We start from the raw sequence: 72,089 nt of genomic DNA on the forward strand, positions 1-72,089 counted from the left end.
AGAGGACTTTTATTCTGACAAATAAAAATAAATTTCCACCATAAATGAATGCAGAGAAGGTAAACACTGGTGCACGAAAATCCACCAAAACACAGGAAATTAAGTCTTTGATGCTCCAAATTTCCAAAACAAAACCTATGTCCTTGGTTTGAAACAAATATCTTAACTCAGGGTCAGCTCACTATCTAATTTTCTTGTTCTTATATGAACTATGGTGATTTATAATGAATACTAAGTAGTTTAACCCTTTGAAACCTGAAGTGATATCACTGCCCTTGTGCTGCTTTAAGAAGTTATGTTACAGAATTATTTTCATCTTTTAAGCACTGTATCCAAGTCTTGTTCACCTTGTTTTATATATATACATTTTTTAAACTTATTTCAGGCAATTTTCTTGTACGTTTTCTAATTTTGCAATTTTTTTGGTAAGAAATCAAGGCAATTTGCTCAGGTTTTAAAGGGTTAATTGTGAAAAGTGCAATCTCTGGCGTCACTCTAACTAGAATTATTGTTAACCCTAAATTTCACACCTGACTGACTTATGTTGTGCCACTGAAAAAAATGACACTGCTGCTGCATGCAGATCTTAATTAAATTATTTACAAAATTACAATCTGCAGTTTGTCACACTGATGTTAAACATTCACGCTATTAATTAAATATATTAGAAAACCGCTTTATTTTTGCCACATTCAAGACTCCAGGTCATTGTGACTGGATCATCTCTGCTCTGGTTCATAGCTCTTTGCTTTGTACCATTGATCGTGTTCCCAAACACTTATTGATTGACAGCAGTTATTACAAACTGTTATCATTATTATTATTAAACTGAGTGGTAATCTTCCCTCCTATTTCTTCATGAATTACACAAAGAGAAAAACAAAACGCCTCATGACTGTAATTACAGCAACATTAGAGCCACACACATCCAGACACATGTCATAAGAAACTCCATCTTAAGAACCAGTGTCAGTCCACTATTGATTGTAAAGAAAATTGGGGAAACTGGTGAATGCACACATACAGTATAAACCTGATTTGGCTGAGAAAACATTTGTCAAACACTAAAATCTGTGTTTATGTGATTCAAACAGCAGTGGTTTTCCTAATGTTCACCAGGGCTCCTTCAAAGTGCTAAAAACACACTGTGGTTAATAACCTCTAGACTGTGACATCTACTCTGATACAGAGTTATTCAAACTTCTTCAGGTGGTTGTAAAGCGACTGGACATATGTAAACACACACATGGGGTCTGGCTTGTCCCCCATCTCCAACATGTCCTCCACCTCGATCAGACGGAGGCAGTCAGCCTGCTCCCTGAAACGTAGAGGTAAAGTTACGGAAATAAAGATGAATGAAGTAGCGCAAACTGATTAACCATGAAGTTAGAAACAATCAAAGCACATCCAAACACACGCGCTCCACACAAGAGAGGTCTACTAAAGGAAGTCCCGAATCACTGGAGCTAAGAATGAAGCACTTTTCATGTCCACTTTTTCCCAACATGGCTACTGCTGTGTTCATTTGTACTCGGACCTCAGGAAAAAACGACCTGCGACTTGGAAAAGTGCAGTCGAGCGGCCATCAGAGTCTGGATTCCAAATCAGAAATTCGATTAAGCTCCATGTAGACCGAGTCGGTCGAACTGACGTCACATTCATCATCATGTTTGTCAGCTTTTATTTTTATGTCGTGTCTGTGTTGTGAAACGTGCTATTAAAATCTGTAGTAGCATTTACATTCAGGTGATTTGTGTCTGATAGGAGTCTTTACGAGTATGTAAAGGTCTACTAGCCTACTCCTCCGTCTCTGTTTGCTACCTACATCAACGAATCCGCATGTAGACAAATCGAAAGTTCGGAAATTACTGACTTCTGACTTGTAATGTAACGCAGCGTACACTCCCTCTTTGCACAGACTTGTCTTTCGCAATACCGCACCTGACTGGGAGAGGAGCGATGCACAACTGCATCCTAATGATGATCGGTTGTCTGGTTTTCGATGTGGAAACCGGATCAAAATCTTACTGGTTTGTAAAGCTGGGGGAGGTCAGAAGAAGGGCAGTAGTAAGTGATGTAACATTTTCACAGCTTTCATGTCACACACTCTGAGTTTATAACAAACACAAAACACAATCTAAAGTTGGGATCTGTGTCAACAAAATTAGGGAATATATGCAGGTTTGTTAATGCTGGAAAACCTGGAAAAAAAAGGCAATACGCTCCTTTTTCATTGCAAGTGGACAAGCACGCCTTTCTTTATATTTTCTGCTGTGTCGTGTACAACGTCATGAAGGTACCTGAAAACAGGTTAGTAAACTGCTGAAGGCCGCAGAAAATGTCACATTGTGTCTTTCTTTATTGTCTGTAACGTATTCAGTCTCTCTTTCACACTTGGTGCAGACTAATTTGGCACGATGTTTGTGCACTGCTTGGACTGAGACAGATTGAATTTATGGCTGTGATGACAGTGAGTCACAGAATTTACAGATGGACGCGCCAGAGAGGGGGCAAAAAATAGCAGGTCCACTGGAGCTGATAAATACCCGTGATTACAGCAGTCGTTTGTCCTGGGAATAAATGCCGGTTGTAACCTCTCCCACTAAAGCCAGATGTTAGTGGGTGTTAGTGGGTTTTTCGTCCTGTGGGGAAGGGGCTTAAGCAAACTTTTGATATTGCGGGGTCAGTTGGCTGACTTTAATAACTTCCCCTCTCTCTCTTTTCTCATTTGCTATAATTTCTGTCTTGGAATGAAGGAAAGACGGCCAAAAAATACTCCCATTCACCAGAAATTACATACTATAGGCTTGCTTTAATGTAAATTTTGTCTGTGTTGTATTGTCCTAAAGATAAAGTGTGATTCAATAGTGAATGTCAAAGTATTTGCTGAGACGATCACTCAGCTAAACTGTGATACCTTTAAAAAAAAGAGCTTAGAAAACCGCTAATTTTAGAAGAAATGTAGTTTGGTGTAATTCAAGTGCGCTCACTCACTCACAGCCTTCCTCTCAGTCATTCAGCTTACTCTGCGGTGGTGAAGGCCAGCTGCAGGTTGTGTTTGCGATTTGCAGGGTTCAGCGTGTTGTAATCGAAGTCCAGAGGGAAGAAAGAGTGGACCAGAGCACAGAAAGCCATCCCGTCGCTCCAGCTGGACGAGAAGTTCTGGATATCTATATTCTGAGAGACACACGATAATAACATCACATTAAATCTACACACATTTTATTTTCATTTATATCTTTAAAAAAAAGTAGCAGTCCTAAGTGAGATAATAGGAAAGCATCTTCAAGCTCATTCGTCATTGTTTTGTGCTTTCGGTCCTTATCTCTTATTTTGACATGTCTGCTTTAGCTATTGTCTCGTGGAACTGAAGACATTAAAAAAATCCAGTTTCTTCTTATTTTGACTGTCAGCTGATGAGGATCATGTGATATGATCAAAAGCTCCAGAACACCTAAAGCTGGTGTTTTTAAAGTCAAGAGTGAACTTTGAACCTCATCTTGTGAGTATACATAGGCAAGAAGGATATAAAGTGCTCAATTTTATGTTTTTATTTGAACATTTAGTGAAATCCGTGACAACTGGTTAACTCCATCTTCTAACAGAGACCATGTGAGGTGATCAAAAGCCATAAAACAGCCACTAAATGGACCTCAACTTTTTACAATTGGAAACAATTTTTTTGCCAATTAGGTTTGCACATATATGGTATTTGTCTTGGTGTTTTAGTGCAAAAATCAAGAGTCTAATTTAAAATAGAAAAAATGAAAAAAACATAAGAAATACATTACAAATATAGGTTTTTAAAGTGGATGAGCTGCACATTGTTGATGACTCCAGCTGCAGTTGGGGATGAAGGGAGTGATTCAGACAGCATATAAACACTGATTAAAGAGCCTTTTAAATAAAGAAAAGAAAAATAAATCCCACTGTCATACCTGATAGCCAATGGTCTTTGAGCGGCACCACTCCAGCAGAATCTGTTTGATACCGCTGGCACTGGACACTCCGAAACTCTGAGAGCGCTTCAGTTTCGGTTTGGGATCCTTGGGTCTATTCAATAGAAATACAAATATATGTATGACAACATAAAAATACTAATACCTCTATATATACTATACTAATACCTAACAATAACAGTAATAATAACTTTATTTATATAGCATCTATAAAAACAGAGTTTTTGACAAGCTAAGCAAAAGCAGTAAAGAGAGGCAATACAACAGAAAACCAAACAGTCTCACATAACACAAGTGAGACGAGTGAGCAAATATTGCAAAATGCATGTATTAAAAAGGATACAATTATACAAATAAAAATACCCAAAACAACAAAAGCAATAAAAGCAATGAAACCATAAATATAAGGAGTAAAATAAATAAATAAAATCTAAAAACACAAAATCATATTAAAGCAAGTCTATAAAGAGGTGATTTAAACAAAGTTTATTTGTTTAAAAGGATCCCCATTAGAGTGCTACCAGGGCAGGGGTAACACATTACCCAAATCCCATGATCCACCCAGTACCCTATATCACCCCACCCCTAAAAATAAACTTACTTTGTAGGCTCTGAGTTCATCCTCTCAAAGAGGGCCCGCTTGGCCTGAGCGCCGTTGGAGCGCGGAAGCGTTTGTGATTTCATCAGATCCTGCTTAAACTCAACTCCACCTGCCTTGTTCGCTTTCCTTAGGTGAAGCAGTGGACAGACACAAATACATTTAGACTGAAGATAAGTCGTCAATCCAAACGGGTATCTTTCATTTCAATATTAGGGGGGGACACGTGTGTAGCAGAGGGTTTGGGAGTCCCTTAAGTTACTGCATTCTGGTAAACTTGCATTCACAACTTATGTTTTTGGCAGGAAGGACAGATTTCTTAATATTTAGGAGGGCATGTCCCCTGTGTCCCCCTTAAAATCTAGGAAATCAACACCCAGGCATCAGTGTAACATTGGTCAACAGTAAGTTCACTTCACATTACAAAACAGGATTCATGGTCATGACTTACTTGTCCAAATTAGGCGAGAAACCTGATTTTATGATGGATTTGGAGGGAAGTAATTTCTCTGCAGAAACAGAAGGTCAGAGTGAACAAGAGAAATGACATTAGATTGATTAAAACAAATGCACATACTTAATCATACTACTATAAACAGGTCTTATGTGGCAAAGCAAGGCAGCTTTATTTGTATAACACATTTTGTACAACAGGGCAATAAAAAGTGCTTTACAGAGCAATAAAAAATAATAAAGGATAAAGACTTACAATAAAAGGTAAAATAATTACTAAATGATTTTTTAAAACATTAAAATAAAAATCAACATTAAAATTAAAACAGTGCAGACAAAGCAGAAGCTGCTTTACTATATTTTACCTGCAGGCTGAGGAAAGCTCACACTTCTCTTCAGACTGGGACTGGGCGTCTTGAGAACTGGCACTGAATTCATGAGATGAGATCAAAACAAAACAAGAGTAAAAGATGAGAATACTGGAAAACAGAACATTAAAAATAAATAAAATATAAAGATTTTTTTTTTAAATGTGTAAAATGAAAGCACAGAGAGAGACGGATCCTTGTATCCCCGGCTGGACTCACCCCTCTTAAAGGGATATTCCCCAGGTTTTACTGTAGGGTCCTGTGATGCTGAAATACTTGAAGTCTGAGCTGTTACAGCAGAGGATGAAGACTCTGTGCTGGGTTTGCTCATGGCAGACAGAGGCAAGTACGGCTTGGGTTCAGAAACATCTAAAGAAAGAAGCACATGAAGATAAGGCTCGCAGAATCAGTGACTTCTTTTAAATCACTTTTTAGAACCAGTTTTTATAGACTTGCTTTTATGGAATTATTTATTTATTTTAACCCATTTTATATATGTTTTGTTTACTTATTTTATACTTTTATTCATGGTTTTATTGCTTTTGTTGTTTCTGGACTTTTTATTTGTATTTTATATCTACATTTTGCATCCTGCATCGGCATTATTTGTCCTCTTGCTTTGATTTTATCCTAACTCGACTCTAGTTTTGTCTCACTTGTGTGCAGACTGTTTGGCTTTCTGTTGTTGTATTGCCTTTGATGGTCAAAGCTCTGTTTTAAAATATGATATATAAATAAAGTTATTATTATTATTATACTTTTTTTTTTGAAACTCAATTTCCCCAAAATGTCACTGCACATTAACCATTGACATTTGCTTTGATATTTTGAAATATTCAAGCAGAAAAACAAAAATAAGAACTGTATCATTGCACCCACCACGTCTAAATGGATATTCGCCTCGCTTCATCGTCGGGGATTCGGTGACTGAAGAATTTGGTGCAGTAGCAGGACTCTGATCAGATTTGGACGCAGCAGAAGTCTCAGAGCTGCTTTTAGTCACAGCTGTGAGAGGATGATGGACCAAACCCTGAGATGCAGAGCCCGACTGCTCCTGGGACACTTGGGACGCCTTGGACGCCTGGGACGCCTGGGACACCTGGGACACCTGGGACACCTGGGACGCCTGGGACCTCAGCTCCTTTGTTCCAGTCGTACCTGCACAAGTGAAGATGGAAAAATAAAATCAGGAATAAATGAATTAAAAATAGACAGCAAATAGACAAATAGAGTTCCCATCAATGTCGATCAGAGCCGGAGGCAATAAATACTTGTGACTTCTGCAGAGTCATTTGACTCGGGTGTGAATGCCGATTGTACACTTTCCCAATGCATTAAATGTTTTTTGTGTGGTGGAAATGAGGCATTATAAAGAATATTTCCCTGCTTCACCTGCTGGAGCTTCTGCGTTGGACTGGACAGCTGATTTAGGCACCGATGCTGGAGACTGGGCGACCAGACCCTCTGGGAGTTTGGTTGTCATGGCAGTGACGGGAAGATGGGGCTGGGGTTCATCAGCGTCTGAAAAAGAGAGAATCTGAATAGTTGAGATTTTAAGTAGTGAGTTTGGTTATACTGAAAAATGTAATTAAATTCAAATGACTTTATTTGTCCCTAAGGGCCAATTAAAAGGCATAAATGATATCACACATCAATTAATACACAGGACAACTAAAATATAGCAATAAATAGAAAAAAATGACCAAGACTCAAAGACGATAAAGTGCATTGCTGTTGGCAAAAATTAATTTTGAGCTCTAAAGTTTAGATTTTTTTTTTTTAAGTTCAGTTGTGAAATACGCAGATTCAGACAAAGCCAGAAGCATATTTTCCTCTCACCACACTGAGCAGGAGCCTCTGCTGGTTTTACTGGAGGTTCTTTTGCAGTTTTGGGCGCTGAGGCGGGAGACTGAGGGACAGCTGAAGCTTCAGAGCTGGCTTTCATCACTGCAGTGAGGGGCTGATGGGGTTTGGTCAGATGATCTGATTCTCCCTGGTCTAGAAGAAAAGAAGATTGATTTAACCTTTTGAAACCTGGAGGGACATCTTGTTTTTTTTCTTTGCTGCTTGATACCTTTCACAAGTATTTAAACCTTAGACCCCCAAACAAATTGGTGTGATTTTTTTTAAAAACATGGGGAAAAAGGTAATGAGCAACTTGACAAGAAATGTTCCAAAAATTGCAAGAAATTAGTAGAGTTAGAAATGAATTTTTAAAAAGTTAGGGGGAAGAGAAAGAAAGATAAACTTTATTTATAGCTAATTATCAAAAGTATATATTTAAAATTATGTTACATAATTATTATAATTTTATAAGATTTTTTTGGTGGTTATTTCCTTTTTGTTATTTATTTATTACAAATTTTCAGACAATTTTATTTTACTTTTTAATAATATCTTACTGGGTCTTTTTTTTTTTCGTTGCTCATTGCTTTCCTCCCATGTTTTTGAAAGAAATGAAGCCAATTTGCTCAGGTATCAAAGGGTTAATTAATCACAACATTAAAGCGACAGTTGGCAGCGATGACGGTGCAGATTTCGATGCATCTCTGCCACTGGTGGAAGACGTAATCAGATCTTTCACTCACATAAAAGTAGCAATAACCACAGCGGAGAAACACTCTGTTTCAGGTGAAAGTCCTTCGCTCAAAATATTTCTCAGCAGGTTTTTCTAATAAAGCCAACAAACAAAAACATATTCTGTGATATGAATGGGAATGAACTGACCAGGCACGGCGGGGGCTTCCACCGCCGACTGAAGAGAGTTAGTTACTCCAGAAGACTCTGTGCTTTGTTTGGTGATGGCGGTGAGAGGCCGGTGGGACTGGGGAGCGGCTTGAGCAGTTTCAGAGGCCATTGATGAGCTCTCTGAGGAGACATTACCAAAAACAACCAAAACTGAGGTCAGCTTGTCAGGTCTACCTGAGTGGATGCTCAGATTATCTGCCTACCTTGGTTCCCGTTCTCTTGTGCAGTTGTGGCAACATTTTTCTCTCCTCTTGCATCAGTGCCCTGTTCAGTAAAGAAAAGATGTCAAAAACGGTTGCTCTTTTTGATAATATGCTAAAGGAGTTCAAAGTGCAGCTCTAGATCTTTATTGATTGGCGTGCTTTTACAAAAATAAGTTATTAATCCTCTCTGGTTTATTAACCACATAAACCCTTTGAAATCTGAAGTAACATCACTTTTCACATGCTGCTTTCAGTTGCCTTTTACAAGTATTGAAACAGTTGAACCTTGAGCATAATGGTTTGATTTCTTTCAGAAACAAGTGAACAAAGGCAATGAGCAACTTGGTAATAAATTGCAAGAGATACATAGAGTTAGAAAATTATTTTTTAAAAAACCCAGAGAAAAATTTCTGGGGCAAAGAAAAGAAAAAAACAAGGGGAAAAACTATTTAGAATTCTCATAAATAACATTTTAATTTTTAATCACTACTTCAAAGGTAATGAAACTTTCTTTCTTTTTAAAAATAATTTAAATGTAATTATCTTGTACTTTTTTTTTTTTTTTTTTACAAATTTCTTAACACATTTTTGGGTCATTTCTTCTTCCATGGCTCCTTAGTAGTGACTGGCAAGTTGGACTCAAGCAGATCATTGTACGGTAACAGAGATGTTAACAACTGAATCAGAAGACTTTTGAACACGTACTTATCATCATGCACAGCCACTGTCTCTATGTAAGTGTACATAAGTGCCCAGTCCATGTATATCCATTCAGTATTTGTTTGTGTATAAACATATTTTTCACATGCTTTTGTACATAATGTCCTGTCTATTCTTGGTGCAGCTTTTTGTTGTTGTTCTTAGCAGCCTATTTCTGTGTCAGTACACTGAGACCAATGAAAAAAAAAAAAACAACGTAATGAAATTCCTTCTATGTGAGGACACATACTTGGCCATTACCTTTGAAACCTGGATCAATATCAGTTTGCTTGTACTGTGTTCAGATACCTTTCACAAGCTATTTGACCCTTTGAAACCTGAGCAAATTGGTTTGCTTTCTTTTTTTATAACATGGGGGAAAAAAGCCACAATCAACTTTGCAAGAAATTTCATGTAAAGTACAATAAATTAGAAAAATATGATAAGAAAATGACCTATAAATTATTATTTGAAAATTATCCAAAAACTGGGGAAAATTACCCCAAATTAAATGTTTATATTTAAAAGCATATTATAGAAATATATATAATAAAAAATATAATAATATATACATATACACATATAATATTTATTTTCAGTACTTCATTTTCATCATTTTCTTGTTTGTTTTCATTTTTTCACTTTCTTCGTGTGTGTGCCTATTTTCTTGTAACTTTTTTTTAGTAATTCTTTGCTAATTTTTGGGCCATGTCATGCTGAGTTGCTCCTTGCCTTCTCATTCAATTTTTTAAAAAAAGAAATCTGACCAATTTGCTGAGGTTTCAAGGGGTCAAAGCTTATTCTGATGGAGGCCAATAATCTACTCCAACCTGGTGTGTTAGTGTTAAAAAATATTCCAAAACACAAGTATACTCAAAAAAGATATTATGCATGGGATCAAGTTTCCTTTGGGTGCCATTACCTCAGAAAGGCAAACGCGTTATGTAAGACATGCAGCTAAGTGTATCTGCGTCTATTTATACATTTGTCTTAGCAACATCACTCATTGATTTGCTCCCAACAAACAAAGGTGGTTCTTTTGTCTGTCAGACTGCTGTGGAGCTAAAATTAATGTTCGGCCTTTATCCTGTAAATCTGTGTGTGTATGTGTGTGTGTGTGCTTTCTAAATGTGTGATCTTCAGCTGTTAACAGCTGAAAGCTTCTCCTTTTAATGACAGCTGTGGCCAACAAACCCATGTTCCCACTGAGAGGCTATTTTAGATTTTGCAATCGGTCTCTTTGCGAGAGTTTCCGCTCCACTCCTCTTACATCCCAATATAGCCCCAAATGGATGCTTTGGAAATCGGGGAGTTAGCCTGAGCAGTTCAAACAGCCCTAAGTATATCAGTGTGAGGCTTGGCCTGTATTTGCCCCCTTCTCCCACCCCAGCCGGCTTTTGCTTTCCAGAGAGCTGCAGCGGTCTGGCAGCCGCGCAATAAAGCCATTTCAGCCAGCACGTCAACTGGTCATCAGGAGGGAGATTAGCACCATGGTGATCTGCGGGCTCCACAACAGCTCCTGTAGGATATCACAGTCTGACTCTGTCTGACCCTGTTAATCCTTTCAACCCCTGGTTGGGTTTTCCACCATACCACTTTTGTTCCTTCTAGAAACAAACTGACAAACACACAAACTTTTTTTTTTTCTAGCCACCATTGATGAATGTTTCTCACTGTTAAAGCCACAATGAAATAAAACTTGAACTGTTTTTTTTTTTTTTAAACTTTCTACCTGCAAATTTGCAACATTTTATCCGTTTTTATATTTTTCAAATCTGAAATTCCCTTTAAATTAATTTCCTTTCCTACAACTGTATGTTCACACCGCAATCACATAACTGAATGATCCAACTTTGAGACATCTAAAACATCTGTCACTCAAACAAACAACTTTTGGTATGTGTAAATGCGTATCAATGTGAGACACAGAGAGAATGCAACGTTCCCATTTTCTGTTGTAAGAGGTCCAAAAACCACCATCATGTCACCACCAGTGTCTGCCATGTTTGTTTACGCTGAAGTCACATCTGACTGCATGAGATTTCGAGTTTTGAGACTCTGGTTGTTGGTGGACAGAATATTTTAGTGTGTGGTGTGCTGTGTTGGTCATAAATTATGATTTTAAATATCTTTTAGTCTGTGTCAGGCTTAAACGCACAGACTGACACAGTTCGCGACTAACAAGTAAACATAGTGGTCATGAGTGGTACTGCAGTGCATCTAAGACATTTATGCTTTCATACTTGCCTGCTTTTGTATTTACTGCATGAAGTGGAAGTGCTGGTCAGATTGATAGGGAGACATTGTCAAACTTGAAAATGATGGAGCAGAGTTGATAAATCGGAGGGCTATCTTGGTACTGTGGGGTTGAACGGTGGTACGTCAGCGTGGGGGGCTGACAGGTTGGAGGAGACCTAGTGATCTCAGCAGGGGGGAATGTTGGCAGCGTGTGCATTTCGACAGGACAGCTGGTTGTCCCTCTCAGGGTGTGGGGCTGGGGGTATTATTGACAGGGACGTAGACGCAATTCAACTTTCCATCAGGAGATTTGAGACTCGGTTTGGCTGGGACGGAGGATTCCTGAGTGATTAGGGGACGGAAATTTATTTATATATATAAATATATATATGTGTATATATATATCTGCCTTCAGAGTGTGCATTATGTCATAAAAATACACAATATACTGCAGGCATTGTTGGTGTTGAACCCTATTCTTGTTTGTGAGGTACTCCAACATCCCAGACGTGGATCTGAGTTCACTTCCACAGCTTTAAGGACGTCATTAACCAAGCAGATATCAGCTTTAAAGAGCTGCAGCTCTGTGCAAAATCACAGACCCCAAAATACATGTGCCCTTTGGAAGACCTGCTGTCATAAAAGCCCGTCAACAGTTGGTGGGAGGGAATGGCGTAAGTGTGTAATATGTGTGTGGTTGCTACATTTATTTGGGCTAATGTAAAGACATAAACCCTGTAATGGCAATAATTAGTATGTTCAAGGTTAATGATGTTAGACATTATTATTATTATTAGTGATCCACAATTGAAAATAATTATTTGAGAAGATCTAATAATAATAATAAGTGATGCTAAACCTATACAGCACTTAATCTTTCCAGATTAAATGTGTGAAGCTGGTGTTGGAGGTTAAATATATATTGGTCTCACATGGAGACCAGAAAAGCTCAGTGTATAAACTGCTCTGAAGTACTGGAAGTAAAGAAGTCTCTATTACTGCAGTGGTGTCTCCCTACATTACACACATTTGAATGCAAACTGAGTGTACAATTCTTTACTTTTACCTTTACTTTCTATGCAACGTTACTTTTGACAACTTCAGAAAGAGCCTGTGGAGTTTTCAGCTGTTCCAGCAATAGTGAAAAACTACAACTTTGAAAAAAAGATGATTGTAAAACAAGTAACGTCATCAGTCAGTTAACAGTGTTTAGATAACGTAGCAAATGTTAGTGCGTCAGTACTGTGTAGAGCAGTGGTTCCCAACTGCTGGGTCACGGTCCATCCACGGTCCATCGCACGTCCATTTTGAATGTGAACATGTCAAATTTGTTAAAAAAAAAAAAGCTCTTTAAAATAAAGTTAAATAGTTTTCTTGCGATATTTTAAATAGCTGGAAATAGCTAAATTTGATAACCTTTGCTGCTGTTAGCAGACACTGCGACTTGCCCCCACAGTAACAGTGGCACCACAGGATGGCAGAAGACAAAGAAGTTACCGAATTCGTGCATATGGTAAAGCTCCCAGGTTCGAAAACTGTACAGTGATTTATATTATAATATATCTATTGTAACATTTCGAAGGATAACAGTAATGTTCTGTCTGAATACCTTACATAGACAACAACTTTGTGAAGTGAAAGTTTGTGATGCTAAATTACCCTGAGAAAGGAGGTCGGACACAGTCAAGTAAAAGAGCTGCTAACATTCCTCGGCAGTGTAGGGTGTTGTGGTATGGTAACATGAGGTTGCTTTCAGTAAGATGTTAGCACAGCTTGAAAAACACAACTGCATCTTCCACGAGACCACCGCAATGCAAGAGTGGAAAGACAGAAGGTTGACCTGCAGGGTGATTGAAATTTTGCCACAATGCAATGTTGTCATGTCATCTGGCAACTCAGTACACTAATCAAATACTGTACATGGAAGTGCACTCCCATCTGCAGAAGTGAACCACTACTGTTCATCTCACAATCATTGCAACAAAAAATAAGATGATTGTCAGCGTCAACTTTCTCATAGTTTTATAAACCTCTGTAAAGTGTTTTGGCATCTGAGAAACCTTCAAACTCCAAAGTCACAGCTGAGACCAGGTGCATCATTTTTTGATGACCACACCCATTTACAGTACCCGACACCTCGTGTCCAACCATCCATGCATGAATTTTACCTCTATTAATAAAGACAAACATATCTAATGAGCTGTAGAAAGCAGAATGAATACTCACATTTACTTCGGCATGTCTCTTTGCTCTCCATGGAGGAGGGACCGGGGTGTTGCTGGGAGCAGCAGCAGGAAGGCTTGGTCCTCCACTGGACCCTGATGGTTCAGAGTGTGCGGACGAGGACTGACTTGACTGACAGTTCTCTGATTTTCCAGAGTAAACCAGACCTTTCTGGTCTTCTGCTTGTCCGTTTGCTACACTACTGTCTCCGCTCTTCCCCTTCACTTCAGCAGGACTCCTCTCGATCGTGACCCCGGCCAGACTCTCCACCATGCGGCTCACGGCTTCCAGCTTTGACCGGAGCTGCAGGTTCTCCTCCTGCAGCTTGGTCACCGCCTCGGCCAAGGGTCCATTGGAAATGCACACTTCCTCAATCCTCTGCTCTATGCGTTGTTTGAAAGCACTCACATCCACATGCACCTCCCTTACCGCAGCTTGTAAGGTGGCTCTGAACTGAACCAGAGCCTCACTCTCCATCGCCCCCTGAACACCTTCTGTAGCTTCACTCATGGCTTCTTTAGTGACCCTCACCACCCCTGGGATTCACGTTAAAGGAGTAATGGGGTGGTTGGTACCAAAGCTTCAATATCTTGTCTTTCTTCAGTTCGTTCTCTGATTCTTGTCCGTAAAAGAAATTGAAGAGATCTATAGTTCTTGACCAAATATTTTTGTATTTTCTGCTAATTCCTTCCTTCAATGATATCGATGGTGTTCCATGCCAACTTTTCAGCAAAGTTGAAGATGCAAAAAGCTTTTAAAGGATGACTTGTCTCAGGAAGATCTCTTGGTGGCCACTCATCACAGTCCCATCAAGCTCCATGGAGGACTTCTCTCAATGTGCGTATTCTCTTACACTCTCCTCTCATCTGGTCAAAGCAAGAGCAGTTGTTATTTATAAGTCATGGAAAACTCATGCACAATGTCATCTTGGGAAAAGAGATTACTTACTGCACTGACAGATCATGTTCTCAGTGCATGCAGGAGCTGAGGAATGATCAAACTAACCTTTCGGAGGGATCCGGTTGAAGTCGCAGATGACTGGTTTTGCATCGACTATGTGTTTCCTGGATGCTTACCCCTGCTGCCCCGGCCCAGGGAGTCGTCGACGCTATCTGTGCCTCCTGAGCTTGGGAGCAACAGGTTCGCCCCTGTATTTTTGGGACAGATAGGGGGCGGGAAAATATCTAACGGGGAGGAGGGGCCAGGATTATTTAAATACTTTTGTCTCTCTGTGCTGCTGATAAAACTGCGGTACTAGGAAGCGTGACTCAAGCTTTTCTGGGGGTCAATTTCAAAACATTCTATGGGCACTTTATTCTGAAAGGGACTTAAAGAAGAGGAAGACCAGATCAGTAACAAGTTAGAAAAAAAATTTCAATTACTCTGACAATTTACTATAGTTTTGAGATCAAGACACATAAAGTGTGTGTTTGTTGTTGTTTGTGTGTGTGTTTAGTGACATAATTAGGATTACACCATTTAAAAATCTACAGATCCTTAGATCTTGGATGTTTTTTTGCCAATACTTAAAACCTCAAATTAAGCAAAAATAATAAAAGATCATCACTACTTTGACATCATGTTACACTGCATTTAAACGCCACAAAAAGCAGTTGTTACTTTACTGAGCCATCGTCAGATCTTTTCATAACCATAAACAAGTGGTTTTTATGCCTACACTTATCCACGCGGTAACCACAGTGTTGTTGAAACATAATAAAATGACATCTACACAAATCCACTACACAAATGCATATAAATGTAACATATTTGTGGTTTGCAGAAATGTGCAATGCCAACATACCTTCAAATAATGAAACTATAGGGTACTAATATCTTGGCTGCAATTTAAATGTTACATTTAAATAAACATGGTGGTCTGAAAGTGACTTAAAACAACTGTAACAACAATAACCATGGTCAGGTGTATTCCATGTACAGATTTAAGCATTATTTATCATTTTAAACTTTCAAGGAGAGTATCAGATAAATAAATCACAGAAGCATCACTCCAGCAGCTCAGCCTCAGCTTGAGCCAGCAGCGCCTCTCAGTGGCCATGACCTCACATCACAGCTGAACGAATGGCTCCTTAACACAGAATAGACACTGTAAACACTGAATTAAAAAGAGAAAATGCAAAGCATGGGAGAATAAGATGAAAATATTCTTTATTTAAATCACAGAGATGATGGCAATAGCTTCTTTATTTTTACTGCTGCAATCGTTTTCTTAAATTCCCTCATGGCAGCTATCTGGATTTGAAAATATCATAGGTTTTTACATTTTGCAAAACCACAGACATCAGTGGTGTCCAACTGGTGGGTCACAGTCCAAAAGTGGGTTGCTGGTCCATTCTGAATGGACAGTGAGTGACTTGCAAATGTGTTTAACTTATGGAAAAGCACACTTTATTTTGAAAAATATTGAATTTCCTGCACCGAGCTTTTATTTCAAATAGCAGTTTCTGTTTATTCTTGGGATATGTTTTATTTCTTTTTGATCTAAGCCAACATGTTGTTTACATTTTGTGAAATAAAACTGAAAATAGTGTAATTTATTATGTGTAGACATTGAACTAATGACTAAGGAGAAATCTGGACCCCATGACTGGACCAGTTGGAAACCACTGACATACATTGTAAACTGAAATCTGCTGTAGAGCTCTGCGGGAAGCTGCAGATTCAGCTGATAATTGTTCACCACCACAGAGCGACGGCCCTTTTTGCATTCTCATTTTATATGTTAATAACTATTGATTATAGCTTTTTAAGTTTCTTGTTCCTTGAAATGTTTACTGCAACTAATGTTTCCAGTAAAAAGGATAAGTGACTTACCACTGATTGGAGCAAACAAAACAAATTAACTCCCACTCTAACAAGAAAATGGGCTAACTTGAACACAATGTCAGGCTAAATGACTGTGACACACGAATATTTAATGTGATAAAGGACACGGTGTCAGATTCGAAGCAAAGTTTTCAGGGCTTTAAACTAAAAAAAAGGAGTAAAAATAAGTGTCTTTTGATGGATCCTAATGGTGTGCAGAGACACAGAAAACAACACAAGGAAAACAAAACAGAGACTTGTTCAAAACAGTCTATCAAATCAAATTTATTGAATTTTAAAGGGGTGCTCTGAATTCACAAGTTGCAGCTACAGTACATAACTCCTCTCATGTCAATAGTTTTAAGCTATTTCGTAAAACAGTCCAGTCTCTTTTCAAATTTCAGAAATTTCCTCAAAAAAAGGTCACGCTACTAAAAAAAAAAGAGACGGATGCATCAAATCTGATATATATATATATGTATGAAAAATTAGAATGCTATCAAAAATAATGTGGGGCAGGAAGTGTTAAAGGTTGTGAAGGTGCTGCATTTAAATCAGTTAAACGCCAAATGGCAGAACAGTGAGTGATATGGACAGCAGGTCAAGATTCAAATCTCCAAAATGTACAAATCCACCAAAACCGACAGATGAAAAAGTCTAAAACAACAGAGACACAGCAAACAAATTCACAAAATATCTATACTTTAAAGAGCTTCAACCTCAAATAATGAAGGTCCATTTAGAAAAAAACATTATGGGATTTGATTGATAATTTTAAAACATAAATTAAATGCTACAAAATATGAAATGCTAAAAAATATTAGTATAAAGGCCTTAATTTCAACAGAATCAAAGGACAAACATTCTCATTCTAGTAATTTTAAATAGTTTCAACCAGTTCAAATATTTTAAAACAATGAGACGTTCTTGATGATTGTAGTGAACACCGAATTCTCCTAAAGGATATGGTAATAATCATGATAAATACAGCCACAACCTGTAAACACCACCTGCCATCTTAGCTCTTTTACACTTACTTTTGTGGGTTATCACAAATAGATTTTTCACAAGGCACTGGAGACTAAATTTGGTTCGCTGTCCACAGATCAAAATCAGTCCCAGCACCACAGTTATTTTTGCAGTGCTTAAAATCCAAGCTCATCCAAAATCTGTACGATAAAAGGTCTCAAAGTCGATTTTTGTGCAGGTCATCAGCCTAATGCTGCATTCACATCATATCAGAAGAAACCAAACGACTAAAAGCTGTAGTAAGACCCAAATGAAAAAAAGCTGATTTGCTTGAACTACCGATCTATGCATTTTCTGCTGTTTCAAACATTTCCAACTGAAACAATTAAGGTAACGAAAAACCTTGCAAACAATTATTTATCCTGCTTGGAATAACTACTAATGCCAGGATCAGACTACACAATATTTATGCATTTTGAGATGGTCACTGTATTAAGATTAAACAGTCAAAGGTTAATGAATGATAATGAACCAAGAACCCGAGGCCAATAGCTTGCCATTCATATGTATGTGATGGAAAAAGAGGTCTTTCCTGTTCTGTCTGAGAGCACCAAAACAAAATATTTCATAACAAATGAGTTCACTTCTTTGTCTTGTGCATGGAGGAGTGATCTGTGCTTCTATGGGTCACCATCATTGTTGTAAATGTTGACAAACTAGGTCAGAAATGGTAAAAAATAAATAAATCTTTCCATCAGTGCATTGTTCTGCTTTCCAGATTCTACGACAAACTACACGGGGCAAAAAGAGCAATTGACTCATTAATGTTCCCAAGTACATTATTGTGTAGTCTGATCCCTGCACAACGATGTTAAAGTTACTCTCCATCCATCAGCTCTTATTTACATCCAACGTGACATGAACTTGGCAATGGCCCACATTTTTTTAAACCCATTCTAGCTTTAAAACCTTTATTAAGCTTTGACCACTATCTAGTGGGAATCTAACACACCAACCATCAACCCACCCAAACCCGGCACTGCCCAGGAAAAAGAGACCAGCCCAGAATTGATGTGTGAATACAAAGCAGCAAACTTATACAAAAAAGTGTAGTGATGCACGATGTTGGCTTTCTTGCCGATATCCAACATACTGACGGCTCATTTGGCCTATAACCAATATTGATATCAATATATCCACTTTTTTTTCCCATCACTGTTAAATCTGACAAGTTGATTTACTTAAGAAATTCTCAGAAAACAAACTTCCTTGAAAAATGTAAGCAAATATAACAATTGATCTTTATTTATGTTCACTTTACATCTAATTGTCAAGTTTACTTAAAATGTAGTTATATTCACTCAATTTTGTGAATTTGTTGCAACTTACAAATGACAAGTTCAATCAAATCAATCTTTCTTAGTTTTAGCAACTTCAGTAAACCAAGTTCACAGTACTATTTATCTGCATTCTGATTTCAAACTAGTAAATAGTATTTGTATTTTCTTAAACATGTTAAGAAAACAAACCATGCAGATCTAACTTGATCATTGGCAAAATCCTTTGTCATTAAGTTAAGTCAGACCAACTTGCTTTACTGAAGTTGCTAATACTTAAAAAGAACAAGTTAATTTTACTTGTCATTTTTAAGTTGCAACGACTTAAATAAATACAGCTCAAGTAAACTTGCACATAAAGTAAACACAAATTAAGAATTTTAGGTGTATTTACTTACATTTTTCAAGGAAATCGGTTTCCAAGATTATTTTGAGTAAGATCAATTGTCAGATTTTTCACTAGACCTAGTTTTAGTGATCATCAAGTCTGTACTGTAGTGGGATGAGCATCATATTATGCATACTTTCATCATAACGGCCCACCAGCAGATGGAGACATAACACAACCAATATGCCAAAGTTGCGTTTTAAAATGTCACTGCCCCATGCAGTAGAATTACATGTACTGTGTGAGTAGTGTGCAAGTTAGTGGAGAATCAACTAAAACAGCTCGTAAATCCTCAGGAATCATCCATCAAAAACTGAACAAGTTGGTCACTCTCTGGGCCCCAAAGAATGACGGGAAACTGGAGGGTAGGTGTGTTTTTAAGTGAGAAGTGGGTCACTTAGCTATTAAGACATATCATCTACAGCATTTCTAAATACTGAGAAGCAAATAGATCTATCTTCATATTACTACAGTAACTGTAACTGAAGTGCCTGACAGTCTTTGGTTTACCAACCCTAAAAAAGTTGACGTATCACAAGCCATGTCAGAAAGCATAAATACAAGAAAAATCTATGCGAAAAAAAAAGTCTTTAAAAATATAATATAGAAAAGAAACAGCATACCATTCTAGATGTGATCATCTTCAGAATCAGTCTCACGGTTTCACCATCTTACAATAAACCTCTAAACACACACACAACTGTTAACAACTTCATCAAGCTTCATCAAACCCTGAGCGACGAGGATGAACTTAAGACTTCCGATAATAAGCATCTATCATGTGATAAAAGATAACAGATATGTGTACTCTGCATGCCTTGAACCTTTCTTAATTCTGACTGAGGGATTCACAGATTTAGGATCAGATGCTGTTTGTGTGGCAGTGACCGAGATCCCTAGCGATGAAAATAATGTGGCTTGTCTTCCCTTGGCTATGAAAGTTATAAGAACTGTGAAGTCAAGTCAATGTGGCAAGCTTTGGGCTCATTTCAGATCAGACCGGTAATGGAAACCGTTCTGCAAGTATAGAAATTACATTTGAATTTTGGACACAGTCACATACAAATATATAATTTTGCTTTCTTACCAGAGGGACACCATGTAAAGAACATCTGCTAAAATAAAGAGCAAAAAAAGGGAACTTTTGATGATCAAATCTATGATAATGTCAATGAAAGATAGTGGAATGTCATATTTTCTATATTTATTAAATTATTTCAAAAGTTAAGACTGCTGTTAAAATCTTAATGAAGCTCAAATTTGATCTCCTTCATTTGTCAATCTCACAGTCTCCAAAACTCTGTTAAATTTTACAAACATTAACATGACTGCCTGTCAAATTTGTCAGTTTCAATAACTGTCAAATGGACCTGTCAAAATCAGAGCCCAGGGAAAATGGGAGTTTAAAGTGACGTTCTGAAAATGCAAAAAATGATTCTTGCAAAAGTCAAGGGGGGGCATTTTCTCCAAACTGTCACAACAGACTCGACTTTAGGGTGTTAAGGAGCTGCTATTACACCTCAAATAGTTTTGTGTCTTGATGGTATGAATGCTGTTTAAATTACTTTTTAACCCAAGATAAAGCAAGAATAAAACTCTGGCAAAAAAATGAAAAAAAAATACGTCAAAATGTTGTGATTTAAATAATGCTGAACACCAACTATTTTCTAATCAGTGTCACTCTTGTAAAACGTAATTAAAACAATGCCACATGTCGTTTTTTAAGCATATTTAGTGGTGAGGTCATGGTGGCATGACAACAGAGATGTATCTGAGGGCGGCAGACTACATAAGAGACATGCACAGCTCTAACAGGAAATGCCTGCACAGGCCTACTAATCCCAACTGGTCCTGCCTGTAAACTGCTGAGTGGACAAGCAGATAATCCTGACGACAGATGGCGGCAGAGAGGAGGGAGGAGGGCTCGCTCCGCTCTGCTAAAGCTCTCTGCAACTTTCTATCACTGCAGAGCACATCAGCCAATAGACTGGGATGAGTTAAAGGGAAAGACGGAGCGGAGCATGATGGGAGGATGGAGGAGGGGAGGGAGGAAACATTGGTGATAAGAAGTAGGTGACACACGATTTAAAAAAGGGATAACCTGCAGCTTTTAATCTTAGATACAAAAATAAAAATTGGTTGACTGAAGTGAAAACCATTGGTTTTGACTGCAGTGAAAGTGAGATTAATAATTTAAGTGTAAAAATAACGTAGATGAACATTTTATGAAGGTAAATTAAATGTCTTACAAGTTGGCAAGAGGTCAGAGAGACAACTTTAATTTTATTAACACCACTACAAATCTGGAGACAAGTGGGCGTAGGAAGCTGAGGGTGAGCAGGACGGTAAAAGGGAGAGTCCGGCTGAAAACAGCACAAAGAACCTGGGATGGTTCCAGTAAGAGTGGCCTGGTCAGCAGCAGACAAAAGAGGCCTGCACTCTGCTGGAGTCCAGCCAAACTGAGACAAACAAGCCCATCATTCAGCAGCTCGGCTCTCCTTACTCCCTCATCCTCATGCTGCTCGTCAGCAAACAGGCTGTCAGTCTATCAGCAGGAGGACTCATCACCTTCTCCCCCCACACTGCTGTTCCCACCAGACGTGGAAACCAATGTGTCTGCCATAGTGCAGTGCGGGGCAAAGCAAGACTGCAGAACCCATAATGCAACAGCCCGAACCAGAACTGGAAGAGCCCTCAAGTCACAAGGCTGTCACCTTTTATTCAAAATTTAAGCAATCACCACACGCAACTTCAGCAGACCACAGACTGTATGGGCTGTGGCTGCTGATGCTGTAGCAGCGTAGGGGACAGTTGCAACAGTCCACCTGGCTACATTCATACACTGACAGGGCTACCTGTAAGCATCACATGGCTAATGTTATCTCAACATTATCAACAGGTTGAATGACAACGTTGAGTCATGTTTGTGTTGGTGCAAGTTTGTTGAGGCAATTTAACATATGGCAGCAACAGAAAGTTTGCTGATCGAGCAGGAAGTCGGGACAGTTTAGGATAAGACCGCCAGTGCAAAAAGGATAGAAAGCAGGTATCGTTTGACTCAAAACATTCAGATTCTTATTAGTCTGGGTTACTTCAAACCCTCTGAACCCTCTGCACTACCATGCCTTGTACATCAAGAGGGGGTCTTTTTAAAATGAACTAAACCTTTGTAAACTTTTTGGTCTTTGTTAAAGCAAGACTATGTGACTTGTGAAAGCAGATAATAAAAGAAAAGTTGACTTCAAAAGCAATAAAACGTCACCCTCACACAGTTCAACACGCTCAGGGGAATTGCTTCTACAGCCTTAGTTGGTCTGACATGACCAGTAGCTTAGCGTGGCTGCTGTAAGCTTAAAGTTTAGGTATTGTTGTGTAACTGATATTACTGAGTCCGTTCTGTGACTTTTCTCGACTTGTTTTTCTTTCACATTACGTTTGAGCATTCACAGCAATAGTTACATGGGCTCGCTTTAAGGCAAAGTGACAGAAACTAGCCATCATGACACAAAACCATCTGAGAGAGTTAAGAGTGTAAACATTTTGGATTGGAAACCAAAGATACAAAATTTAGATAAAGGTAAAGCTGTTTGCTGCCTTTAAAAAAATCAGTCGCCTGCCTTACAGTCATGTTATCGACAAAACTTGTGAAGCTTGTTAGCCATGTCAATTCTAATGTAAACTATTTTCGTAAAAGTTGCGTTAAACTTGATTTTTTTGAAAAAGTGACAGCCCTTTAAAGTCACTATCCCAACAGGTAAACTTGGTGCAGTTTGTCAACTGAGCTGCAGTTGTAAACTTCTTGGTGTATACTACAAAAACTGTTACTAATGATATATTTTTTCAGCATTACATGAATGCAAATGAACCAAAAGACTGCTGAGGTAAATTTAAAAGACAAAGAGTTTTTAACTTTTACATGAAATCTAACATCAGACCTTAAGCTGTAGTGTGGGGTCCCAGTAGAAATGTACGGTAGAAATAAAATGTGTGGTCCCAAAAAAATGACATACTAAGCTGTGGATCAACCTGATATGACTTGACATTAGTGTTGTATACATGCACCACAGTCTCTTTTTTGCATAGATTGAATTTGCAGAACATACAAAAAGGCCATAAATGCACACTTAAATCAGTTAGTTCACTATAAAGCTTGAATGCCCAAAGATATTAAGAGTTAAATTAACCTCAGGGACTAGACTGTGTGTGAAACTAACCCTGCTGCATTCTTATGAAAATAATATCTTCTATTTATTCTTTGATGTGAAGAAATAATATTCTTAATAAGATCAAAAGTGAAGTATTCTTTCTCTCTCATAAAAGCCTTTAAGATAAATGTCTTTATGCAACTGTGAATCCAACAAGAACAAAAAAAAAGGTTTTGCACGATAAACAAAAAAATGGTCCTTTCAGGTCTAATTATGTTGATATAGGTTTAAAACTATTTTTGCGATGAAACTAAAACAGGATCTCTAAAAACATTGACTATATACAGCCCTGTGTGAAGTGCTCTATGCAACAGCGAGTACACAAGTGCATATAAATCTGTGGAGCCTCAGGGAAACTTACTGGATGTTATTGATCCATTTCAGGAATAATCATTTCTAATATCTCTCATTTTTTTGTAGCTAAATTGCTCAGAAATTTCAATCCTCTGTGTAAGTTTGCCCTGGTGAGCCAACGCTCACCTTATTGCTCTGACCTTGGCCCTGAGTTCGTCCCACATTAGGCATGTCCCCATCAATCCCCTTCTCTGTGGTCGAAGAGCAGATCTGAGTGACTTAACAGGAGAAAACAAACAACTGCCTCAATAATTAACCATTAGTGACCATCAAAGACTGAGTCATCCCAAGCTGTCCTACATCAGCATCGCAGCGTTTCTATGGCGGCTATAAATGCTCCAGTGTCACCTAAACAGAGTGTGGATTCAAAAGCCGAATCTCTCAGTAGCAAGAAACCTAACTAACCCTGTGAAAGCACGTATGCAAATGATACTGACCTAACAGATATGATAATCCTTGCACTTGGGTGTAAATTAGCCCAAAGAAATGATATTATGTAACATAGGGTCATATTTTATCCCAGCATGGCTTTACATTACTATTCAGTCATTGAGAGCAGCCCTGTTTTCAAGGCGATTCATAGGCGGTCTTGCCTAAATTTTGTAGAATCAACCTTCAATTTAAAAAGCATATTATGGAAAAAATGAAGAATGCTTTCCACAACTTGTTGGTGCCACCATTCTCCAACTTTGACATTGGCGGATATTGCCAAACTGATTTCCTGAAAGCTTTCTTTAAAAAGTATTCCCTAGAAGACCAGTGCAGCATTAAATCCTTGGGGGGTGCACCATGCATACAGAGCTAGCACCCGGTCGAAGGGGATGGCTTCTGGGAGACAAATGGGCCTGAGCCGTAAAAGTGTTCTGGATGTTACAGTGAGGAGAATGGTATTGTTGCAAACTGACGCCATGGTAACATGCTGCATGGGAAGCTACAAACAAAATGAACAGAGGTGAAAAGTCACATTGATGGGGTTTTAACAAATGTAGCTGTTTTTAGCTCTCAAAAGTGAATGAGGTGACGTGTATTCCTGCTAATACTGCCTGAATTTGCATCCCACCCACCATTATTCCTAATCCTTCTCGTCGGTGTGATTAGTGAATGGATGGGATAGGAAACACAACTATTACAATAAAATCATTAAAATAAATACAACCTGTCGTAACAGCCGCTCACACAAACACTGTAACAGACCTTCCAAATCAGCAGAGGCTGTAAACACAATAGGAGTAAGAGATAAGATCAAGTCTTTCCATGGAAGCTCTTCTTCAGTTTCTGGTGCTTTTGCTCCACGTTTCACTCTCTGTGAAGCAAACGTGACCTTTTCATCAGTGCTGTAAATGTTGACAGACGCAGTGTAGCACTTCAACAAGATCCAGGCAAGAGCCAAAATCCCCCAAAAAAAGAGAAATCCCAAATCATTAAACTTCAGTAGTAGAGCTGGGTCGGTGGAGAGGTCCACTTATGCAGCAGATTTTGTAACAGAGGGTTTAAAGTGTGCGGAAAATGCCCAGGAGTTGTGGGACAAGAGCAGGCAGTCCTGGTGTACTACAGTACAATGGTGGGGTTTGAAATGTGTTAAGTCAAACTAGTGCCTTTGCAGAAGTAGTTGCGTTAGTAGCTGAGTGTGCGGCTTGAGCGAGCAATCGTGAACTGGATATCAATCCTCCTTAGAATTGTCAGTGACTGTGGCCGTAGGAGACAAGTCTGGCATGCGGCTACGCCGGTAAAGACGGTAGCCCTTTCGGCAAAGAAGGACAAACCAGTAGACCTGCGGTGCCAGGATGCACGAGTTGCCCAGGTTGGCAGACAGCGGCAGGTGGAAGGGCACGCTGTAAAGCGGGATGCCGTAGTGGCGGCCGTACACCCAGTACATGTAGGGGAAGAGGGCGATGCGGCACATAAAGAAGGTGAGCAGCACCATACCGCCATTGACCTTGTGCAGCCAGCAGTCCTGGAGGCTGAGCTGGTGGAGGAGACATAAGCAAAGAGGGAGGGATAGAAAGGATGTGGACGATGAGAACATTTCAAAATAACACCTAAAGACGCAGTGGAATCAAAAATATGTCATGTTTCCTTGCATTCATTGCTCAGTTATCTCTTGTAAAATGTTCAAATATTTTGATGACTAATGTATTTTTTGTAATTTGGGGCAACAAGCTAACCCGTCTAATCATATATAACCATCTGGCTGTTGCTTGTGGCCCATAGCAGCAAACAGAACTCTTAATTTATCCATTCTCCCATCCTCCTCCTCCCGATCTACAACAAGAGCGCAAAGGTGCAGGTGGAGGCCAAAAGTGTACAGCTCTGCATGGCTTTGCATTTGCTAAGCTAAACCCGTTTTTGAGTGACCCAGTCAAATATAGTGGATGTGATCAAAACCCCCTGTATGTTCTTTTTTACTTAGAAATGCATGACATCATAGATGACCACTGTGACTTTAAGTTGTGAAGGTAGTTTTTTTTAAGCCAAAGTCCACATCAATGGTTTCCAAAGTAGAGTCCAGAAACTGGGTACAGGCATTCATGGTCCCCCGAGGATAAATAATAGTGACTTTGGAGGTTATCTGACACGCCATCTTCCTCCTCCAACACTCATGACTAGACTGCACTTTAGGATTCAAGGTAACACAACATGCAAACATCTTATATTGCCTGGTAACAGCAGCAGTTATCTTCTCTTCAAAGAGAAGCAAAGAGGTGCTGATTCATTTCACTGTGACTCATCATTAAGATTAGCATGCTTACTTTAGACATGCAAGTAACTTTTACCGTGCTAGTACAGTAACGTCTGCATGCTGAACATTAAATGCATGGTCATTAGCTAAAGCTGACAGAAAGAAAAGCCAGATAATATAATAAAAACCTGGCTGATTATACTTTTTAACTGTTGTGTATATAAACAACGGATCTGTTTTGTAACACTGTGAGCCTTGTGTGCTGAAAAAAATAACAAAATATGTGTGCTAAATTCTTCTTGTTTGTTTTTCCTTTGTTTTTATTTTTGTTTTTATATCCTATTGTTGTTTTTTGTTTTATTTTATTAGATTCAATTTGGCATTTTTTTATCATCTTTTTTGCAATATTTTAGATAAAGAATATAGAAAAAAACACTTAGTTTTCTCAGTTTAATGATTTATTTACTAATTACATTTTTAATTACTTGGCTTGAACTGTTACTACTACCTCTTCAGTAGTTTCCAAATTCATGCTAAACACCAAAAAAATCATATGTGACTCTCTGATCTTCTTATCATCTCTGATGTGAAAGACTGTTGTGACCTAAGGTCTACACTCAGAGATCAATGGGAATCAACGCTGCTGTTGAGAGCAGTAAAACTGTCTGTTAGTGCTGATCGAGTCCAAAGGAGGGCAGCAGTTTTTTTTTAAAGACAAAGACGAGCTGATGAGCTTTGCTTTGCTCTTTTTCTCTGCTGACACCAGATGTCAGCAAAGACCTGAAAGCCCACGGTCCACTGATTTCACAGTGAAGCTCTTCTATTCTTAGATTACAGCTTTACTAAAACACGCAGCCTCGGACTGCACAGCTCGAGTGCAGTCGCCAAAGTGCGGGATATTATGCCCGCTGTATGGGTGCGACTAATGAGGGCATTAACTGCTGGTAATGGGTTAAGAGGCAGGGAGAGTAAAGAGTGCCATGGCCTCTTAGCTCTGAATGCTACTGACTGATGTTTTTTTTGTTGTTTTTTGGTGAGCCATGCATTTTAATTATTGATAGCACAGTGACAAGCTACATCCAAAATGAAACAGAGATACTCAGGTTTTTAGATGATGCAAGGCACCACACATCACCCGAGCAGGAAAAATAATTGTATAATGGCTTTAACTAAACCAAGGGTGACAGACAACAGCATCTGTCAGCTGTTTGTATTTCAAAAAATATCCTTGCATTTTTTTTTATACCATGGAAGCAGCATTTCAATCCCTAATGGACCTTTTCAGATAAGGTTTACATATATGGCTTAACTCATTCAAGCAAGAAATTTGCAGTAGAAGTATAGAAAGGTGAATAAATTAAAGGCAGCACTTATAGAACTGGTACTCATGTAATCATGGAAGAACTGCATATATCCCCTAGTTGAATTTTTTTTATACATCAAGGTTTATTTAGCGCAGGTTGCTCATCATGATGCATTATTAGTATTTGGTTTTCCAGTGCAAGTTTCCATTTCCACTGCAACAACATATACACACTGGGCCCAGTGTGGCACACATCTTTTCTGCATGCATGGAAAGCAAGCTGGTATCACACACCTGTCAAGCTTTCCATTCTAGCACAAAAACATCTGCAGTCTACCGTAATAACCGGCGGCAGTTTTAACATCTAAGTCTTACCACAGGGTTTCCACATATTTTCATTGACAACATTTCAAAACTCTACATGATTTTGATGGCCACTTGACCTCTGATTACTCACTTTATTCAGGAGATCTGCTTGTTTATTTTTAAGTCATTTAATGTCAAGTGTTTTATTGCTGTTTAAATGTAATCTGTTGTATGTAAACACTATTATATGGCTATTTAAAACATATGTCTGGTAGCTATTCTATATGGCCTAAATAATAATAATAATGATAATAATAATAACAATAACAATAATAATAATACACCAGACTTATATACTGATTTTCAGAGTCCTTAAACATGTTGTACAAAGGACATCTAAATATATAAGACAATAAAAATAAAAACATCAAAAAAAGAGCAGCCGATTCTTTAATGTAGTCAAAAATAAATAAAATAAAGTGAAGAATAAAACTGAATAGACTCTGCTTGTGAATAAAAACATGGGCTGTCAAAAAACAGTCTAGCGTAGTAAGATAGCTAGACAGGCATGAGAATGTTTGTTAATTACTCACAAAGCAGAAAACACACCATTAAATCAATTTCTCATGTTTTTGGGAGGGCTATTTTCAGATATTATTCTTATTAAAAGCTTATGCATACCATTTTTGAAAGTGCATGTGTTGTGCCTGGTTACATTTTCCACGCTACGATTGTGTAAGTGCTGCTTGTTTACAAATGATTACCCAGCTTAACTATATGGTGGTTGACCTGTGACAAAATAACAGTGGCCGATGTTATAATCATGTTTACTCTGCACACTGAGTTTACATAAAAGCGACAGCATGCGATACATGACAGGTGTATGACTTGTCTGTTTGCGTCTGGTGAGTGCACATGTGTACGCTCTGTCTCACCTGAATAAGTATCTTCCCCAGGGAGACGAAGGGTGTGCTGAGCTCTGTTAGAAACAAGCAGCCAATGAAGAAATCCCCCTGGTCCCTTCTGAAGAACTGTGGAACAGACAAACAGAGCGCACACGCACAGAGTGAGCAAACAAACATAAGCACGGAAAAAAAACACAGCTGACATTCAAGGACAATTTCTGGAACAGTCTCAGTGGAAAAATGCTCAGAGAGGCTTCAAAAGACAGATCAGTTTTTGGACACGCATGTTTCTCAAGGCTGATTCTGACAGACTTGGACTGAAAGTGCCGATGGCCTTTCGTGAATAGTCTTATTTAATACTCTATATATTTTTTGTGTAACTGTTCTGTTAAGAAATGATGTCAGTGTGGATCTGTTATAAGAAGTAGGCCTGGAAAGGATTGGACAGTTTCTCTTTAGTTATCAGTCGACAGCAGCACTTCAGAGACTTGGTGCACCTGAGACATGTCATTGAAACAAAGCTCAGGCCTAAATGGCCAGCTCACCTCACCTGCTGTTGCAAGCTTCTATTCGTATCTTTAATAAATCTGTTGGTACAAAAGCAGGTAATAGTCTTACTATCTTTTTTTCTTTTTTAAGATTTCATTCATTCTTAAAGCATAGGAAAAAATACGAGTTGTGTAAACCATAAGACTGTAAAAAATTTTTGTCTTCATGCCTAACCATCATAGTCTGGTGCATACAAAACACAGGGAATAAGACAAGGATGGTGCATTGGGGGTTGCTTCAGTGTTGTAGGGGCAAAGTACAACCTCAGTCCCCAGCAGGAGCATTTTGTTTGCCTTTAGTACTTGCACTACTGACTGTTCAAAATAAAGGACAAATAACACATCCTTATGCCTTTTTTCCGCTCTACCAAACCATGACTCCTAAACGGATATTGTTCAATACTGACATAAGGATCACATATCACAATTATTTATTAAAGTATTTGTATCAAATCTGGATAAACAGAGCATTGCTTTCACTTCCATGCTGTGCTACATTCTTGCTAATGTAAAAGTCTTTGAATCATAGTAAGACTGCTCCTTATTCACAGTGCATCTCCTAGAAGCAAAACATAAATACATTTGTACAAAAACTCAATTTAACGCCTGGTTACTTGTATGTAAACACGCCCTGTACTCTACTCCACATACGCAATTGCACTGTGCGTGCTTAAATCCTAAATTAGATTTAGGTTTATTAAATTTTAGACCAACACTCTGAGTAAAACCCATTAGTGGATACTAGTATGACAATCTCTGCGTTTTTTGTGCAACTACAAGTACAAAGGCAGATGTCTTACACTGTTGTCTCTGTCTCCACCATTCTTCACTTACAATTTCCACATCAGATTATATATATATATATACATATATATATATGTATGTATGTATTTTTTCTTTAATTATCTATTTTTCCATTCTTATTGTCCATTATTTCTGTTATTTTACACATTTATACGGTGTAATATGCCATTCAGTTACCTATTGTGTAATATTCTTCCACTTACTGTGCAAAAAATATTTATAGGCCATATTTCTATACTTTTGAAATAGATATACTATACACCATTTGTGTATTTCGGTTATTATGTGCAATTATCAAACATGTACATATAATAGTTGTATAAATGAAAGGTTTATATAGTGTATATAGATTTTATATCTATGATTATTTAATTTTCTTTTTATCTCATTTGTATTTTGTAATATCCTATCATTTTTTTTTGCATTCAAACACTTTTTGCATTTTGATTCTGACTCTTGAACTTGCTGTAAAACGTGAATTTCCAAAATGTGGGATTAATGGTCTTATCTTTTTCTGCCACAACTTCAACATGGCAAAAAAACAGGCAGCGTGATTCGAGCCAGGGCTGATGTCCTGTACATAAGTAATGAATGAAGCTTTCAAATATTGACCAGCGGCACAGTGCTGTGTAGTTAGAGAGGCCATCCTAGAATAGGTGAGTCAGTCTAGATGGATAAAGAGACTCCAGACAAAAGACGAGCACTGTCTGGTAGCCTAGCTTGCTGTGTGCTGATGATGAATAAAGCATGAGTGGCTTCAGACGTGGCCCTGCCATCTGCCCATGAAAGAATGAACTGAGACCACATCGGGGAACTTTACACTACACCTAACCGACTACCTGGCTACCTCATCCCATCCCCACCTGTCATGGGTGTGCTCTACTGTTGTCTATGTTTGAGATGCTGTATGAGGCAGAAATTAAAGTTTGCCATGCACATATTTTACCTGTCAAGCACATATTGAACAGTGTATCTCATGGATGCCACTTAGAGAACAGTCAGAGGCCACATAAGGCTTCTTAAAGGGTTGGGTTGTTTTTGGTTTTAATCCTATATTTGTAATTCGAGATGTGGTACAGCTGATCTGAGCTGTAAGCCACAATACACTATTCTAATGCACCACTCCCCTCAACTAGTTTGCCTGCAGCCACTGAAAACAATAGGTGTATTTGTGGTTGCGAGTGTGTAATGCTTACCATCTGTTCAAGTATCTCTTTGAATGTTTTTCTACATGCATTCGCCTGTGTGCAAACTAAGGAAGCATTTACAACATGAGAATCACAGTCGGCCACTAGGTGAAAGCTTGACATGGAGATAAAGTCAGTCTCATGTACAACTGGAGGTGCGGAGTTGGTGGCTTTGGTGGGGTTAACGTCTCAGGTGCTGCATAAAAAGTATCATCATATACAGTATACCTCAGTGAAATGTCAGGAAGGTATGAAGGAATGGGAAAATAGATACCGCCCAAGCCTAGTGAGGGTATCAGTGAATACAGAGTACTAATCTGATACTGGTATTCTCCTTTTCCCAAGTCCAAAATGAAAAATTGAGTCGGAAGCCCGAAATGACAGAATTAATATACATATTAGTGAATTTTTTTGAATGACAGCAAAAAAATACACTATGTAATGTGTAAATCGGTCACATTAAGCAGTGATCTTCTCATATCGCGGCCGATACCAATCTGATGGATGAAATTAGAGCATTTCTACATGCAGCCGTAATTTAGGTTATGTTGGTTCATAGCTCAGCTGGTAAATCAACAGCTGTTGACTTCAGGCTCATTTGTCAATTCACATTATCATCGTACAATAGGCTTTTTTCACAGTGGACAGTTTAAGGGTCCAGGTATTGTGCATACTCACTAGCCTGGCATATTGGGAATGCAGCCATTAATTAATGTTATTAATTACTGCTATGCTACTACAGCATATACAAATTTGCATTGTAAAAAGTTTATCGTTATTCCAAACTTTACTATAATTTCTAACACATCAGCAATAAGGTATTTCTAAAATTATTCTCATAAGTTCTCTAAAAATAGTTGGTTTTTTTTTTCATTTTAATTATGTAGATGTTTTTTTCATTAACACTAAAGGTTTGGTGCACCAGCTCATGTGTTGCCCGGGCGGGCCAGAGTGGCATAAAGCTGATGAGTGAGGGAACAAAAGGAGAATCAGAGGGAAGGGGTGGCAGGTTTAGAGAAAAGAGAGGATGACTGCAGCTGGAGCTGAATAATGTAGGGTAATGTGATCTCATATTGCCACTGACTGCCACTGCAAACAAAAGGGCCAGGTTTCCACTGCACCTGGCCTGCTAACCTCAGATACTACGTGGAGAGGAGAGTGGCTGTGTTAACATGTTTCTGTGAACTCCATGGCACGTAAGTACACTATCAGCGGAAAAGCTTATGAATAACCTTATGAATAACATTCAAGTGTGTGATACAATAAATATTTCCTTGAGAAAACAGAAGTCTTTATATTCGACTGCAACCACAGAATAAAGGGAGCTTCTACTTTGTCCAACACTGAAATCATCAGAGTAAGGCATTATGCAGAAAGTGGAGCGCTATTATGAACTTCCTCCCCATGCTTTGCTGCTCAAAATGTGTTCACAGTGAACTCCGGTTTTACAGTTCAGTAGGTTTCCAATTTGCCGTTTATACCTGCACTAAAAGTCATCATGGTCCACAGTACCTCTCCTCTTGTGTTGCCTGCTCCCTCCCTTGCTTAACCCTTTGAAACCTGAGCAAATTGGTTAGATTTCTTTCAAAAACATAGGAGAAGGCAAAAAAGCAACTTACAAAGAAATGGCTCCCAAAAATTGCAAAAAAAATAGTTAAGAAGTTAAAAGAAAATTACCTAAAAAAGAGCAAAAAATAAAATTAAAAAAATAAGAAATCAAAAACAAGAAAATTACCTTGGAGAAAGTGCTGAAAACACTTTCTAGAGAATATCTTTTTTGGGATTATTTTCTAATAATTCTCCTTTCTTTTAAAAACTATTTTTTGGGGTTATTGTCCTGTCTCTTTTTGTCCTGTTGATACAGGTTTCAAAGGGTTAAGAACTGACTGTGTATTAATCCATTCAATCCTTTTCTGTGCTTTCTTGTACATTGAGATCTTTGCCTGGTGCCATGTTCCTAACACTTGTATCTCAGCAGAAAAAAACCTGCACCTTTCATTTTGTCTTCCTGTCCATTCTTACTGCATCTGTCCCTTTGCAACACTTACAATTCAAGGACATAAAAGAAAACAATACAGAATAAATTGTTGACATTTTTTCAAAGAAGGTAATCAATAATTATCAGCTTACTGTTCTCTCTCATTTCCCACCATTTACTCCCTTAGAGCCTGAACTCTAGTTATTCCTTTGAACTGACAAAATTGGATTGTATATAGACCACACAATAAATCACTGAAGTTTTCCACTCCTCTGCATAAACTTTGGGTTAGAGTTTGACTAATGCTACAGTTTTTAAGTGCTGGGACTTAGTCAAAAAATATCTGCCGTCCTACATACACAATTAAGTATTCAAACATGGAAAACAGCGCACGCTTGGGGTGCCTCAAAGGCATTCTCAATGTTGATGTAGATATTAAAAATAAGGTATGACGATTGCAAACCCCTGTTAAATCGACCTTTTGTAATGTGGAGTTGACATGATCGCTGGATTGTTGGTTTCAGAAACTTCGGTTTATCAGTGCACTAGTCTCTTACAGCCACCAGGGGATTAGCATGTTTGCACACTAATGCACTTCATATTATGTCTATTTTACCACCATCCACTTTCCAAAGCAACATTTTTTTTCATTTAAACATATTGCCTCTTCACCATATGCCAGGCAGCCTCAAGGTCCATTTCAATTAGTGCAGGCGGAAATGGGACTTGCAGAGAGTTGAAAATCACTTGATTGGGAATCCATGACAGTGAGCATCAGGTCTATTTTGTTGTTGCCACTTAGGCAATCATTAGGAGATAATGCAGCTTAAAGCATGGATTGATTTGAAAACAATGCACTACATTACAGCAAACACTAATAACGCATTACTGGCAGTACAGAGTACTATGAGAACACATGACTTATCACATTTCAGACAGTTCAGACACAAGTTTCAACTCCCTTTGAGCTGATTTACCATACTGGAATAAAAAGAAACTGCTGCCTAAAGGTGGGAAATTATGAATAATTAAAACTTGAAAAAGGCACTATGGTATGCTTTGAAAAAATGGTCAGAAGTCTCTTAATGTATAATGTGAAAATCACCCTTCAGTAGGACAAATTTTCTCGATTAATATATTATTCATTTGGACTATAAAATATAAAAAGAATAATAGCTATTACAATTTCCCAAAGTGAAAATTGACATATCAGAATTTCATTTTTGGTCCGACCAGTAGTTCAAAAACCAAATATATTCAGTTTAGTATTGTGGAATAGAAACAAAAAAAAAAACCTCACATTTTAAAAAACTGGAAGAAGTTAAGTTTTTTTTATTTTTTGCTTGAAAAATGACCTAAATGATTAAACAATCATCAAAATTATTGCAGATTAGGTCTGTCTTAATCGACTAATTGATTGGTGTATGCAGGATAGTATCTGCTTTCTTGGGGATGCACAACATACATGCACACCTGTGATGCGATTAATGCTAGCTTTACAAAGCAAAATACAACTACGATATATTGACTTTAGAATAGAAATAAGCCAAAACTGTATCAAACTGGTGTTGCTGTCACACATTGGACAACCCCATGAGATCCATGACAGTTGTAGTAAAACAGACGGTAATCCCACAGTGTTGATGAAGATCTGTGATGCTAATCGTTTGAGCACCAGCACTGCAGGACAGTGATTCCTTGCAGCAGCCAGTGCAGCGAGCTATGATCCATCACGACCAGCACTTCGTGCATTACATTCAGTTTTGATCTTAATTATTGGCCTTGACTGAAGACAACAAAACCTCATCAACACTGCCTCAATCTCTCCCTCATTTTTTCCACCATCCCTCCCTCCCTCTCCTCACCAGTGTGACAGGCAGCAGGATAGTGAGCAGGGCGATGTGATGCAACACCAGCAGGAACTCTCTGCGGACGAAGGAGTTTACTGTCCTCAGCGAATGTTGCTTATAGTCCTCGTGCCCTTTGACGCGGAAGCGGTGGTAGTGACTGAGGTACATGGCGAAGATGTCGTACGTCATGTAGGGCACACCGTACCAGATGACAAAGTAGGTGGCCAGCCAGTGCCTGAGGAAGAACAAACAAAATATAAGGGATTATGTTATTGTGTACTCATTTATCATACTGAGATTGCTAATTTAAGTCATGCCTCTGTGATAATGCCTCTGTGTATTGTTCGAGAGATATTTAACATTAGTAATGTTATGTTGTATAAGACATTGTCAACCTCTAAATTAACGTCTTTTGTCCTATGTCAGATTTTTCTCATCAGTCCTGATCAACACTTGGTGGTGAGGAAGACTCACAGAAGCAGCTTAGCTGGAAAAGCTCTCTTTCAGATAATTTACATTAGACATCACATTTATTATTTACTTGCCCAATCAGACAACTGCATGGAGAGATGAAAACAGAGGTTATTTGCTGCAGGTGAGCATTAATGTGATATCGACACGATATTCATGATGTTAGTGATAATGAAAATTCACCCCGATCTACTTATTGTGTTTTTTTAACACTATCTGCAAAAATATATAATGCTATCTCTAAATTGAGTTATGAAATCATACATGAGCCTGGCAGTCTCTTTTTATCAGCAATAACTTCTTTTATGACCAAAAGTTTATTGAATTTTAAATTTTTCAACATCATCTTCCCAAAGAAGACCATGCAGAAGAGAAAACAAAACAAAGGGAAATAGACAAAAGCACTAGTATACAATAAACAAAGGTAAATCAGAATAGAAGTATTACCATGACATGAAAAACAAAGAGTCAAATTTCAACCGCACCACTGCCAAGTGTCAACACATCATCACCAATATCAGCAATAACTTTCACATGAACAGTCCGTCTATCTGTGAGGATCACACAGAGGTGAAGTATGCACTAACCTGCTGGAGTCTGGAGGTGAAAAAAAATGGTTTGCAAACAGGTGCACCAGGCTTCATCTGACATATGGCTATCATTTTATTCATTTATTTATTTATATTACAATATGTCTTTTCCCAGTAGTGATAATTTTGTTTGTTCTTACTGCATAGAGACAGCTTGGATATTTATTTATTTATAATATCGTGACCTCAGATATCATGAAAAAAAAGGATTTTATAAAGAAATGTTTTTTTTTAATTAATCTTTATTTTAAGTCAGATCATTTGGATTCTCATTTTGACCAGAATCCAGCCCTTTAAACATTTATCAGTCTCACAAAAAGGCCATCTCACAGTCAATGATAGCTTAACGATTAAGTTGTAAGTAGAATTATCTCAGTATTTAGTGCTAGTAGACGCTGGAGTAGATGTAAACTTAATAACCTTTAGTTTCCGTTAAAGTAAACACACGCCAGAAACTCATTTAACCTATATGCCTTGCTTCTCTCACATAAGCACGCAAAGGCTTTAAGGCAGGCTTATGTAAGTACAGTATAATAAACAGCTTGGATGGCTGCAGCACTCTAATAAGCACCGATTACCGTGATGGTTAATTATGTGGACAGCACGAAGTAAAGCTGCAGGGCAGAGCTGAGCTACTGACCCCTGACCTCTGACTGGGCTCTTCAGCTCTTAAGGTCAGTGAATGGAGATTAAGAGCAGTAAGGCACAACAAACAGCTCTGGGGAGAATGAACTGAGAACCACAGAAAATACAGATGAACTGTTTAATGTAGTCTAAAGGAGCGACTGGGCAAAACAGGAAAGATAATACAGCTACCTGTTTATATGGCTATATAGCTTTGCAGATTTACGCAAATACAATTTTAGTACTGTCAAACATTACTGTGTTGAGCAGTTATATTTCTACAGGTGGCACTTTTTAAGGAACAATTCCAATTCAATGCAACTTTGGCAGTGTTTTTGTATTTTTAAGCAAAATTCCTATTGGAATTGACACTGTAATGACACTGTACACAACAACAACAACAACTGCTTAACATGAAATCATGGCAACATCACTAAAATGAAGCCGATGGGGCAGCAGTTTGCTTGAGTTTGATTGAGTCATCAGTTTGATAACCAATGCATAGGCCAAAGTTAGCTTGTATTAGAAATACTGGTATCGAGCTACAGTATGAGTTTAGAAACAATATCTGTGGTTACATGGACAATATTTCTTCAGTGTTATTGAAATAATTCTAAGAGATGCCGACTGAATTGTTTGGAAAATTAATAAAGTGATCATATCAGATGTGCGTTTACATGCCCGAATACAACTTTCTTGACTTGTGCATCTTATTTTTCAGAAATGTAACAGAATATTTTTTTTCAACTTTACTGAAATTTATTTAATTAATTCAATACATTAATTAAAGAAGAAGAAGAAGAAGAAAAAATAGCTCCACCTGGTTGATACATTTAGTAGTAGGTGACAAACCAGGTTATTTTCTGTAGCTAGACATACAGACTATCGACAGACGCTACAATTAACTGTTGTTCTTTAAACTCAAATGCAGGCTACTGCTACTGTTAGAGATAGAGGATTGTTATGTCCAGTGATCCCACAATACCTTGTAGCAACAACAATGTTACATGAGGTCACTTTTTCAAAATTTAAAGAACAAATTTACTAATCAGAGCACTCATATGAGAACGTAGCACTAGCAGAGCACTAAAAATTTGGGAATTTAGGAACTTTTATCTGTTAAAATCAGCACAGGAAGGCAGGTAGAAACAGCTGTTGTGGCATGTAGTGTGCGGCGCACACAGTCCCCACAACACCTGATGTTATTACAGCCACCTGAGGCAAACATGTGCATAAAGAATACATTTTAATCCAACCAGAGAGTTAAATTCGGACTAGGCATTTGTGTGGTTACTAGGCGCTAACATCTCCTACTGAATGATGATTAAAGGTTTACACTCTCAACTGACTGTGGTTGTTTAATTAGGCATTTTTATTCTGGTTGGGACATTATTCTGATTATTAGTGAAATGTTAGGGTCCATGTAAATGCATATAATGACAAATCTTATTTTTCAACACTAAAATATACTGCTTAGTACATATTTTGGTCACAATTTTAAAAAAGAAACATTTAAGGGATCCTTTACAAAAAAACTGATATCAAGAAAGTGAATATTGGCCAAAAAGTCTCAACTATAGATGCCAGTAACAGGGTAAAAAAGTGTCACGTGAGCACCTAAAATGTTGAGAGCAATACCATATAGTCTACAGAAAGTACAATGGGTCAAATTTCAACCAGAAAGTAAGTCTGTAGATTGTGATGTATGTTGTCATAACGTTGTTATAACTGACAGGAAACAAGGTGGGAAAAGGTCTAAGTTGTTATAAACCACAATTTTCCTTTAGGAGAGACGAGTGGAGCTGTTGGATGACGAGAGCACGAATACCAAAATCATCCTTGTGTTAGAATAGGGTAGAATATGATCCACACTACACATATGGACACGCAAACTCACTGGGTTGTATGAAATGCATTTTCCTCAGTATTGGGGGTTTTTCCACTGCAAAGCCCTGCAAAAGTTACTGCATCTGAAGCAATGAAGGCTAAATAAAGTGACAGATTGTGATGGAGTATTAGAGTATTCGTGGGTCTGACTCTGGAGCATGTGTCTGATAAGCTCCAGGCCGTGTGCACGTCACAGGACAGCAGAACTGAGCAGCGTTGTGGAGGAATTAAGCCCTGCGGGTGAAGGGGAGGGGCGGCAGAGATTAGCAGCCTGAAACTGGGCCTGCCCGAGTCTGGCCACTGACTCAGTGGGATTAATACGCTAGCATTAGCTTAGCGTCACACTTCCCTGAACTGCACGGGAAGGCTAATGCTATGCTAACACTAAATTGCTGCCAGGTGGCCGATGTAGGGGCAGAGCTTGGGTGAAAAGAATAGATTGTCCTTAAACAGAATATCAGGAAACTTCCCTTTTGCACCCAAATTGTACATAATGTATCAACTGTGGCCTGACTTGCTTGTGATGTATCTATGACATGAAGCAGTACAGTCACATCTGAAGAGTGCCAAGATCAAAACACTGTTGTAGCAACCTCTCTGGTACAGATATAGCACAGCGGTACAACTGTTTTATCTTCAAGGATATTAAGGGCAGCTTAAACCCTGGACCATCCTGGTGAAGGTACACTGGTAACCCTTTTTTTCCACCCTAGTGCAGCCATCATACTGTAAAGTAGGGCTAGGCGATATGGCTTTAAAATAATATTGCAATATTTTGAGGCTATATCACAGAACACAATACATATCTCCATATTTTTAAATGTTGTAATGTTAACTACTCAAATAAAGAGTTATTGAATGAACTGCAGTTACAATAAGGTTAAATAAAGTAGCTACTGTCATATGGTAAAGCTGAACACACTACTGTTATAATAACATTTAATAAAATATGGTTATAAGAAAGTTAAATGAAGTACTTTTAGAGTGAAATTTAAAAAATCAGCTTGGGACCCATAGTGCTTTTATTTTGAAGGACCTGGCTTGTCTTAGGCTGGAAGTGTCAATGTTTTTGCTTTGGACTTGATAAACAGATACTGCAGTGTATCTAACCATAAGGATTCATTCAAAAACAGCTCTCTAATTTATATATTGCAAAGATTTCCAAGTCGCACTGGTGTTCCATGAATGTGACTAAGTAGTCGTGATCGGAGCTCTGCAAATACAAACACACACCTCAGATGCTCACACTACCACCACTCCTATTTGTTAAGTTAAGACTGTTACTGCAGGGCTGTTAAACGTGGTGATTTATTCATTGTAAGCTGGAAACAAACTAAAAGCTCTCCAGTTCATATATTAATAGTGTTTGCAAATTGCAGTAGCGCTCCATGGTCACAAAAACTTAAAAGTCACAATCAGATCTGCAAAAGCCCTTCTTTGTGTGTGTGTCTGTGAGAGGTGGAGGGCCACAGAGGAGAGCTAGAAAACTGAAACTCTGGTAATTATAAACCTATGTAACATTTTATACCCTACTCGATGTTCACAATATAGTCATTTTATATATCACACGTGGAACAAGCCTCAATACCTCGAGTATATTCGACATATATCTCCCACGCCCCCTGTAGAGACTATAGTACTGACACAAATATACAAGAAAACTGGTAAATCATGTATAAAAACAATGTTTTTTAATTACAATTCACAACAGGAAGTGCAGTAATATACATAGACTAATAAACCTATGAAGGTGCGGGATGTTTTGATCTCTTAGTAGTTCTCTAAAAAGGAAAAACCAAGCAGATAGGGTCTTTTTTTTATAAAAGAAATACATCAAGTTTTGTCATGTGACACTGAACTGTGGCTCAGCCAATGCTTACAATGCATTCACACACACAGATACAAAGAGGTAGACTGTTTCTCGTCTCTCGGCTGTGTGTGCCGAGTGTGTAATTCGGGCTTAGACTGGGTTATTTTCTGACTTTACACAATTCTGAAGCATGAAAAGTAGTTCATTCTCAGGCTTTCATGATTTATTATTATTTTTTACATGAAAGTCCTGTTACCTTGTTAAAACTATATTGGTAATGATAAATTAAATAGCATAATAATAGTAATCATCATAGAACTTTTTTTTCCCCGATGGTTGTGATTATAGACTGACCTGTTACTTTCTGGCTACAGACTTTTTACTGTTTAATCTGATCTAACCAAAGAAGCACAACACACTTTGACCATGTTTGAATGACAAACATTCAAGACAAGATTCAAACTACTGACACGAAAGTCACAGGCCCATTTCTCTCTTTAGTTAAGAAAGTGAGAAAAACATAAAAAATAAACATAATAAAGAGAAAAGCTCTATTTTCACACATACTTTTTATTTATTTTATTCTTAAGATTCAGTATTGTTTTCTTTTACTTGAAATGTAGGCCTTACAGTCATTGTGCTAATTTTATTTATGGTCAAGATAAATATTTTTTCAATACAACATAAATGCATGTGTATGTTACAGGTATTCTACTTTGAAAATTTACAATATTTTTGAAATTATGTGGAAATTGACATTGTTGATTTTATTGACAGACGCAGAGGTCGAAAGCAATATAGACATTATAAGATTTGGATCTTTGCTGGGAGGAAATTTTAGTAACTGGACCTGTTTGAATAAGACAAACAACTATGGGTTTCCGTTTTAAGATGTAATGAATTTGGTTGGTAAAAAAAAGATATATCTGTATTTTAATCTACAACTAAATTAAAGTTTTTGATATGGGTGCAGGATAGAAAGCGTTAACACTGAGTGGAGAAATCAGTGGGCCCTAAGATGTATGGGTTACCACTATATTTTATGAAGGGGATTGATGACATGAAGTCTCACCTGTCATTAATGATGTTGCCCCGGCATGATGACACGACGATGACTCCTGCTGTGGTTGCCATGACGGCATGGATGGAGGACACCAGCCTGAGAAAGACACACGTAAAAAGATTGAGAGAGAAAGGCCATACAAAGTAAATCAAAACATTCATAAACATTTGTTATTTACATTCTGAGCAGCATCCAATAGAGCATTAGAGTATTTGTCTTGTGTTTTTAGCTAGCCATGGAAAGGGTTGATCCAATATTAGCAGGCTAACATGCGAAAATAAGATGGTGAACATGGTAAACATTATACCTGCTAAGGTGCAGTCTCACAAAACAGATGTTAAATAAATCATATATGATTCATTTGCCTCTCCGTGTGACTGATAGCTCTACAAGCAGAGTAAAACCTGATAAAACTAGGTCGAGTTTTGGAAAAAAAAAAGTGTCCCTTCAGGTGAACTCAAGCAGTCAGACCTTCAAGTTCAGGGCACCATCATGGGATTAGCAGTGCTTGGCCTCGACTTTCCTCGTCTATAAACAGACCTGTGACATAGGAGAACTTGCTACATCTCTATTTGAAGTCCCACTGTGTGAGGTGGCGTAAGGCATACACAACATTCACAGGCGTCGCACCTATCTTAAAGGGATACTCACATGGTCTGTTAATAGTAACTTAAAAAAAGGTTACTGACTGTGATGTTTTATGTCTGTACTAGAAAGAAAACCACGATGAATGTTAGTTTACAGTCAAAAAGATGCCGATTATTTTCTCCAACGGTTCAACAGAGTTAATTTCTGGCCATTTTAAAACAGGACGCTGGATTATATCACCAATTTGTTCAAACTATGAATGGCCGCTTTTGCTCAGACAAGCTCTCTCCCTGGCCGTTCTCCAACTTGGCAGCACTGACAGTAAGCTGCTTTGAAATCAGAAAACATGTAATTTATTCCCCAACACTCGCTGCGGCTATAATAGACAGTCGCCCCTTTAACACACCAGTGTGTTTTAATGTCTCAGCTTTTCACAGCACCTCGTGGGGCTGCTTTACATCACCACCGACTCATCACCACCTACAGCAGTGAATGGAGACAAACACGGGTTACCTTCTGAAACTGCACCAAGTCCGACAGTTACTCAGCTTGTTATAGATGAGAGGCTTGTGTGTGCCAGGAAGAAAACTCGATTTGAATTTAAACATTTTCTTGTGGTTTGTAGGCCTTGTTTAGGATTAATCGTGTGCTAAGAAGATTTGAGCAGGGGGAATATCAACTCCCTTTGCCAACAGAAATGAATCATATATGCATTAATACCACCATAGGATGGTACTCCTGGAGCTACACTTTTCCAAATAAAAAAAGGATTATGAAAAGAATTGTGGGGGTATGAAGGTCTAGATGCAGTAAAAAGTCAGAAATATAATCATTTTCAAAGATTATTGTCCTCAAATTCTACAGGTTGGACCGCTATGATATTTGGCTTGGATATTAACTGCCCTCAGAGGATGATTCCTAAAATTATAGCTGACCTTGCCTCTCCATACATCATCAGGCATGCTTTCTCAAAAACAAATGAATATCCTTGAATTGTCAGAATTATCTTTTGCACACAAAAATCATCAAGATGTCCAGTTTAGCCAGTTTCTGCTCCCCAGAGGAAGCACCTTTCCTATTTTGGGCACTTTACAGTCTGTCCTTTAGTTTACTTAAGGTGTATTCAGACCAAACAATCTGGGGACTCCCTGAGAGTCAAAGGATTTTTTTTTCCTGTTTGTTTAGCACCACTAGTACAAGAAGAAATGCAGATGTGACATAAGACTTTCAGCTATTAGTATAGCAAAGTTATGCTATCAAACTCTGATAAGTCAAAAACGTGTTGTATTTCACTGTCGCATATATGCACTGTAAAAACTGGACTTCATAGTCGACCCATTTATCTGAGCTTTCTTTGTGTTTGTTTCCTTTACAGCCTCCTGTTTGGGTTGTGTTGTGTTGTCTGGTTTTGACACATCTTACAGATTTTAAAAATCTTTTTTTTTGCATTGGCTTATGTGTTCGGCTAATCACTGCACACACCGATGACACTCTTGTGCTGGGTGAATACGTACACTAAAAAAGGAGCAATAAAAAGTCCCTCAAAACACTGTTAGTTATATGATCCAAAACAGACAATAGGGGTGTCAGACCTGATGTGAAATAGACCTGAGGATAATTACAAACAAACAGACCCAAACAGCCAAACAGCAACACTTGCAGTAGCACAATGTCCAATCAAACACCATCTGAGGTCAAAATGAGCAGTAAGACGCATCGTTTTTCCTGTACTTCACAGTATACACCACGTGATCAGATCCTACAGCCCGTCCCCATGGAGCAATTCAGGTATTTGACATTTTGTCACAAAGCCCAGACTCCAGCCATCAGGACCTAATGCAGATCTGATTCCAGTCAATGTTATTTGGACCCAGCCTGACTCAGGTCTCAGCTGGTAGGAACCGAGACGACCCGTGAATTCCCCTCGCGCAAGAAAAGCTTAAGACTTTTAGTCCTGCTGTAAATAATGACCAGTTCTACAAGGGCAATAAAGGCTGCTTTCTTTCTCTTTTTTTAACGAGTAAATCGTGTGTTGCAAATGGCGAGATTGAGAAACAAAGAGTGTATTTATGCGGCTTCCTGCCTGAACCTGCTGTCACCTCGCACCAATCTCCATGGGAATGCGGCCATGACACCGGCATCGGCAAGGCAACGAAGGCCATGTGACCAGCAACTACAAAACCACAGGCCTGAGCTGGAAAAGACTGACTGGCCTCTCTCTCTCTCTCCATCCCCTACAAACTCTCACACACACACACACACACATTTTACCCCCACGCCTCGCTGCCTTCTAGGGCTGTATGGTCGCATACTCTATCACAAGACCCAGATTTTACACAGCCCATTCATTGTGTGTCCGCCAATAACCCCCTCTCTCTCTGCTGATGAAAGGTTGAGGTTGATGGGGTGAGTAGCGTGTGGAGGGGAAAAAGGGAAGAATGCGTCGCTGCCTTGTTCGGCAATGTTGTCTTTTCTTTCCTGCTGTGTCAGGCCGGCGAATAACCTCGGCTTTCCTTTCACACTACAACCAAGTCTTCCTCCTGACTGTTTCGTTATACACGGACGACTTGCTCTTTCATGTTCTGTCACACGCACAGTGTCTGACAGTCAGGAGTGGTGTTTTTTTTTTTTGCTCCTCCAGTAAATGGGCTACGTAATCTGTAGTTGCATTGGTGCTGCAGCAGGGCGAAAGAAAAAGTGACAGCAGAGGCAAAAACTGCAAACAGGGTAAAGTGCATTTCACGGCAAGAAGGAACTCTATCAAGGCCGCTCAATCGAACAAATGGATGCAGCTGCATCACTAACTGCATTGTTCCTTAACCACTTTGTTAGAAGTGGAAACACAAATCAATAAGACAAATAACAGAAAAAGATCTTCATACTTTCACTAATCGATTCATTGTTTAAAAACCAGCTGGTTCCTATATGACATCCTTCTAAATTTGTTTAATCCTTTGAAACATGAGCAAATTGATTTCTTTCAAAAACAAAAGAAGAAGGCAATGAGCAATACAAGAAGAAATGACCTCAAAATAAGTAAAAAGTCTGAAAAAAATTACCTGAAAAGGAAAAGGTGCTTAAGAATGTATAATGCTCTACCATAATTTTAAATAAGTAATTATGATAATTAGCTATAACATGCTATATTAGCTATGACAGTGGTCATCATAAGGCAAACAACCATAACCATAAGAAAAAAATAGCTTTTAAAAAGGTATCAATTCTTTTAAATTTATTAAAAAACACTTTCCTCTTGTATTTTAGCACACCATTGTATAATTTAATTCAATTTCGCAATGGCAAATATTAGATCTGATAAATGTACTGTTTAAAGTTCAGATTTTCGGAGGCGATTATTATTTACGCCGAGCATAAGCCTTGAGGGGGGTCACATGTTTGGTCATGATGTGTCTCTCCGCAGCTAATCTCACATACTACTGGAACAATCAGCCCAATTTTTGTGCACACATTTTTCCTTTTATGCACGAGGACCTCTCGTGGTTTTGTAGATTTACAATTGTTGACAAGCCTGTTTTACAGACTGTTTTATACCCTCAGTATATGCTGACTCCTCACTCGCTCAACAGCAGAGGCTTTCCGGAAATCAGCTCGGCTAAAAACAAGCCTTGCCATCAGTAGTTGGTGCTTTTACCATATCTAAGTAAACAGGCTATGTAGCCTAATTTAATGTTTTGGGGTTGTTTTTGTCCATTTAAATCATGTTAATTGTTGTTATTTCCTAATTTGTTGAGCTGTAGCCTTCAGACAAAGTTAAAAGTCCAGTTATGAGTAGGGGTGTAAATCAACAGAGGCCCAACGATGTAATTTTTTTCAGGCTACATAAGTCACAACACAGTATCGTTGCCATTTTAAACATCTAACGCTAAAATATACTGTGATTTATTAAGATTTATTACCTTTTTTCAACTGTAAATTATGTGTCCAAAGGAAAACTTTGTCACCATTTGTGTTATCTAATAAGATTTAGTTTTCAGTCTGTTCATACCAATTTTATTTCACAGCAGCAAAATGTTCTAGTGGCCTGAAAAAACAATTTAATATATTATTCTCAAAGGCTACCAAACGTTTTATGATATTAACAATTCAAAGATTAAAAAAAAAAAAACAAACTAGTATTGCAATACTATGCTGTATTGATTTTTTCCCACGACCCTTGTAATGAGAGATGTATCAAAAATTTGTGGCTGTGTTTTAGTTATCAAAAATACATACAATCTCATAATCTTATTGTATCTATATTTCACATATCATGAGAAATCGATCTGTCCTGCGCTACATGCAGTAGCTCTGTCAATAACAGGCGAGGTGTGTATTTTTATGACTTTCAAGCATGCTTCTGGGACAGGCTGTGTCACGTCTGCTGGAATCACAAGAATTGACTGGAGCGGTCGCGATCAGTTGAGTCGAACACCTGGCAGAGATCGGCCCTCTACTGAGTGCACTTTTTTAGTTTAAAATGACGTCACCATAGTGTTAACTGTACCTATGACTTTATCCACTGCTCTTTGTGTATGGGGAAGGCAAATTAGTTAGTACAAATAGCACGTATATATTAAGTTACACTGAACAGTTTATGCCTACTTTACTGTGTTCTTGAAGTAATATAGATTTGTGTCTACTTAAGGTGTTCGGCTGGTGACCCATTAACCCTTTGAAACCTGAGCAAATTGGCTCAATTTCTTTTAAAAACATGGAGAGAAGGTAATGAGCAACTTATGAAGAACTTACAAAAAAAGTTGCAGGAAATTAGTAAAAAGTTACCAAAAGAATTTATTGAAAATAAACAACAAAAAATGGGAAAAAAAAAGAAAAGGAAATGACCTGAAAATGTGCTTTAAAATAATAATTATTACATACCATAATTTCAAATATGTGATCATAACAATATTGAGTATAGTTTTCTAGATTTAAAAAAAAATATATATATAATTATGTAAAAATATATCAAAATTATATCTACAAATTCTCTTTCGGGACATTTGTCATAAATTGCTCACTGCCTTTTCCCCCACGATTTTGGAGAATAAATCAAACCATTTTGCTGAGGGTTCAATGGTTTAAATACTCATGAAAGGTTTCGAAATGCAGGACATGAAAAGTGATGTCGATTCAGGTTTCGAAGGGTTAAGAGCACTGCTGCTGTGTGAAATTTAAAAGGCATATTGTGGCCGAAAGACTCTTAAGCCGAGTGTGCCAGCTGATGTTGAACATTATAATCCCTCCTGAAGTCAAGTGTTGTTGTTAGAACGAGGCTAGAGATGCACCTGGTAGGATATGAGATCCTGTTAGCTGATTTTATATATTTGGTGTTAGGCAGTCATCCTGCTGGCAGGTTTTCATATTTGATGTTAAGCTCTGATTGCTGTCGTGTTTCAGCACTCTGAGAGATCACCTGTCAATCACGTAATGCGGTCAGTGCTGTTACATCTTTCTGTCCGCTCAGACATGATGGTAATCACTGCTGACACTCATTACCCACTTCTCTCTTTTACAGACACGCTGGACACATATGGGGAAGTTCACCCTGTGTGGCAGACGTACAAAGACTGAGATGACAGTCTGAAGTGTCCTAAGACGACGATACGCAGCCTGCTCTGTTTGGGGGGCACTTTTTCAAAATGACAGGAGGCCAGGAGCCAGACGCAGCAGCCCCATACATGTTTCTAGGATTTTAGGACATCTTTTAAGGATTTAAAGACAATTCAGGAAATTTCTAGAATTTTAGGACATTTCTTGAATTTAAAGATGTTTCTAGGACTTAAGGATGTTTCTAGGATTTTAGGACATTTCTGGAAGTTCAGGACGCTTCTAGGGTTTAATGACGTTTCAAGGATTATAGGAAGTTTCTGGGATTTTAGGACATTTCTGGGATTTTAGGACACTGGGATTTCAGGACATTTGGGGCTTAGCTAGAACCTCTGTCAGGGGTGCGGGGGGTCCTCCTCTGGATTTTTTTTTATAAACAAGCTACATTTTGATGCTATTTTATGCAGTCTAGCTCCTTATGCATACTAGAAGTACAAAAGCAGTTCCTAGTGTGAATCACTTCACTTTTATTGTGAATCAAAAAATAGCTGGGGGGCCACCCAGCACCCTATAGGGGGTTAGATTTGGCCCACAGGCCACAAATTGAGTATCACTGTCCTAAGACATACAGTACTATGCTGATGTATGATTAATCATTTTAGTCATTTTTCAAGCACAAATGCAAACTGTAAAGTAGGTCCTTCTTATGAGAATTTACTGATTTTCTTTATTTCATCTGATAGTAAACTGAGTGTTGGGGTTGTGAACTGTTAAAAAAAACATTTTCTTTATTGAAAAAGTTGCTTTGCAGCCCTACAGATGATAAACCCTAACATCGAGTCCTTTCCTTTACACCATATCATATTTTTTTCCCCATGAGTGGTAAAAATATCTATGTTTTCTACCCTTTTTTAATCTTTTTAACATCTTTGTTTTGAGCATTATAGTTTCATAGATACATACATTTTAGTGAAGTGAAATTAAGAACAGACTTGCCATGCTGCCTCTCAACAACAAAGTGTGAGTGGATTATCGTTTTCTGTGCTGTTTTGAGGATTATTCTCACCTCTTATTCTAAAGCTCTTTGTTATTATAATGGTTATGCTTTAAACTTAGATTAGAATGTTGTTTACAAGTTTTTATACTAGTGAAAAAATAAACACAGTCACTTTGTAGTTAGAAGAAATGTCAACAACTAGACATATTATTTTAGTAAAGGTGAAACCTGGTGAATTTCCTGACACTGCTCCACCAAAACCAAACACTTGAACATGATCTGAGCTTGGGACCACTGTTGCAGAGCGGATACGGCAGATATGAGAGGCTGGTTAAGTCGTGAACAAGCAGTGCGATATCCCCTGAGGCGTGGACGCTTGTAAGAACATTTTCCGTTAGATGAGCATTAGTAAATTAGTAGAAGCGTGATTCGGGAGTAGGGTTCAGTGTTTTCCAGTGCATAGCTAACTCAGCAGTCGACCCTGACCGGCGCTCAGAGGAGGATTAGCAGGAGTGACAGTGTACAAATGAGCATTGAACTGAGCTGTGCACATGTGAGCGAGTCACACTGACCCACACACACTAACTATAGTCATCATTACTAGTTTGCCACGAGATGTAAAAGTTACTGAAGAGGCTGCAGATCAAATGACTTTGTGTATAAAATTACATGGATCAAGCTTGATTGTTCACATGTAATAAGATGTCTCACACCTCCTTTTTGGACCACTTACAAGGCCACTGGTGGATGCAAGTTTTAATGATCTCCCGGGCTACTTAGGAACTGTTCTTTATTTATCAAAAGAGGAGGGTAAAAGGGCGCAACTTTTTTTCTTTTTTCTTGACCCTCTCCCAAGTCTCGGGGAAAATGCAATGACCATCACTCCACCATAAATTAGTTGTTAGATTTTAAAAATTGCCCCTCTGATGTTTGTCAGTGAAAAGTTGAGGCAAAATCTCAGAGTTAAAAACAGCCTTGTTTTCACTTGTCATGCATGCTGGTTAGTTAATGCAAATGGTTTACTTTTGGCAAAATTTCAGTTGAGACATTTAAAATATAGTGAATTTGATGAAATATCTCCATTTTAAGCTTAGATTTTTTATATTTTTTTCTGACAATAGAGTTTGTCCCACATAATATGTTCAAGAACCATTGGAAATTTGAAAATACAGTGAAAGTTTCTGTTTTATGGTCTTTGTTTATGATAAATAGTGTATATTTGATGATTTTTATCACTTTGAATCCAGAGGAAATTGGCTTGTTTTCTTCCAAAAGCATGGGAAGAAAGTTATTAATGACTTAGGTTATGGCCCAAAAATTAAGATATTAATAAAAAGTCAAAAGAAAATTACGTGAAAATAAATTAAAAATATAGAATAAAAAGAGAGATACAAAAGCAAGGAGAAAAAAAACAAAATTGGCCCAAAAAAGAAGTGCTACAAATTATTCATACATTTTTTCATGTAACGTAATTTTGAATATAAATTTATGAATATAGTTTTCTCTACTTTTTCACCATATTTTTTGAAGAAAACTTTTTGGTAATTTCCTTGTCATGTTTTACTTATTTCATGCCATTTGTGGCACATTTCTTGTCAAGTTGCTCATTGCCATTTTCCCCATGTTTGAAAAAGAAATCACACCAATTAATTAAGTTTTCAAAGGTTTAAATGTTTGTGAAAGGCCTCTGAAGGCAGCACAACACAACTTAACTTTATCCAGGTTTCAAACAGTTACTAAAAACATGCCTTCAGATCACAAGGCATATTAGTTTAAAGAAGAGGTAAAAGAAATATGAAATACAGCCATTTTGAGTTGTATGTAGGGTTGTTATGAGATTTTCACAATACAATAACAAGAATCTCAGAAAATATTGCATGTTCACAGTATCACAGAGTTAAAAAAAAAAGTATTATCAGTCGGGGTTACTCTTCATAGAAAAAACAGAAGGGTTAGTTTTGGTTAAACATATGTTTTATCACTATAATTAAGACTTGAAACCATTTTTTAATATAAGTATATGCAAATAAAATAACGGGGTGATTTTCTATTCGGGTGCATTTTTTTTTCCAATATTGTGGTTAAGCAAACGTACACATTATAATAACCGTCAACTTCATATCACAGTATACCCTGTAAACTGTATATCGCTGCAACCCTTGTTGTAGGCCATTCCTCTAGGCCAAAATATAAAACATAATTACATCCCCAGTGCTTAAAAAATATTTGACATGCCTCCCCCTTTTTGCAGCACCCCCTCCCCTCTCATAAATAACGAACAGTCCCTTAATGCATGTGAACCACGATAAAATCATGCACGGTGGTAGAACTTTTGAATACCAACACAATATGATCCTTTTATACACAATATACACAGAAAAACGTTTAACTGCACGTCCACGAAGCCTCAATATGCACATGTACTTTTGGTACTTCTATAGTATGTCTACAGCATTTATATATTCCTACAGGGACCCATACTTTTACTGTGATATCTGCAAATCATCATTGTAGGGATTACTTTGCTCATTTTGCACAGCAGCGATAACACTAAATCAAAAACAAAAGAAGTAAAATAGCAACTACAGAAAATCTGCAATTCAATTTCGGTAACAATGATCTTAAAAACGTTGCATAAAAAAAGAAAATACATCAAGAAGCAAGCTAACTGAATGGGGGGAACCGTTACTAGCGCGAGCCTGCAAACAAGGTCAAATGCTACACATTAGCTTACTGTTAAGTGATATTTCGGCAGTGTGTGTGGTAAAATAAGAGATGAAATTAGCTAGTTTACCTCTCGCTGACCAGTACCACGTCGGCATCGCTCCAGTGTTTGAACACACACGGCAGGATTCTCCTGAAGGCGAAGAAGAGACCGGGGAAAACTACGGCGCCACAAGCTAAAACTTGCAACATCCTGCCTTTATTTTCCTCTAAACCTGCCCGGAGACCTGACTCTCTCCCCACCGCGAGTTTCGCCCGGTTACACGCGGCGATGAGGCATTTTAGTGCGGGCCGGGGGGTCGGTGTTTTTTCACCGGGAACAGTCCACCATCCGCACACACACACTCACGCTCCGCTGAGGCTCAGCAGCAGCACCACTGTCGAGTTACAGGCGAGGAAACACACACTGGACCTTCCCACAGCGACTGTCAAAATAAAAGTCTTGACCCGGCGCCGGAATATAAAGGTGGCACTTCCGGTGAGGAGTTTCACAAGAAAGACTTTTTTTTTTTTTCCAAATTTCCAAAATTAACAAACAAACGTGGCAACATGAAATTCACAGCGTCACCATAAAGTGTTGTCAAAGGGAACAGCACTACTTGATAAAAAAGTGAATAAATACATAAACAAAAGAATAGATATATCAGAATCAGAAAAAGATTTATTGCCAGGTATAGTTAACACAATACGAGGAATTTGTTCTGGTGGGTTGGTGCAACATAAATATAGGGGAAAAAAACAGATAAAATAGAAGATACAATATATAAAATATAAAAAGTACGAGTCTAGCAGTGCAAAACAAAACAAGTAACACAAGTAACAGTGTAACAGTGCAAGAAACAGAACCATGGGACATATAATTTCATATATAATTTCAATAGGCTACAGTGTAAATGTATCAGTCCAGTCATGTTTTAAGTAATAAATTCAATGAACTAAAATAAAATAAATCAAATTAGAATACATAAATAATTTTTTTTTCACATTTTTCCTTTTTATTATTATTTTTATTTACTTATTCATTTTCTCTCATAGGAGAGTTGTTTTTCACACTTGTAAAGTACTCGTACGTTGTATTGTTTTTCTTACATGAAAAGTATCTGTAATATGTGCAGTTGTTTTATTTTGTAAAGTACACATACTCTGTAAGGAAAAGAAAAGACTTTCAGTTTTAAGGATCTCAAGCAAGTGGAATTTTATATAATATACATCTCCTTGGTGTTTGTTAAATTTATGTGCGTATGTATGTATGTTTGTATGGGTAAAATAAAAAAAAAAGTAAGTTAAAAAAAAAAAGAATACATAAATAATAAATACATCACCATACACGGGGGAATTCAGTCTGAACTTAATCATTTACTCCAGTGGGGAAGTGTTTGAAGATATCATATCATTTTTGTTCTTTTGGTCATTTCAGAAGTTTTGGGGATTTCAAATACAATTTAAATTCATTCAAAAAAAAAAAATAAACTTGGGGGATTTCATTTCCTAGTTGTATACTTACGGATACAGAGTGTTGCTAGACAAAAAATTACATTACAACAGAGTTTATCATCCTTGTTCTGCATGATCACACCAAATGTTATGATGTCTCTGGAGATAGAAGATGGGAATTTTTTTTAGAATCCTCTGCACACAAGTAATTATCTTGTGGAACCAAAATATCATATTGTGTGCACAAATTAATATCTTGTGGAAACGTATTATTTTGCCGCCATAATTTAATTATCTTGATCTTGTGTTTTACAAGTGGGAACAAATATCTTTCACGTACAAGTTACTATCTTGTGCGCCCAACATCAATTGTGATTATATATATATATATATAAAACAAAACAATATATGTAAAACCAAAACAATTAGCTTAAAGAAGCACAGAGGCTGAATAGTGCCATGGAGATAAAAAATATACCACAGTTGGAAAAAACACCTCTCTGACAAAACCTCTGTATCTGCAGTCCAGCTATCAGCCATCAGATGCTGCTATCAGCTGTCAAGTAAACGTTCCCTTTAAAGTCAGTTGACCCAGCTTCACTGGCCTTGTTGGGGAGCATCTGCTGGCCAGTTGTTAAAGAGAGTAGAGCATCAAGATACACCAAGTAAGCCTCCATCTGTGACGGGACATTTAAGTTAACATACTACCAACTACTGCTCTAATAGTTGGATTTCAAAATCTCTGTGTGAATTAAGTCACTGGGCACAGAAAAATTAAGTTTATAGTTTCTTTTTTGTTTTATGGAAGTCACATATTAAGTGAGCTGAAAAAGAGGTGTTGGATTTATAATTTGGAAGTTTGCTTCTGTTTAATTATCACTGTGACAATTTTGCATGATGTAAAAATAGATGCAAATAAAAACGTGTTAATTTGCAAACTGATGGTATATATTAAACCTCTGTATGTGTGATATTGACACATATGCAACGCAGATATTTGAGGCTGCCAAGATGTTCGCACTCAAGTGACAAAGCCCTCTAGCTGCCAAAGTAATTATGGCAGGAACAGAGGAGGAAGTTAAGTTTAACATCATGGAGCAGCAAAGTATGTAAAAGAGGTAAAGGTGGATAAACTGAACCTTAACAGAGTAGTAATCTTAACCCAAATAATGATCTTTCCCCAAACTTAACCGAGTAGTTTTTGTGCCTAAAACTAAGATAACTTTAACCACATAAAACATATTAATTTAATTCATTATTTCATTCAATCTTAACAGTGATTAGGTTTTGTTTTCCCTGAATAAGGATGTCATCTTGCTGATAGGGCGATCATGTAAAAAGATACTCCTTTGAGTTGTCCTAGAAGGCATGGACTACGCATTGTGTCCTTTTATCTTGGAGGACATGTTGGCATGTTTTATCTTTCATTCTGTAAATCTTTTACAAATTCATAAAACTGCAACAGACTACTAACAGATTACATACGACTGTTTCAGGTGAGTCTGTGTGTACCTAATCTTGGAACAGTACCTCATGGGTTGTAGTTGATAAAGTACTTCTTCTATAACCTATTGCCCTCTGATAATTATTTATTTGCAGACTGATAAAACCACTGTAACATTTGGCTTTTTATCTCTACACAGCGTCTTGAATGTGGTTTTCTGGGTACTGATGAAACTTACAACAGAGCACATCTTTAGACAGCTCCATATGGGCCCTAGCAAGTCATGGGATAACATTGACAACTCACAGACATTGAGATTGCAACAGATGAGCGCTGCAAAAATGCCTTGTCAATTTTGAGGTCAATTTTTCAGGTCATTTAAAACCTGAACAGAACTGCCTTATCCTCTACATTTGTTTTTGTATTCTGTTCTTGTATTTGTATTAGTTCTGTTTATGTAAGCATTTTTAGTATGTTGTATTCTCTATTTTGCATTTGTATTTTTTTTATATATATTTTTTTGCATTTCATGTAAAGGGCTTTTGTGTACCTGGAAAAGCACTATATACATTCTATATTATTATTATTATTAAAGATTTTTTTTTACTTCCGTGGCAAACCAAATAACCAATAAATAGCTTTTTTCTCTAGGGAATATTGTTTAGCAGAAAGACAGTTTCATTTCACTTGTCATGTTATCAAACAGAAGTTTGACTTCCCCAGACTAATTCATTTTCATTATTTCCTATACAGTCAAAATGTCACTGCATTATCTGAATGCAAACCTCACAGGCTTTTTCAATCATGACTATAAATGCAAAATACACACTAGAACATACTGATCGCAAATAATTTGACAGAAACATTTGTCATCTTACACTCAAAGTCAACCATCTCTAATTTAATACCCTGTAGAACTGAACTATTTCATAACTGGGTTAACCCATTTCAGCGTCAAAGCCAGGTTCCTCCCACTGTGCATTGTGTGTGAACAGCGGTTTAATTATATTTGCCTAAAAACTCAAGAAACCAGCTTATGACTTGGAATACTACTTGGGGCCAGGTTTGCATTGGATTCTTCAGTGTATGGTAATTTGATTAAAGTTATGAACAATGCATCCACAATAAAGTCTGCAATGCTTAAGCTTTTGATGGACACTATTTCAAGGTGCAATCATCTTTTTTTGGCCACTTCTTTTTTTTTTTTTTTAATCACACTGTCCTGACTGAGGTCCCAAGTCAAGCCTGAAACATGAAGTTTAAAGTTCTAAACAAGTCATAACATGCACTTCACCTAATATAATGCCATTTTTAAAACAGAGTAAAAATAAATTAATTTACAAAAAATTATGAACACTAATTAAAAAAAGTTCTTATTTGTTAAAAAAAAGTTATTAAAGTTGTTTCCCTGTTTAAATTTTTCAACCAGCATGTTCTGCATACAGCAATTTGATTTTTGTTGGTGTTTTTACATGCAATCTAAATTATTTTTGATATCATTTTTTCCAATTTATGCTCAGTAACATAACATTTGTTGTCCATGGTCTCTCCTGCATTTGAGTGTAGCTGGCGGAAGTGAAGTGTTGACTTGCCGGGAATGAACTGTGTAAGCAACTCATTCAGGAATCGAAGGGAGATGAATTGATTAGTGGCCCATTTTTTAAATAACAAACTTTTTAACCTTTGGGCTTGAGGAAAGGTACCATTGCAAGTCAAAAGGTTCAAAAGTTAAGTCACAAGTCATTGTAGTCCAGAAAAGACCTAAAAATAAAATAAAGGCTTTATTTCAAATTCAAATTTGTGACTTGAGTCTGACTTGAATCCATGTCATGTGACTCGAGCCAGCACCTCTGATTCAATCCCACAGACAACATTATCATCCAAATGTTGGGCCATCAGTTTAATGGTACTGATAAAACAATAAATTGTTGTCTTGGATTGCATACAATGTCAATAAATGCCTATCACAATTTTCTGAAGCCCAAAGTCTACCAGTTGCTTGTTTTGTCTGACCAACAGTCCAAAACTCTAATGTCATATATCTCACACAGTAAATTCAGAATGTAAATGAAATTGTTAAGTCAAATGACGCTAAATGTTTTTCCAATAACTAAATTGGGTGATTATAAATCATAACTGCCAAATCTCTACAACGGCCACACATACAGTATTTCCATGGTAAAAATCCATGTGACTAAGTTAAGTCAGTATTAAAGGGTTAAGTTTCACACCGGAGAACTCAACATTTATTTCGTTTGAAGCTCTGGAATTTTCCATGACTCACAGATAACAATAACTTTAAGGACCAGTGCATCCATGGCCATCAGATAAGCTCTAATTACCAGAATATTCCTTGAGTTTCCTTATTGCCATCTGACCATCATAAGAGCACGGTCTAGTTTCGAGTCCTCTGAAAATGTAGAGTGAGTGCAGTGTGACTGAACCCAGGGTCATCAGTGCAGAGACACATTTTTAAAGTTTCAGATCAAGGCTTCTCTGACATTTTTAAAAACTTTGGCTGATTAAAAGCGTAATGGTATGACCTTAGCTCATTAAAGATGTAAAAGCGTTCTTTTGTCCTTGCAGTGAGTACTTCAGCTGCCACTCCGCAGTGACTGGAATAAGGAACACAATCTTTTATGTAATGTGTAGTTAAGTCATAAGCAGTCATGTAGATCTCCAGTGCCTAAGAAAGACATCTCAAAAACAATTTTTTACCCTATGTGAGCCAGAGTTCAGTTTCGCGTCACGTCACAGCCTATTTCATAGTTGTAGTGAACTGTACCAACTATTTTTACTGGTTTTAGGAGTGGTGATTTCTCAAATCAAACTGTCTTTCAATCCAGTATGATCTCAGAATATCAGGTGTTATCTCAGGTCATCACCCTTTCACACAATAAACATTCAAATTAAAATAGATTTGCCAAAGGAAGAAGATCACAGAATACATGTGTCATTAATTCAGATTTCTTGCACCGTAACAATACTGCATTAAGCCAGATACTAAAATCATTTCAGGACATCATTTTCAACAATTTTACAAAAGTGGCCCAGGTATATGTGTTGATTCTGAGGGCATAGGTTTTTATTTTTACAAAAGAGGAGACACATTTGAAATGAGGGGTTTGGAAGTTCTCTGCCAGCATATTTTGAGAATAAAAAAAATGAAATTCCTGTATTCTGTTGATTTTTTCTGCTTTTTCTTCATCAATTTAAGGCGTAAATATCTTTAACTTTGTCAAAAAATAAAGGTTGTCCTCTACTTTCATGTTTTAATTTGGGTAGGTGGGACTAATTCCCGGGAAATCTATACCTGTGGTTAGTTGATTCTACGCAGACTTGGTGAATACTGTACTCTAGACCAAAGTGTAATACCATAAAAGCACAGTAAACCAAAATAAAACCAAATGCCACGTCATAAGAATTAATAAACCTATAAAAATCCAATATCAGTCGTGAGGCACACAGACTTCTAAATGTCACCACTTCACTCTTGCTACTTCGATTGTGTATTTTAGGCCAATCTAGAAGGAAAAGTTAGTGAAATTAACACGACACTGAATAATAAAAAAACAAATTGAATGCTGTAGAACCTAATCACATCTTTTACGATCAGGTTACAGAAACACCTAGTCTTGTTCCTTTGACATTGACATTTTTTGGCATTTTTGAAAGTACAACTTGTGCCACAAGTGCAGAATACCATGTACAACAACCCCAAAAGTGACTGGAGATGCCACACATGTCATACATTACTACTTTTTACTCTTTTCACTCCTCTTTATCTCTTATTCTCCCAATGGTATCTATTGTCATTGAGTCGTGTGTCTCAGTATAACTATTCTATTCCAAAACACACTGGCAGTATAGCAGAAAATCAAAATCAAAACAGCTTATTTTTATAACAGTCTATGAGATTACACAGCACACTGTGTGCTAGTCAGGTTCAGAGTTATCCAAGCAATTGACCACTCGTGTTTCCTAAAAATCTTATCTAGACTGTAACAAATTGCTGTAAGAATAAGGTCACAGTCTTTTAGAAAGCCTTTTGTCTTTTGTGGCATGAACCACAACCTGTCCTTAATCTTAACTGAAGTGCTTCTGTTGTGGAAACCAAACAATATCTAGGGCTCAAGATACGAGTAGCGGAAAAATATTCAGATAATTTACCAGCTCAGAGAGAGAAAAAGATAATGTTGTATGCCTCTGCAAACCACGGGTTCCTTACATTTGTATATTTTGTACTCATCAAATTAATGTTTCTAAAGTGACATGAGTGGACCTTGTCATTGGAGGGAGTCATTGCGTTTTTAAGCAGGTATGCTGCAACAGAAAAACATTTTTTTTCAAGTGGGTATTATAACCCTAACAACCCCCAACCCTAACCCGTAATCCTAATCTCCTAAACCTATAAACCAAAACATGATCTTTTCCCAACCTTAACCAAGTGGGTTTTGCGTCTAAATTTAACCTCATGGTAACCACAGGGTTGTTGAAATATAAAGGCTTAATGTATCTGTTGCATAGTGGCATACAAATTTATCCATGATTTCCATAAAAGTACAATGCCAACATATATTCCGGCAAGCGGATTAAATTTACTTAAAAGCGCAATCTCAGATTTGACATTGGACTCATTTATTGTTGCTGCAGTCATGTTGGACAGTTAAATAAATCCAAATTCAATGTAGTAGAACCCGAGATATTATCTTTTTTATTTCATGTATTTTTCTTTCTTGTCAAAATCTGTCACCTACATTACCCACAATGCAACTTGAAGGTGATTCTGAGATATGTTATGCTAGTAGTAGCGCTAATGCTTCATTTCAAGAGACCGGGTTGATACCAACACTGATATAAGAGAATCTCTTTTTGTTTTTCTTGGTCTAACTGCTGCCTTTAATGCAGGTGATCCTGGTATTTTGATTCATTTTGATTTTATTAAACATGCTTCTACTTGGCAACATTGCATAAAGTAAAGGTACCTTATCATTTATATTCCAATGACACACAGACGACACACTTCCTCCTCATCTGACTATCTTGATCCTATAAACAAGCTTGTAAACTCTACTAAACTGAATAACTAGGACACAAGATTATCACTTGAGAAATACATCCAAAGAAGATTCATGTGTGAAAATGATTCTGTGGAAAAAAAGTTGTGCATTTACTTCAAGGCTAGATGACTGTAGGGCTCTCTTGTAGGATCGTTTGCTCAAAAAAAATCTCAAGGCTCAAGTCAAACATTATTCCAGCACCTAACTCACTTCAGTTGCTCCCAGTGCAATACAGAAACATCTTAAAAATTCTACTAATAGTCTATGAGGCACTTAATGGTTTGGCTCCCCAGTACACATCTGACCTGCTCACTGACTAAAACTCTGTCCAATCATGCAAGATCGTCATGCAGTGGATTTACATGTTCTACAGACATGGCAGTTGTTTTTATACATTTTAATGTAAAGTAGTATTTTCTTTGCCTGACATAATTGGAATTTCCAGAATTAGCACCCCAGAGAAGCATCAGCTTTCTACACTTTCTCACTACAACCAACAACACCCAAATGACACAATAGGACACATTTTTTGGTTGGTTTGGTTGGTCTTTGTACAGATTAAACAAACGAGATATAACTTGTTGAATCATGAACTTAATGGTAGTTGGATTTGAACTGGGTTTTTTAATTAGTATACAACTGTACTGGCCCATTCTCATTCCGACGTCAACAAATACAGACACTTTTTGATAGTGCTTTCGGTGTAAGATCCAGACACCAAAAGCCACCTTTCATGTCCGCATGATACGCCCCCGATGGCATCAGCTGAGAACGCAGCACGACAGAAGCAGCCACATTGTTATCATACACTACTGGCACCTACCGCACCGGCCTGATGCATGGATGAGCGGCGTTTCCTGAGAACACGGCTGGATGGAACCTATCGCATCTGCATGAATAGCAGCCACAGAAGGATACCTTGATCGTAATATGTAGACGCAGAAGTCCACTGCAAAACAGCATTGTGTTGACTTTGGATGAGAACACGCTGATTGTACACATGACTACACGCACATTAAAAGAAAAAAAAAGGTTTTCTGAAAAAAAAAAAGCTTACACATCAATGCCAACAGTGCTTTGTACACTGGCCATCAGTGGGGAAATCTGGGCTGCAGGGGACTGTTTTTGTTGCAGGTTGGTCACTGGGAAAAACTGGCAGCTATGACTCCTCCACACAGTATCCATGTAAATGACATGCTGCAGTGTTTTGGTGACGGTGTGTTTTCAGCCACAGGCGGCTGCCCACCTCACCAAACAGAGCAAAGCAAAGGATGTTAAGACAGTAAGCTTGTTCTGCAAGGCTGCCTGTTGGATCAGTCTTTAATGCTACAGCTACTGATGCTAGCTGGCTAATTTCACTTGTGCTCCTGGCTCAAGGACAGAGGAAACCACTGCAAGAAGAGGGCAAGCCAGTCTGTAAGTGTTTCTATAACCTGAGGCCTTGTATCTGGTGTATTGTTATACATTTTTCTGGCAAGCACTGTAGTGAAGGTTTGGTTTTGTTGAAGCTCAAAACTTCTTGGTGAAGGCTGGACAAAGACGATCATTTTTAAGTGAAACCAATGTCTCTTTTTTACAATCACAAGATCTGCTGAGCCAACCATCCACCACAAGGTGTTAAAATACAGTATAACAATGTCGTGCTACTTCTGCTTTTGCAAATGTATATGTCACAAAGGTAAACATTTGTTGACATTTACATGCTCTACATTCGGGACACATTCGGGTTTGGCTGCCACCACGACACAGAGAGCTTTGACGTACTTTTTACTTAAGTATTGATCATTTCTTTTCCTGTCAAATACATAGCTGCTAAGCTGAAAAAGTAGAATAGTCAAATCCTCCACACTACTAATTCAAATGCAATTTAGCTCATCATCAGGCTGCTACTCCTGCTTTATAGACCCACACAATCATCTTCAGTTACACATTATAGGGCGACCACATGAACTTCCTGATTTGGCCATAAAAAACAAATATAGCCCTGTGGTAAGCATTAATAAACCGAATCAATACATGCCTTGCCCTCATGGCTGAGCTGCTGTGATGTATTACAGTGCACGCACGCACATGCATGCACACACACACACACACACACACACAGATGGGAGGGCTAGAGATGATTGGGTGTGTGATAAAGGTGTCATAAAAGCACAATATTTTCTGGCCTTACGGGAAAAGAAGAAAGTCATATTGACAGACTCTCAGGTGAGTAACGCAGCTTTCCTTAATAGTCTTCTTAGATCTGTGAGAGAAAAATCCAGACTTTTACATAAAATTTTGCAACAGGCACGGATAAAGTTGCCTTACAAATACAATCATCTCTGTACAAGATTTTATTCATCCTGTATGGTAGGAATTTGTTATGTAAAAAAAAAACAGTGGGCACTATGCAGGCCAGGCAATTACTCTTGTAATAATTCTCACAAAAAATATTACCTTGAGGTATTTAGTGTGTTGTTATTATATTTGTTAATAAATGTATCTTTTTTCTGTCAGTAATCTGTCAATTTGATACTTTTTACTGGAATACCTGTACCTGTTTAATATACATTTCATGTAAATGGTAAAATTAGGTTAGCCTAAATTGGTGACGTTAACTCTATTCAGCAAGCAGAAAGGTCAACAAATTAGGTTTACATAGATGTTCCTTACTACTTTTGTCTTTTTCAGTACAAAGATGGATATAATTAAAGGAGTTTATGGGTTAAGAATAATTTTCCTGTTTGTGACCCTGAAGCGATTAGATGAAGTCTAATGTTGCAGATGGAAACCAGAATATATTCCACGTGTTCTTGCATAGAAAGCAATTATGTTCTTTTGTTTATTTGTTTGTTTTTTGCTTCTGTGTTTCAGCACAACATTTATTCCCTATTTTTGTGGCAGTGACACTCAGAGATGATGAAACTAAATCTACCTGTCCTGACTCTTTGCCTTCTTGGCATAGGTAAAAATATTTTTTACTTTGCAGACTCTAAAGAATTATTGGTATTTCTGTCTAATAAAGTCTCCTTTACAAAGTTTTTTATACGTTGTTATAGTTTAACAGCTTTTTTAGCAGTTGATTAATAATTTACTAATGCTTTATAGATCAGTTACAAGCCATTATTAAGAACAGATTTGTTGCTACGTTTTTTCTATTTTTTTTTATAACAATGCAGTTATAAATGTTGAAAATCCATATAAAAATCTTTGATTTTTTAAAAATAACAACAAAAGTATACACGTAAATAAGCCATTCCTAAAGGTTTTTAATGATTAAGTCTGTTTTTGTCAGTGTTGATAAGTTTACCTCCAGATTTTTAGAAAGTAAGTGTTAAAATCATCCAACCACTCGAAGGGCTTTGCCACAAAATGGCAACCCAAAATGAGTTACAGCATATCACCATTTTATAAACAGTGTCTTATATCAAAAGAGGAACTGAATTTTTATTTTTATTTTAATTTTTTTACAGTGGTGCATCTAACAGTGAGTTTAGGCAACAAAAAAATGGTGATTTAAAGTTCCACTGTATACAACTGAGGGGCATCTTTCACCAGAAATGGTATATAATATCTATAACTATGTTTTCATTAGTTTTATCACATAAAAATACGAATAGCTGTGTTTTAATAACTGAAGAATGAGCTGTTTGTATCTACATATGGAGCAGGTCCTACTTTGCAGAGTCATGTTGTTCCACAGCAGTCCAGAACAGACAAACCAAACCAACGTCCAACCAGCCCGTATGTTCTGTGTGAGAGGAAATAACTCTCTGCACCAGCAGCTGGCGTTCGTCTGTATTTGTCATTTAAAAAGGGAAACCAGAAGACCGACAGGACTGATTCAAGATGCTAGTTAGCCAATTAGCACATTAACAACAATAATATGACATATATGTTTAGATCTCAAGCTGTGATGACTTTAGTTGTTACTTTCTTTATCTTTTTGTTTAACTGCCAATCAAATTGATTTTACCCAATGATGGGCTCTGCAGCTCAGTCGCAGATTCAACATGCTAAATTGTTCAAAACAAAACTGACTAGGGGTCGAATGATATTGGATTTTCAGGAAAGATACCGATACTGATTATTTCACTGAGACCGATACCGGATATTGGGAACCGATTTGAATTTACAATAAAATTGAAAATCTTTCTATCAATACGCAGATATCGGTCCCAATAATTGGTTAGGCAGATAATCTTTTGACCCCCTAAAACTAACAACAGCCGACAAAGGGCAACCAGTGCCAATGGTTTGGGACACAGTGCAAAAACTAGAGCTACAGACGCTAACCAACAACCTGGCATTGACCAACAGCAGACCATTGACTTGTTGTGTCTGGCTCTAAGAGAGAACAAATGAGATTAATGTGACCTCTAAATACAAACCGTCACAAAATATCAGCAGCAGGTTAAAAATTAAAAATCATGTAACCTACAACATAATGAAAAAGTAATGTTGTCCTGATAAGTCATTCAGCATGATATCCCGAAGTGAAAATATATGCCGTTCAATAAACTTTGAGGAGGAAGTGGAAAATAAATGTGTGGAAGTTGGGCTGATGGACATTGAACATGTGCACCTTTATCTTCAACAACCCAGTTTAAATGCCAATTTTATAACGAAGAACTTTCTTTGTTGAGAATGAAAACTTTTTAGTGGCATGAGAAAAAAAAACTGCTGTGCAGCTTAACTATTAGCTAACCTTTTCCTTGATAGTATGGTGAGAAACCCATTTCATGGTGATGGCACATAATTTGTAGGAGGAATGTAAGAAATTACTGAAGGACTTTAATAGAAAGAAACTGCATGATGCCTAACACCTTTAATGACATTTCATGTACAACCGCAGTAAGTTTAATCACTGTTGTTTATTGTGAAGGTAACTATATCACCTTATAACGTGGCATTATATATCAAGGGAGCCGGAAGAAGAAAGAAATCATAAATGTTAACAGTGTTTGTTTAAGGTGGTCACAGTCACTGTCGAGATGTTTTAATGGCACTATTGGGTGAAAGATTAGGTTCATTATCTTTGACATTGTCCTAAATAATAACACAACACATGTTTGTTTTACACATACAATGACGACTCTGTCAACCACTTAATTGCACCATAAATACTGCTGATTATGATTAACTAAAAGATTTGTCTGCAACACTTCTGAAATCCAGAAAACATTTTGACGTTTCATAGATGTTGACCCAAAAATTTAGATGATGCTGTTGTCAGTGTAGCATTTTTTGGGATGTGGGCACAGTTTAATAATTCTGCCTCAAAACTGTTTTTCTGCTTTTACTTACACAGTAGCTGTGTGTGCAGTGTCAACAGTGACCCCAACTACCAGTTCAAAACCAACCACCACTACCACTCCAGGCCCAACCACCACTACCACTCCAGGCCCAATCACCACTACCACTCCAGGCCCAATCACCACTACCACTCCAGGCCCAACCACCACTACTATTCCAGGCCCAACCACCACTACCACTCCAGGCCCAACCACCACTACTACTCCAGGCCCAACCACCACTACCACTCCAGGCCCAACCACCACTACTGGGGCAACTACGACTGGCGGAAATACACAAACCTCTTCAAGTGCCACTACCACCAAGCCTGTGGAGGGAGAGGTTCCACCAGAGGGGCTTTCATCTGGAGCTATAGCCGGTATTACCATTGGCTCAATTGCTGGGGTGGCTGCTGTTGGTAAGTACAATTAAAGTAAACACTTTAGGATGATGTTCTCATCATAAGGCGTTACATACAGTATTGCTGCTTTGTGGTGGACTTCTGCGGCTACATGTAGATATCTTTTAGCATTTGCAATATAAGTTCCGGGATACCACTACCGGGATGTCAACAAAATCACAGTGTTGATTACACTGTATGTGGGTATGTTTAGACAACACAAGCACATGGCAACCAATGCCAGGATGTCAGCAATCGTATATGCTGCCACTGATGGTTAGTATTAGGGTAAACAGGTTCCCTCAGGCCAGATTCCCAAATAACAGCGCCCATTTGTGTATTAGGCTGCCGCGGCAGGTGCCATCCAACCTTGCGGCGGAGTATAATTACGCAACCTGTCCCGTCTATCTGCGTTCTCAGCCGATACCAAACGGGTGTATCGTGCAGATGTGAAAGATAGCTTTTGGCATCGGAATGGTACGCCGAAAGCATTGTCAATGCGGCGGTATTTGACAACTTCAGAATGAGAGCGAGCTGGCTTTATAGAATACCTCACTCCTGCTTTCTCAGTAAGATGCTGTCCTGTTTTCCATTAACAAGTATATGCTGTTAAATTTGGACACATTTTATACTACACGGGAACAAGACATGCTTTTTTTGCATCTGAATAAATGCAAATCTCACCTTTCAAATCAATCGATAAAGAGGTGCGCAGTAACTGGGGATGTAGCAGGAGCAGTTGGAGAGCAGGTGTGTTCAAAATATTTATATCGCTTTATGTTTCGAAGCTATGAAAGCTCATTCTTGGCAAGAAGAAAAAACAAATGGGAAAAAAACTGGAGTCAAAATTAAGATCATAGGTCAAAATTATAAAACATAAAAATCATAATTTGGAGAAAGTGAAACAATATTACAAGATACGATGTCAAATGCCTAATGGTGTGAACACAATGCTAATTTTCATGTCTCGTTACTCAAGTGTACAGCTGCTGGAGTGCTTTTTGGAGTATTGTGCAACTCGCGAATATTTGTCTATAACAGCTGTGCTAATGGTTGTACTGGCTAACTAACCTGGTCACAATTTAGACTTTCTACTGTATCATAAAGTGACACATACCAATTTTAATTATGTTTTAAATATGTAATACATGTAAGCAGAAAATTAATTAAAAAGAAAAAATGCAGATGTAATTTGAACAAAAAACCAACACATCTATTTTCTCTATTTCCAGGTGGTGGTATCTTTGGCGCGCTGAAGTACACCGGGAGGATTTGAGACCAGTTATGGCCAAACAAAAAAGTAAATGGTTACGGATTGTAAGCTAAAACAATTAATCCTGATGCCGTTGACTAGACATTAAAAAAGTTGTCTGAAAGGCCCAAATCAGAATAAAACACATGATATGATATGGGCCAGGAGGAAGACATAAAAGTAAATTCTACTGCTTTGCTATTTTCATTGTCTGGCAGCAAGTTGCACATTTAAATAGAATTAATTATATGTAATTGTCAGGAGTGTTTGATCAAACAACAGAAGGTGATTTCAGATAAAAATGTATTTAGACCTCAGCGCAGCTGTGCCAGTAGATAAAAATAAGAAAAGAATACCATCAGAATACCACCAATAAAAAAGAAAAAAAAATAGTATTTGTAAATTAATGCAGTCATTCTTTTTAAGACAAACATTTTTTGTTTAATATTGGTGACATTATTTTCTTATCTTTAACTAGGCTTTTGAACCCAGATTCTGTATTTCCTCAAAGTAAAGGCTTTGAAATCACTCCATATGTTTAATAAATAAATGTTTCCTAACTGTCTCTTAATTGACTGTTGTGATAATATTTCAAGTGTATAAACAAGATGCAATAATGCAACAATATCTCAACCTGTGCAGGTAAAGTCCAGGTGTTGATTATATAAGTACTTCCTTGCAAACTTGAGTTGTTTGTTCATGTTATGAGCATAATAATATATGCGTATGAGTCTTTACTTAGTTTTTGCAGCTTATGACAACAAAACCTTCCATCAAATGTTATACAAACTGGTCTCAGCTCAGTGCTTCAGTTCAGTAGCAGTTTTAGAAAATAATCTTAAATTATTTTCTTAAATTTTCTTAAATTATTATTTATGTAGTAAATAGTGTAGTGTAGTGTAAAAAATCAGTGTAAAAAACAATTGTCGGTACCTCCAATACTGGATGGTGAGTTAATATTTAATCACTGGTAAAATTCTAACTTGTAAAAATCTTTTTTCTTTTATACAAGACTGTAAAATAGTTTTTTGACATCCGTTATAAAACAAAAGGGAAGGGCTTGGTAAAATATAACTTGAAAAGACTCCATCAGTTGTCAGAGGTATTGGGTGCAACGTGTAACTTGTACAAAGCATGCTGACATTGTTTCAGCGCTGTTGATTTTGGCAAATGAAGGAAATTCATAATTTTGTACATATGGAAGGACAGAAGGCAATAGATGTCAGAGTGCAGAGTAGACAGACCAACATTGTTAACTTACAGTATGGACGATCAGGGTTTGAAAGGGACAGACGGTAAACGTATGAAGGATGGATCTGGGATGACGTCAAGCAACTTCCACGTGTCGGCAAACAGACCGCACCTGAACCACATGACCTCCTCAACACCATGGAGACCTGGAGAGAGGACAGACTAAACAGACTAGCAGGAGGCAATGCTCAAGCACACCATTCACATGAACAGGAGAAAGACACAAACCCACAGAGGGAGAGAAAGAAAGAGAGAGAGAGAATAACATGCACCCAAAGAAAAGACAGAGAGACACCAGGGGAAAGTGAATCTCCTGGAGGATGAAGATCCAGAGCCAAACATCTTGGATGAGGCACCTAAACCCAGGAGAGAGGAGAGGCCAGGGGTCTCTCAATGAAAACAAAAACAAAACACAGACTTTGGTGACGACATGTGGGATCATGGGAGTTGTCCACATTATTAACCCTTTGTAACTTGAGTGAATTGGTGAGGGAAATGAGCAACGGAAGAAAAGTACAAGAAAATGAATTGCAATTAATATAAAAAAACAATACAAGAAAAATGAAAAAGGCAAGCAAGACTTTAAAAAGTGCTTATGGGAAATTTAAATATTTCTTTAACATAATTTTAAATATGTAGTTATATTATAATTGTAGTTGTATCCCCAGCTTTCCTCTTTTTTCCCTTGAAATTTTCGCTACCTTTTTTATAAGTATAAACATAAATAAAGATAAATGCAAGAAATAGACACATACTAAAGGTAGTATATGCTTGTTTTTTGGGGGCCAATTTTATGACTTGTTTTAAGCTGTTTGTCCTTGTGCAGCATTTATGTGTAGTGTAGCTGTGCTGTTTAAGATACAATTTCCAAAGACAATGACACTAGCATTTGCCATTTTTTTCTTCAAAGAAACTAACTAAAATCTTGTTTTTAGACAGATATGATTGTTTTTAGAGTAAGTAGTTTTCAGATACCTGTGGTTCTTTGAGATAAGATTTTATTTTTATAACAAAAAATTTCACTGCTCTGTTGGCAGAATTTTTTTTCTAATTTCAAGGAATATTTTCCCCATTTTATTGATTTTTTTCCCCCTTGTTTTTAGACTTTTTAGACTGTTTTATGCACTGATTCCACTGAACTAAGAGGCAACCAGAAACTGTAACCCCCTACTGACACCAAAGAAATACTCCCAAGACATCGTCATCAGCCATGCTCTCTCCACAGTAAAACAGTAAAACAACAAACTTGGTCTGTGTCTGATTGAGATCAGCCTTCTCATCCTATTTACAGCTTCTGCAAACTATTGCAGCTAAACTCACCCAGAGATCAGCAAGGTCAGCAGTGCAGGGTCCTATGGGGGTGTTGACAGAGCAAACAAAAGGAAACTGGTGCAGGTTAGATGTCAGCATGAGCCCGCTTGTCTGGGGCCCAGGTGACCCCAATCAACTGACCACACTCTCATTTCAGCCAATCAACTGACAACCCTCTCATTTCAGCCAATCGCCCGCTTATGTTGGTAATGCAGCCTCCTAGAAAGTGGGAGGGATGTCACAGAAAAACTCTTTTTTCTTTCAGATACTGTAAGTAAGACTTAAACCAGGTAAGAGCCAGGCTAGAGACACTGAACTGAGTTTCCAGTCAGCACATTATCAGTGTCAGGACCTGAAAACAGACTGAAAAGGTTGAAAAAATATAGAAATATAGGCTGAAAGTTGTTGAGACACAATGTTATAAAGAGATGCTGGATCGGAGTGTTTTTTTTTTTTTTGTTTTTTTTTTAAACAGGAAGTTTAACCACAGTCATCTTAAAACTAGTGGGAGCAGTTTATTACCAGTCAAAAGTGAAAAATGAACAATGATCAGCATTGTCCCAGAAATAGCCAAAGATCTTTAAAAAGTTTAACTACATTAGATAAGACCTCATTAATCCTTCACCGGGAAATTCACATGCTTCGGCAGAGTCAGAAGCAGACAAAAAAGAGGGAAAAAAGTGATTAAGTGCTAACTAATGTGGAAATATGACAAACATACATATTAGAAAAATAAAAATAAAATAATATATAATCTATAAACACAATAGGCATCATTTACTACGTTTTTTTTTTCTTTTTTGCTTGATTGACTATTAGAATTGGTTAATTAAGGTTCCTTTATGGACGTATTGAGTCCAATTCTTCCATGATCGAGGTTATTATTTTATTCTAGACTATTTACTGGTACATAAACTGCTAATATCTATTATTGGTGTTTGTTTTCTGACCAGTAGATAAATAATTTCTCACAAAAACATGCTACTTTTATTACATAACATCTACCAGAGACAAGGACATGATTTTGGTGCAATTCCTTCAAGTGAGGCGCCCATTGGGCCAGACTCCCATGATGTCGCAACTGCAATTTAAAGTGGACTTCAGCCTTCATGAATCCTTCACAGTTTTATAGTATGTTCATTAGCTATGGAAGTGTAAACACAGAGACCGGCTGATTACAACACTGAAGACAGCGCTGCTCCCATGCAGGCAAATTACTGTTAATCCTCCGAGCTGTGTGATCAGCCCATATGGCGAGCATGGGAGCCAGAGGGACAGTGTGCATGTGTGTGTGTGTACTTGTACATCTATCTTTGTGAGAACCAAAGTGTGGACATTTCAGACAGATTTTTCAAAAGGCCTGTTTAGGGGTTTACACTTGGTTTTACAGTTCTTCTGAGAATTAGGTTTAAGTTAGGGTGAGGGGCCGGGGAACGCATATTGTCAATGAATGTCCTCACAAGTATAGGCGCACAGGGATGCGTTTGTGTGTGTGTGTGCATGTGTGTGATTAGGTCTCTGTGGCTGCTACAAATGATCTGTTGGTGAGGATGCAAAATTGTGAGGAAATAAGATAAAGTTATCGGAGTGGGGCCGAGTGTTGGTGCAGCTGTAACACTAACTGTGCTTGTACCACACAGTCAGTGGGATCAATGCCATGTTTGCTGTGCATACAAGGGATGTGGTGTTATGAATCAGACATGGTTCACGTAATTAAAATTCATTTAAAGCATGATGCACTTTTGACTGATTGATATGTAATTGTTTGCTGGTATACTGACACTGAGCACTTCATATTTCATATTGATTTCATAGTTTTGACAAAGAAAATCAAAAGTTGAACTTGGTATCAGTTTGAAGGATATTAAATATTTTTTGCCATTCTAGCAGTATAGAGATTGGGTTTCTAGTGTCTGTTGGATGGTTCATGAAATTGTGTACAAACTTTTAGTGGTGTACTGTAACAAAGTAATAATACTTTTTTATAGTACTTTTATTGTATTTTTTGAGAGTATCTATACTTTACTTGAGTTTTTATATTTCTGTCAATTTTTTGCTTTCACTCCATGACATTTCCCCTAAACATCTGAGTTACTTACATATTAGGGAAGGAACAGAAGGATGAATGAATGAATGGGAGTGGAGGAAAAACATAACCCAACGGATTCGTGTCGAGGTATTAACTACAATCGTCAGCATCCGTCTACCTACACCTCATCAGTCCACACACACCGCTGCACACAGCCCCCTCCTGTGGCTGTGGTGTGAAAGAGCACCTCGGTCAGATGGACTTGCTTTAAGTGGGTCAGAGGTGTTTCTGACATAAATCCAGTCGCACCATAATCTGCTCATTTAGCCTGGAAGTTCACAGATGGCATTGCAAACTCAATGACCTCTGCTTCTTATTCAAACTGTATGCAATATTGGTAATTAATAAGGGAAATGAAGCATTTTTTAATGTTTTGCTAATAGTGTAATAGTGTAATCCAAGACTCATTTATCAAGCTGTATGCTCAGTACTTCCCAAACACATCCATGTTTGCTTAAATATTATGATTGAAAACACCTTCCCATAAACAATCTCCCACACAGACAAATAGTGAACCTCAGTATTTCAATGAAATGCATGAACACAGAAAACATGCACTTGCCCATGCACACTACTCGTATGCTTAAGTTTTAATAGTTCTACTCATGGTCCCCCATTACACCTATTTTTTATTCTTCATTCACCTGCGAGGCATGTAAGAAAAGCAAAGTTTTCTTCATGAATTCAAGGTAAAACAGGTTGAGTAATTAGTCAATTGTGGGTGAAGTAGGTTACGAGACTACCTTGTGAAAATAATGCAGCATTTAGCCAATAAAGAGCCACATTTTGTGCCAAAAACACAACAAAACAAAACAAATGCTTTTGTTCTGTGTCTGCTGGATGTGTAAACAGGCAACCATTTACTAAGAAGTAATAAGTCAGATGTTATGTTTACAGTTTATTTTGCTGCCCCTTGGTGGCCAAAAAGTCAATTACAATGCTTTAATTAGTTAGAAGCGATCTATGGTTTGTGTATAACACACTTTATGTGGAACACACTTTCTGTTTGGGAGTGTTGAAACAAATTGTCTTTGAAGGAGCTCTTTTTATATCGATATATGTTTACCCTTGTAAACTCTATAAACTTTAATTTGGCTGGCTGGATATTTAAGGGTTAAATGAAAAATATACACAATTCATT

The 72,089-nt window shown here is 37.6% G+C and overlaps 3 protein-coding genes across 3 annotated transcripts in view; all 3 read right to left on the reverse strand.

Moving 5' to 3' along the window:
* Positions 1-655: 655 nt before the first annotated feature.
* Positions 656-14,651, reverse strand: LOC121952571 (uncharacterized). Its single transcript, XM_042499335.2, has 14 exons — positions 14,495-14,651; positions 13,493-14,355; positions 8,330-8,390; positions 8,106-8,246; positions 7,218-7,376; positions 6,771-6,899; positions 6,258-6,536; positions 5,598-5,747; positions 5,376-5,438; positions 5,009-5,066; positions 4,561-4,686; positions 3,939-4,053; positions 3,026-3,177; positions 656-1,318 (listed from the first exon to the last, which is right to left on the reverse strand). The coding sequence occupies exons 2-14, from the start codon at positions 13,997-13,999 to the stop codon at positions 1,192-1,194; spliced, it is 2,067 nt and encodes a 688-aa protein (XP_042355269.2). The 5' UTR covers positions 14,000-14,355; positions 14,495-14,651; the 3' UTR covers positions 656-1,191.
* A 1,933-nt stretch (positions 14,652-16,584) lies between these two features.
* On the reverse strand, positions 16,585-51,848 carry tlcd3a (TLC domain containing 3A). The gene is made up of 5 exons (XM_042499283.2): positions 51,501-51,848; positions 41,584-41,670; positions 35,145-35,364; positions 28,793-28,888; positions 16,585-25,534 (listed from the first exon to the last, which is right to left on the reverse strand). Exons 1-5 carry the CDS (start codon positions 51,620-51,622, stop codon positions 25,229-25,231), a joined length of 831 nt encoding a protein of 276 aa, XP_042355217.1. The 5' UTR covers positions 51,623-51,848; the 3' UTR covers positions 16,585-25,228.
* A 20,235-nt stretch (positions 51,849-72,083) lies between these two features.
* Positions 72,084-72,089, reverse strand: part of LOC121952863 (ubiquitin carboxyl-terminal hydrolase 2) — a 14,958-nt gene continuing 14,952 nt past the window's right edge. The window contains exon 12 of the mRNA XM_042499719.2: positions 72,084-72,089. This exon is cut by the window's right edge and continues 2,044 nt beyond it. The gene's annotated coding sequence lies outside the window, so the exon portion shown is untranslated.

The sequence above is a fragment of the Plectropomus leopardus genome, chromosome 15 (assembly GCF_026936395.1).
Source record: "Plectropomus leopardus strain MGB_pleo_1.0 chromosome 15, ASM2693639v1, whole genome shotgun sequence".
NCBI lineage: Eukaryota > Metazoa > Chordata > Actinopteri > Perciformes > Serranidae > Plectropomus > Plectropomus leopardus.

Bases quoted from the DNA above. Each gene is read 5' to 3' on its own strand.
- LOC121952571 (XM_042499335.2), bottom strand. From the start codon at position 13,999: ATGAGTGAAGCTACAGAAGGTGTTCAGGGGGCGATGGAGAGTGAGGCT. The intron at 5,439-5,597 runs GTGAGTCCAGCC...TCATGAATTCAG, and splicing joins GGAATATCCCTTTAAGAGGG to TGCCAGTTCTCAAGACGCCC. The intron at 5,067-5,375 runs GTAAAATATAGT...CTGTTTCTGCAG, and splicing joins GAGCTTTCCTCAGCCTGCAG to AGAAATTACTTCCCTCCAAA.
- tlcd3a (XM_042499283.2), bottom strand. From the start codon at position 51,622: ATGTTGCAAGTTTTAGCTTGTGGCGCCGTAGTTTTCCCCGGTCTCTTC. The intron at 41,671-51,500 runs GTAAACTAGCTA...TGTCTTTCTCAG, and splicing joins GTGGTACTGGTCAGCGAGAG to GCTGGTGTCCTCCATCCATG. The intron at 35,365-41,583 runs GTGAGACTTCAT...GTTCTTCCTCAG, and splicing joins GGCAACATCATTAATGACAG to GCACTGGCTGGCCACCTACT.